The sequence below is a fragment of the Python bivittatus genome, unplaced genomic scaffold (assembly GCF_059951505.1).
Source record: "Python bivittatus isolate LINGU-HERP-01145 unplaced genomic scaffold, Pbiv_v1 ctg000020_np1212, whole genome shotgun sequence".
In the NCBI taxonomy this organism is placed as follows: domain Eukaryota; kingdom Metazoa; phylum Chordata; class Lepidosauria; order Squamata; family Pythonidae; genus Python; species Python bivittatus.
The window spans coordinates 63,422,598-63,483,545 of record NW_028277030.1 but is presented as its reverse complement, the minus strand read 5'-3'; the positions used below and the strand labels follow the sequence as shown (position 1 = coordinate 63,483,545).

The 60,948-nt window shown below is 39.2% G+C and overlaps 2 protein-coding genes across 2 annotated transcripts; one reads left to right on the top strand and one right to left on the bottom strand.

Annotated features, from left to right (window-relative positions):
• Positions 1–3,269: 3,269 nt before the first annotated feature.
• MCM9 (minichromosome maintenance 9 homologous recombination repair factor) lies at positions 3,270–58,178 on the top strand. The gene is made up of 13 exons (XM_088139928.1): positions 3,270–3,332; positions 5,757–6,074; positions 7,739–8,055; positions 8,689–8,770; positions 10,160–10,360; positions 11,828–11,953; positions 15,478–15,597; positions 31,997–32,171; positions 34,468–34,670; positions 45,929–46,132; positions 49,710–49,792; positions 52,131–52,276; positions 52,732–58,178. Exons 2-13 carry the CDS (start codon positions 5,762–5,764, stop codon positions 54,158–54,160), a joined length of 3,399 nt encoding a protein of 1,132 aa, XP_087996054.1. The 5' UTR covers positions 3,270–3,332; positions 5,757–5,761; the 3' UTR covers positions 54,161–58,178.
• Positions 21,684–28,504, bottom strand: ASF1A (anti-silencing function 1A histone chaperone). The gene is made up of 4 exons (XM_007443770.4): positions 28,076–28,504; positions 26,959–27,074; positions 24,505–24,681; positions 21,684–22,092 (listed from the first exon to the last, which is right to left on the bottom strand). Exons 1-4 carry the CDS (start codon positions 28,182–28,184, stop codon positions 21,880–21,882), a joined length of 615 nt encoding a protein of 204 aa, XP_007443832.1. The 5' UTR covers positions 28,185–28,504; the 3' UTR covers positions 21,684–21,879.
• Positions 58,179–60,948: the final 2,770 nt, after the last annotated feature.

Sequence of the window (60,948 nt, the reverse complement as noted above, 5' to 3'; positions counted from 1 at the left end):
CCACAGCAATTTTAAATACATTCCTCCAAAATTAATTTGTACCCCCCAAATAAATAAATAAATAAAATAATCCTCAAGTTAATATTTTCCTATTTGTTCATTAATGTATAGAAACTTGCTTTCATTTTATATACTAAGGGTATGGAAAACATTCAAAAGAGGAACTTTGCAAAGCATGTTGGTACAAGCAAAGCACTTCTCCATGAAGTATTAAACAGTCACATCCTTTGGGAAGTTTGCATGGCTACTTCAAAAGTGTCTCCAGAATGTGTAGAGACATCTCTTAAGCTGTGATTAGCATCAGAGTAACTGTACACGGCTCAGGCAGCAGGAGACAGCCTTCAAAACAGCTTTGCATGCTTTCCCAAGGGTCCAGCTGCTTTAATATTTCAAGGATGGGTGTATCACCATGCCAACACACTGTGCAAAGCACCTTTTTCAAGGTTTTGCAAAACCTATTCTGTAGAAAGCTGAAACTGGGCTTGAAAAGGTCATAGTGGACTCCTTGAAATCTAGTCATTTTTTCAATAATTTGCTATAAAATTCATAGTTTCCTACTGACCTACAACAATTTGCTTATAATGTTCAATCTATACATGTAAAAGTAGTTCTGTAAATAGCAATCTGCTACGACTATGATCTCCAGTATGGCAACTTGGAATGCCAGTGCCCTTGCTGCACAACAGGTTCTACACTGACTTTTATCATTTTTTAAATTAAAAAAAAAATGAATGGGTGACATGCAGCAAAATGAAGCACTAGTTCCCAGTACTGTTTTTACTACTGGAAACACCTCTGGAGCCCAAATGGGCTGTCCGTTATTCTAAAAGGTAAAATTAATGGGAGCTACTTCATTTAATGCACAGCTTTTAAGTGCATTAAATGCCATATATTTTGAAGCCACATATAACAACTTCAAGGCAGCATAGATTATGCAGCATCGACATGTCACTTTCTAAAACAATGTCTATGTTTAAGAGCATTCACAACATGCATACATTTATTAAGAGAGAAAGAAGCATAGGTTTTATTACTGTGTCCTTAGCTTCATTTCTACAAATTTAAACACTGGTAGAAATTGAGAAATCATCTATTTTACCTGCATTTTCTTTTCACTTTGCAAACTTTTTAGGACAAGGAATCTTGCATTATCGTAGATTGATATACAGGTAGTCCTTGCTTAATAACCACATTAGGGTCCAGAAAATTCGTTGAGTGGGGCGGTTGTTAAGCGAGGCATCATGCGATTGTACCTGATTTTACATTTTTTGCGGCAGTCATTAAGCTAATCACCACAGTTGTTAAGTGAATCACATGGTCATTAAGTGAATCACACAGTTCCCCATTGATTTTGCTTGCCAGAAGCCGGCTGAGAAGGTTGCACATGTGATCACATGACCCCGGCATACTGCAACCATCGTAAGTGTGAGCTGGTTGCCAAGTGCTCAGATCACTATCATGTGACTGCAAGGGCCCTGCAACGGTCATAAGTGTGAGGACCGGTTGTAAGTAGCTTTAGCACCATCATAACTTCAAACAAATGGTGGTTAAGCAAGGACTACCTGTAGTTTATCCTCTCCTTTTCTTGCAACCTGTTTTTTGGGGGAGGGGTATTGCTGTATCTTTTATTATTCAAACACCTACCTCATTTATACAATTTTGCAGAGATTGTTCTGCAATGCTGCTAATCTTAAAACTATCACATCTAAAAGAAAAATGCTAGTCTCAAAGTTTGTCTTGAAAATCCAGCCATTTTGACTGTCAAAGCTAGAACGCTCAGACTAATCCTAATGCTGCCTCCAGATACTTCTTACTGTACAATCACCCTACTTTTTGACACTTTCCAATTGGACCAGATGATGTAATTTTCCATTTGTAATCCTTGGCTTCCAAATGATACACATTTGAAGTGGAAAAACCTCTTAGAAATAGGAAGCATCTGGAAGCCCTGTGCGCTTTTTTAAGAGAGGTAGGCCAATTGTAGAACAATAGACCCATCTGGAAATTCCCCACTACCAGCACCACCACTACTCCATGGTGAAGAAAAGGTTCAAAAAGCTCCACAAGGCATTTTGATTGGTTGTGCAGGCAGCCATCCAATCAGTTCCAGATGAGCCTATTACTCAGATCGACATGTGATTCCCATGTAGTATTGCTGGTTACATCCTGCAGTAATTTTTCCAGTTCACTGCCTGCATTCAAAACTACCCAGTTCACTTCCCTTAAGTGTATATATCCTGTAATGCAGCTTGCAAGCCAAATCCAATAAAATATATTTAATGTGAAATTCGAGGCACAATTCCCCCCCTAGAAATTGAAAAGCTCAGTGAAAGTGGTATTCTAGCTCTTGTGCTTGCTCCTATGTTATTAAGTGATATCAAACCAGTAGGACTCTGAAGGAATTGATAAAAAAAAAATGCCCGAACATAAGGTTTATTGCTTGTAATTCTGAAACAGCAAGGATTCAATTCTTAATCCTCTGGAGTGCTTCCCCCCCACCACCTTGTATCGCTTTTTTTTTTCCCCCCCTTGTGTCTTCGAGTCAGACTTGTCTCCTGGCGACAAGTCTTTCTTACTCTGCCCTTTTTTTTTTAGGTGCCTTCAAGTCAGTTTTTGACTCCTGGCAACTGCCTGGACAAGTCCTTGCAGTTTTCCTGGCAAGGTTTCAGCCCTTGCCTGCTTCCTAGGTGTGGCTGAGAGAGAGCCACTGGCCCAAAGTCACCCAGCTGTTTTTTTGGTGCCAAGGCAGGACTAGAACTCATGGTCTCCCAATTTCCAGCTTGGTACCTTAACCACTACACCAATCTTTAGTGTGCAGAAATAATACAGATGCGGGACAGCCGCGGAGAAATAGCCTCTGGTAATTTATTCCTGTCTTTTCGTTTCCAGTCTGCAAGACAAGGAGCGCTCCGCTTTCCCCCCGCAAAATTCCGGTGGCTCCCCATTGCCTAACTCGAGGACGGCTTCAATTCCCACTCTGCACCTTCAAAGCTGAATAGCCCACCCAGTTGCTACTGAAAACAGAGCGGGCTGGCCTGGCACCCCGACTTCGAAGGGCTTAATTTACTCAGCAGGGCGCCCGGCCACCAATCGTCGCCACCCCCACACCTCGTGCCAACGGCCAGCGGAGACCGTGCGGCGGCGTCGCAGCGCCCCAGGCAAATTCGCCCTCCCCTTCCCTGCCTGCCATCCAGCGACGGAGCCGGAGGAGAAGAGCCAATCTTCGCCGGTCCCGCCTCCGCCTCCTCCTTCCCCGGCTGGTTCCGGCTTCTCCTGTTTGCCGCCAGACCAACAGCGTTTTCCCGCCAGCTCTACCCTTCGCGCCGCGGATGGTAAGTCGCGTGGCGTGGGAGGGAAGCGCGGCGCCCGGGAGTTCAGGCTGCTTCGCTTTGCAGCGCGGCTCCGTAATTCTCCTTCGCCGCCACCTCCCCGGGTTAGTCCGCCGGCGTGGAGTTCGACTTCCAGACATGCCCTGCCTCCTGATTGAGCCCCTCGGAGCTTGCCCGCCTCTGCCCTCCTGCAGCCCCGCCCTCGTGGCTTCTAGTTCTCTAACGGGTCCTACAATCCAAGTCCTGGTTTGAGGGGGGCTTTGCGCTCAGAAGTCTAGATTGGAGCGGAACGACCCTCACTTGCGACAAATGCAGCCGCAGCTGCGGGACGGACACACACACGCACCCACCCAGCCAGTTAGAGGGCAGCTGGGGATTCTGGGGATTGAAGTCCCAGCCCGTAAGGTGCCAGGTTAGGGGAAAGGAGGTTTCGATTTCACTGACCCTCGTGTTTACTAATGCCGGAAATGAAAGAATTTTTTTATTTTCACTCTTTTCCAAAAAAAGGTCACATAGACAAAATGATTTTCCATTCATAACTTTTCCACAACTTACTGTCTGTTTTATCAGCTGCTATTTTCAGTTCATCCCCACCACTTGAAGATTGAACCATAAAAACTTCATGGTGAAGAGCAAAAATCTTTTGAGATAAGACACTGCCCTACCCTTAAGAAATGTTTAGATTAAATCTTATTTATTTAGCTGTTCCATTTTGTATCATAATTTTACTATGAATGCATTCAGGATTACTAACAAAAAAAAAACAGTTTTACCAGTTTAATAGACCTCCTTTCCAAGATTCCCTGGAAAATAACTCTTTTCTATTTATGTGATTATAAATATGCATGCATAATGTAATAACAAGATAAGTAGCTGGCCAGATCAGTAATTATAAAGCATTAAGATGAATACATTCAATAAAAATAAAGCAAAATGATCCGTGTTGCAGGTTCATAATCCAATAATGAAATGAAATGAAATGAAGAGGAAGAAACCAGAGGCAGAGATAAACCAAAAGTCAGTCTGAAATTGTAGTTAATCTAACGGTCTGTTTTTCTGCCTCTGTTGGACAGATGATTTTGGAAGGCTTGATAATTCATGTCCCTCTATAGTTACTAACACTTGTGAGAATGCACAGGAATCCTGTCATGAGGATCCTGTTGAGCTCTCACACCAAAAGCAGCAGTTGGAGCTATCCTGTGTCAGTTTGCTTAATTCTAGAGGCAAATTGTTCACTGGTTTGTATATCTGCAAATTGGGAATGGTTCCCACTTTTTAATGTTTTTCATTAACAGGGAAGGTTTTCTTCCTGTTCTGTGAGGTTATTGCTCTGTTATACTGTGTCATATGAAACTATGCGCAACACTATAAAAACCAGAAATGTAAAAGAACTTTCAGAGCTGGAGTTCTTCCAGATTACATCTCTATTGTAGAATCACATTGCTTCATAGAATTTTACAGGAGATCCAGCTGTTAATGATAATTCATTTGTAGCTTCCCCATTTCTGTTATTTGTCTTACCCAAGAAAATTCAGCAAGAAGGAAAAGATATAAAACCTTTTGTTTGTTACCATCAGGAGCTATCCATCTGGAAGAATCCTTTATTCCTTTTCAGAGAAGAGCACCATCTTCTTTACTGTGATCCTGAGAACATAGACAAAGTCCTGTCCTGGTATTGCTTCTTCCATACATGAATAAACATTGTTTGAAAGTACAGGCAGTCCCCAGGTTAAGAATATCCAACTTATGGACAACTCATACTTATGAATGGGCTGCCTCTTACTAAAAATGGCAGATGGCATTCTCCTTCCTCAAGCTGATGAACTACTGAAGCTGCGCAATGTTTTCATGAACCACTGAAGCTGCGCATTTTTAATATGCAGCCAGTTTTCAGCAGTCAGGAGAACGCCGTCTGCCATTTTTAGTAATAGGCAGCCCATTCGTAAGTATAAGTTCTGATTTACAAATTCGAGTTAAAGACAGACTCAGGAACAGAACTTGTTCATAACCCAGGGACTACCTGTACTAATATGCCAACTGAACCCAAGATGTGTTGGCTCCTGGCTTCCTCAGTTGCTGTAGTATGTTTATCCTTGTCTTTGATTATTGTTTGATTTGTATAGCTTTTGCTTTTTGTTAGCTACCCAGAGTCACATTTGTGAGATGGGTGGCCATATAAATTAATTAAATACATACATACATACATGCATACATATATTATGTGCATAGACATAAATATTATCATTGAAATGTGCAGGCCAGAAGAAAATAGAAAGATTTTATCCGGGAAAGGAAGCAAAATAGAAAACAAGGATCCTGGGGAAGAGCTGAAACATAATTATGAAGGAAATTAATTTTATGCAATATGCTGGAAAGAAACACAATTTATGTTAGTTTAATATTGTTTTGTCTCTCTTCTAATTATAGGATTCATGATGGTTTTAACTACAGAGCAAATAAACCTGACTGGACAAGTATTTGAATCATATATTCTGGAATATCACCAAAATGATGTCTTGCAGATTTTAAGAGAAAAAGACGATAATGCCCATTACCCAGTTATTGTTGATGCATTGACACTTTTTGAGACCAACATGGAAATTGGTGAATATTTTAATGCCTTCCCTAATGAAGTCCTTCCTATTTTTGATAATGCATTGCGTAGAGCAGCTGTGACAGTATGTCAGTCGGCTTCCCAAGCTCAGGAATTCATCATTAAACAGAATCTACATGCCAGAATATCAGGTAAATTGCATTTCTTGTGATACATACAAATCTTAGCTAGCATTGTAAAAAGCCTCTGTGGATGATACAGCAAGTGTAAGCATTCTGTCTTTCAAGACCATGCTTTCGATTAAGATAGCCTTTCCCCACCTGCCGAACTTTAGATGCCTTGAACTATAACTTTCATAATTCCCAATTAGTGTTGGTGGCTGAGTTTAATAGAAAGAGTGCTAGGTAGGAAAAGGCTGGCTTATAGAATGCAAACCCAGGGGCATTACTGCTGACCCAACTGGAAAATAGGAATCTAGAGGCTTTTTCCTGGTCTTTCTCCAAGATGTTTGGCGTGGTTTATGGGATTTCTAAGGTCAGGCACACATGTTGTCTTCCTTTCCTTCCTTCAGCAGTGATTTTTAGTAGATCTCACCAGTTCCAAGATTTTATATATATTTTTACAGAGCTACCATTGATGGCATGTTCTATTTCCAGTTTCAATTCAGTGATTTCATTTCTTTCCCCTCACAACCGTCATAGTGCTTTCCTAGTCAGCCTTCATATCTCTCATAATTTGTTGAACAAAGAGCAAAAATATATCCCCTTTGTTTATAGTTTACTTCTAGATCCCAACTGTCTGCTTGTTTGATGCTTTGACAAGGAAATCCAGTAGTTCTATGAAACATTATAGCTCTTTCTGTCTTGACATGAATAACCTATGCTTAAAAATGGTCACATAGTTTAAGCCAGTTAATATGGGAAAAAAGGGTGTTGCAGGCAAAATTGTGGGAAAACAAAACTTTCTTGTTAATTTTATAAAGAGTATAATATATCTGAAGCTACATAAAATGTAAGATAATCCTTAAACAAAAAAGAGCAGCAGTTTTCTGCATTTTGTTTGATGGAAGAATATTTTTGTTTTAAAACTACTGTTTTATGAAGTACTTCCAGATGAATTACCCCACTAAAACATTTTATATATTGTATTTTTCATTTTCACATGATAGCCAAGTACCTTTAATCTTTGCTGTTGAAGTTGTGGATAGGAAAAACTAGAACATTGTTGGGTGGGTGTTTCCATAATTTTTGACTAATGCTGAATAATGGATATAAAGGCAAAGATGATTATGCATCACATGTAAGTGTCATTAAACTCAGAGGAACTTATTTCTGAACAGAAATCTACAAAATAACAGCATCAATTTTACAGAATCTACAGAAATCTTTAAAACATCAGAATAGTTTTGGGTGAGCACTGAATTTTACTGAGTTTTGAACTAACAGTAAATTTGTGTGTGCAAATGTCTATGAAAATAGTATCTTTTTTAAATTACTACCTTTTTCTCTTTTCCTTGATAGGATAACTGTAAATAATGGGTCAAATTAATGAAAATGGGCAGCAAGGTTGAGTTTACACATTATACAAACCCATAATTTTGTTCATTTAGTTTTAGCTCAGTGTTTTATGTGTACCCAGCCTTTGTAGTTTGTAAATCATTGTTTAAGCCTTAGTATGCTATGCAAACCAGTTACTTGGTCTACTGGTAGTTTATTCGACAAACCACAATTAAATGCAATGTATGAACTAAGAATACATCATTGCCCCAGATTGCTAAATCAAAATTAAGAGTTAGTGGAAACTGCCAATGAAATAATCATGATCACTTCTAATATTCTGTTTGTTGTTTTGCCAGGTTTACCTGTGTGCCCAGAGCTAACTAGAGAACGTATCCCAAAGACTAGAGATGTAGGGCATTTCCTGTCAGTCACTGGCACTGTTATTCGCACCAGCCTAGTGAAAGTCCTGGAATTTGAGCGGGATTACATATGCAACAAATGCAAGCATGTTTTTGTGGTCAAGGCTGACTTTGAACAATACAATGCTTTCTGCCGCCCATCAACCTGTCCTGGGAAAGAAGGCTGCTCCTCCTCAAAGTTCACTTGTCTCTCTGGAACATCCTGTGCTCCCAGCAGTTGCAAAGACTATCAAGAAATCAAGATTCAGGAGCAGGTTCTAAAAAATGTTCACACAGATTTGCTGGGCTATAAGTTTCCTGAGGGAATTATTGGGTAAATGGTAGTAGCAGTATAAGATCCCTTTCTCCATGTCACTATTGTCTTTTCCATCTTGTGAAAAAATGTTTCATAGAGAACTAGCTGATGGAAATGTAGGGATACATTCAGGGTTCTTTTTATCCCCCTCCTATTATATCCTTGTATCCCATAAATACGCTTTGGAGGATCTGTCTTCCTTTTAGAGCAGATTTGTGGGAGTGTCGGGTGAAAGGATTCCATTCTGGTTACTCTCTCAGAAGGCAAGCATGCCTCTAACTAGGGTGTAAATGCTATTAAATGCAAAGGAATCTGCTTCTGAAGCAACTTGCATAAGATCAGAATCTAATGGAAATATAGACCAAATGAAAGCAGATTTCTAAGTAGTTGCTTGCCTGGATACCCACAGGGTGATAAATATTTATTTCTAGTGGATCATCTAGAATAGCTTCAGTAAAATTAGGTTCAAGTGGCCAATACAGTTGAGTCATTGGTTCCCATCTGGTAACTTACATAGATTTAGTTGTAGTCCTTGAAACTTGTAAGCATTTGCTTACCTTGAAATAAAATGGATACACTTTATGTCATCCAGGTTCAAAGGCTTTCTGTTGGAAATATTCCCCGTTCTATGATGGTGGTCCTTGAAGATGATTTAGTTGACAGTTGCAAATCTGGTGAGTTCTGTGGCAGATTCTTAAGGAAAATACCTTCTTTTTAGGCAGTTCATACTTAAAGAAAAAGTCAAATTAATATTTTAATGAGGTCTTGTCTGTTAGTAATCTACATGTCATGTTGTTTCATTGTTAAAATCTTACTGATCATGCAACATGAAATGCCATTGTCTTAGATCAAAATATCAAATCGTATGATCATTGGCATTTAAAGTTTCCAAGTCTCAAAAGACTATTCTTCAATTATGGAGGTATTACAATACACATTCTTCTATGCTAACACATTTCCTCAGGATTTGGGTCCATGTGTTCAAAATATCGCTTCTAGTTAATGGTCTTTATGTTCTGTCTTTCCATATAGATTTAAAAACAAGTAAAATATTAGTTGCGTGCAAATATCTATTCTTAAAAAATATATAAGGTAGATTCTTCTATGTGCTTTCTTTTTAATATTTTCCTGCAATTAATTTTGAAACAGCTCAATAGTCAAAGCTCTCTGGGTGATTTACAATAAGCACCCCCCCAAAAAAAGAGACAATATAATTTGAATTAAAACATATCCAATAAAATCAAATAAAATACAAAATAAAGACACTACCAAACTAGGCAGCAGCAAGGTGGTCATCAAACTTTAAAACAATGAATTAATATACAACTAGAATATGATTAATTCTAATTAATATTCTATGATTAATATAATTAAAAGCCTGATGCCAAAATGCTAATGTGGATGCCAGGTGAGCCTCTCTGGGGAGGGCATTCCTTAAATGAGTACCACCACAGAACAGGCTTCTGCCTTGTGGAGATCCACTTCACCTCCTTTGATGGGGAGAGACTCATTAGAGGATCTTAAGATCTGGATAGGTACATACAAGAGAAGACACTCCTTCCGTTTATCCAAAACAGGTTTCACAGTAACTGCTTTGTAATTTCCTCTATCCCTTCTTGGTCTCCTTTTAAACATTTGAGTTATATTGGCCTTTTTTCTAACCCTTGTAGAAGGGTTCCTGTCTTTTGTGAAAAGTAGCATACAGTATTTGGTGAGCAGCTTAGCATTTTCACTCAAAGGCTGTTGAATTCCTTTAGAATCCTTCAGTGGACATCACCTAGAAAACTATAGCCAGTTGGGATAAACAGTCATGTGCTAAATTAACCAAGGGCTTGACTTGACATAAGAGACCTTTATGTTCCCAAATGCCCATAATTATATGATTTGTTGTTTTGACCAAAGACAATGGCATTTCATGTTGTAAGATCAGTATACTTTTAATACCAATGAAACGACATGACATGTACATTACTAACAGGTGGCACCTCTGTAAAAATACTAATGTGTGCCATATTTTTATGACAATTCTTGGTTTTTGTTTGTTCATTTTTTGTCTCGCTCAGGTGATGACATTACAGTTTATGGAGTAGTGATGCAGAGATGGAAGCCTTTTCACCAGGATTCACGCTGTGATGTAGAGATTGTTTTGAAGGCCAATTACGTTCAGGTCAACAATGAACAAATTATGGGCATCACAATTGATGAAGATGTTCGTAAAGAATTTGAAGATTTTTGGGAAAGACATAGGAATGATCCTTTAGCAGGTTTGCAAAAAAAAAAAAAATACAATAAACAGATTGGCATGGACAGCTTGCTTTTGAAATGTACCAATTTTATCTTTATAATTGAATTCAATTCAATTCCTTGCTCTTTAAGATCTGATGTGGAGTTGCATAGATAATAATTAAATTAAACCAGAAAAGAGAATAAGACAGTTATTTCATTTTTAACAAAAAGAATGAAGGGTAAACTAGCTTAAAGTATGGTATCTTAAATTTTAATTGATGAAACCATGCTATGTCTGGTTGGGCTGATGTACAAAGAGACATCAAACAGCAGCCTTCACCAATTTGGCATGCTATAGATTTGTTAGACTACAGCTCCCTTTATCAGTTGTACTGGCTGGGAATGGTGGAAATTGTAGTTCCACATCTTGGAATGCATCGGATTGGGGGGAAATGCCATAGCATGTGCTGCTGTTGTGGATTTCAGCTTGAGCACAGATAGAATTCAAATAACCTTGTTTATTTCTTTTTCATATTTGTGATCAAAGCAATAGAAGCCAGAAGCTGGCATTTATGTATATGACCAATACATTTTTATATACTGTTTCTCCCGCCCAGAATTCTGTGTATCATCTTAAGATGCATGTAGAGCTGTTGGCCCCATAGAAGTTCCAATTCATCTCATTGGAGACACCTACTCCATTATGTGTCTTTTTCCAATTAAATGAAGGAAGGAAGCTTTTGTTGATGTAAGAATTCTGCACCTGGAATAGGGCTCTAAGGGCCAATAATAATCTGTGGAGTCTTTCTGTGAATCTTCAATTCCATCCTTTAGAATATCAAAGCTTTACCCAATGTGTTGTCTGCCAGATGTTTTGGACTACGTTTCATTAGATCCAGTTAAGGTAAAATGTGATTAGGGATGATGGGTGCTGTCATTCTAAACATCTGGAGAGAGTGATTCAATAAATCAATATATGCTGGTCTTTGACCGTAATAAAGATTTGATTTGATTCTGATAAATCAATGAATATATCTAACCTAAAAAACACTTTGACCCTGTTATCTTTATCAAATTATTCAATAAAAAGCATTGGATCTGGCATTTGATTTTTACTGTAATTAAGGCTATCCCCAAATAAAACGAAGATTAAGAAAACATCACAGTGATTTCAAAATTACCTATATAAAAGCTAAGCTGGATCAGGCATGGTTAGTTACTTGGATGGGAGACCCCAGACTATAGTCTAGATTAGGACGTTGAAAAACTCTTGCAGAAGGAAGCAATGGCAAGCAACTTCTGTCCTATTGCCTTGAAAATTATATAGATGTTCGAAAAGTCAGCAAGGCTGAAGTTCAAGTCAAAAGAGACTTTAGCTGATAATTTCTCATACTGAACCAAGGGCAACAGTAAATTAGAAGAGTCATAGCTGGGATGTGCATGTAGGTGAGAGAAAGAGAGATCAAATCACTAATCTGCTGCACTATTCTTTCCATACTTCGCAGGGAGGAATGAAATTTTAGCAAGCTTGTGTCCTCAGATTTTTGGATTATATCTTGTGAAGTTGGCTGTAGCTATGGTGCTCGCGGGAGGGGTGCAGAGAACAGATAATACCGGCACTCGAGTTAGAGGTTGGTATATAACATTCTCTTCCCTCTTATTCCCACACTGTAACAGAACTCTTTTCTTTATCGCTCTACATGTTAGACATTGGCCTGAACTGAAAAAATATTTATAAGGTAAAATTAGACTAGTTTTCTTTTTTGCGTACAGTCTTGTGGAACTAAACAGGTTAAAGATTCCATTTCATGTTTTTACAAGACATAGAAAGGACAACTCAACTTCATAATGCTTACCAACAGAATCAAGATTAAAAATATGAATATACATGTCTTTTCCAATTTTTAGAATTAAAGTATGTTTCATTATAATACAAAAATGCATATAATGTTTCCTTCCTTTTCTCACCCTAACTGAATTTGCATCTTTTATTTTATATTGCACCTCACTTTACCCAAAGGATATTTTTGCACTTGAAATTAATAGCCATAAATATAATTGTCAAAAAATTGTCATTGATATGCTACAGTGCATTTTTAATGTGAACAATGCCATAGTTTCAGTTTCATGTATAATGAAATCCAGGATACCCTAAGATCTTAAAAAAATAAAACTCCTCTTTTTGATGCCTTAGTACATAGGTTTCTCCTTTTAAATTGACAAAAGAACTTGTGATATTCATCACAAACTTCTTACCAAAAATACAAGAAGTAAGAAAGGTCTCAAACACAGAAAGTGTAAAACAAAGATGCTTCTGGACTTCATGCTGTGGTGTGGCACCTTTACTTCTAAAGATAGCTTTAAGTTTAAATGTACTATTTCATAGGACTAGATCCCAGTTGATTTAAAGCTTTTAGAGTAGCTATTAAAGAGTAAGGCTATACATTTTAATCATAATACAGTAATGTATTAAAATAATATTCAGTCAGAGCAAATATTAATCAGTTTCGACCATCTGTACTCCGAGGAACACCCTTTTGATCTCTGGCTAGAGAGTTTGCTTAAATTGTTTATGGTAAACTTTCAGCTAGTTGTTTTTCTTTGGTGTTGGATGTCTGAATTAATGCTTACAAGAAGGTACATTATCAGCATCTTGATTGTGGGCATGATCCTCAAAGGATTTTGTTTATATGCCTATATGTTTTAGGATTACCTGATAAAAATTTAAATACTACCTTTGAAATAATGGTATCATTTCCATATTAGTGTAGAACACCCAGCAAGGCTTTTTGAAACTAGGGTAATTTATTGTGAATAATAGTTGTTTTTGTGAAATACAGTGGGGCAAAAAAGTATTTAGTCAGCCACCAATTGTGCAAGTTCTCCCACTTAAAAAGATGAGAGAGGCCTGTAATTTTCATCATAGGTATACCTCAACTATGAGAGACAAAATGGGGGGAAAAATCCAGAAAATCACATTGTCTGATTTTTAAAGAATTTATTTGCAAATCATGGTGGAAAATAAGTATTTGGTCAATATCAAAAGTTCATCTCAATACTTTGTTATATATCCTTTGTTGGCAATGACAGAGGTCAAACGTTTTCTGTAAGTCTTCACAAGGTTTTCACATGCTGTTGCTGGTATTTTGGCCCATTCTTCCATGCAGATCTCCTCTAGAGCAGTGATGTTTCGGGGCTGTCGCTGGGCAACACGGACTTTCAACTCCCTCCAAAGGTTTTCCATGGGGTTGAGATCCGGAGACTGGCTAGGCCACTCCAGGACCAGTGCTTCTTACAAAGCCACTCCTTCGTTGCCCAGGCAGTGTGTTTGGGATCATTGTCATGCTGAAAGACCCAGCCACGTTTCATCTTCAGTGCCCTTGCTGATGGAAGGAGGTGTTCACTCAAAATCTCACAATACATGGCCCCATTCATTCTTTCCTTTACACAGATCAGTCGTCCTGGTCCCTTTGCAGAAAAACAGCCCCAAAGCATGATGTTTCCACCCCCATGCTTCACAGTAGGTATGGTGTTCTTTGGATGCAACTCAGCATTCTCTCTCCTCCAAACACGACGAGTTGAGTTTAGACCAAAACGTTCCACTTTGGTTTCATCTGACCATATGACATTCTCCCAATCCTCTTCTGGATCATCCAAATGCTCTCTAGCAAACTTCAGACGGGCCCGGACATGTACTGGCTTAAGCAGGGGGACACATCTGGCCCTGCAGGATTTGAGTCCCTGGCAGCATAGTGTGTTACTGATGGTAGCCTTTGTTACTTTGGTCCCAACTCTCTGCAGGTCATTCACTAGGTCCCCCCGTGTGGTTCTGGAAGTTCTCACCGTTCTTGTGATCATTTTGACCCCATGGGGTGAGATCTTGCGTGGAGCCCCAGATCAAGGGAGATTATCAGTGGTCTTGTCTGTCTTCCATTTTCTAATTATTGCTCCCACAGTTGATTTCTTCACATCAAGCTACTTGCCTATTGCAGATTCAGTCTTCCCAGCCTGGTGCAGGTCTACAATTTTGTTTCTGGTGTCCTTCAACAGCTCTTTGGTCTTGGCCATAGTGGAACTTGGAGTGTGACTGTTTGAGGTTGTAGACAGGTGTCTTTTATACTGATAACAAGGTCAAACAGGTGTCATTACTACAGGTAATGAGTGGAGGACAGAGGAGCCTCTTAAAGAAGTAGTTACAGGTCTGTGAGAGCCAGACATCTTGCTTGTTTGTAGGTGACCAAATACTTATTTTCCACCATGATTTGCAAATAAATTCTTTAAAAATCAGACAATGTGATTTTCTGGATTTTTTTCCCCCATTTTGTCATAGTTGAGGTATACCTATGATGAAAATTACAGGCCTCTCTCATCTTTTTAAGTGGGAGAACTTGCACAATTGGTGGCTGACTAAATACTTTTTTGCCCCACTGTATATACCTTTCCATTTAGAAATGATTGTCAGTAAATGTTTTTTTCAAAATATCGAAATGATGAACAAAGTCTATCATTTTTGATCACAGTTTTATGTTTACCTTTTCCCATATTTTGGTTAAATTAAAAACGCGTGTATTAGTGATCAGTAAGGCTATGCAGCAATCTGAATATGAAGGAGAAAAGGTGATTCAGATAACACAGAGTGCTCACGTAGCATCTGTTGGGGACACCTTACAAAAGTTGTGTCTTTTGCTAGAATGCAGGAAATGGTGACAGCTTACAGCTGTGAGATACATGACCACGCCCACTCCAACTCACACACACACACACACCCAGAGATTTTAACATTTCTAACAGTAAGCCTCATTTTATTTGCTAATATGTAATACAAACTGGTGTCTAAATATTACAAGTTATGACCTTATACAAATTGGACAACACATGAGCTTTATCATACATCAGTAATGAGATGCATCATAGTATGTATACATGCATCTATCGTATGACAATGCTTCATAGGCTGAATATGCGTACATGCTGATCCCAGGCAGACAAGTTCCTTCTATGCACTGGGTATATGTGCATTTAAATAAACTTGCATACTTTCCATATGAATTATAGACTAGATAAGTTTATATTTCTGCTTTTTATATTTCCTCAATCCAGTTTTCATCTAAAATTTGCTCTGTAGAAAACTTGGGCATCTTTACTCTACCTCCAGGTGAATCACATCTTTTACTGGTTGGAGACCCTGGTACTGGAAAATCTCAATTTCTGAAATATGCAGCAAAGATTACTCCACGATCTGTACTTACAGCAGGAATTGGATCTACAAGTGCAGGTAAATAATGATGCTCAAATGCAGGGACATCAACTTTTAGAAAATAGGTAAGAACCAAATTGCCCAAATTCCCCACCAGTACATAGGCCCTGCTGAAAATTTTGCACAGGCAATAGCACAAGTTTTCTGGCAATCTGTTTGATTGTCAACAACCGCAGTTGTCCCTATCATCACATTTCCTCCTGCTGTGGCTCATGTCCCTACCTGTGGTTCATAACTCCCCTCCTTTTACGGTCTCCCAGATGTTATTGCTAGACCTCCAAAATCCTTCCCTAGCTTCTTCCACTTTTGGAAGCCTAGATATTCCTGTGATCCAATATGTCATCTCTCATTCTATGGTTGGCTGAAAATGCTAAGATGGGGAAAGAGGCTGGTGCTGATGGCAGGCCAAAGTGCAGCTATAAGCAGTTTTTTCCCCATGCAGAAGAAAACTGCTCCTATTTGAAGTGTATTTGGGGAGTGTTATAACACACAAAGGAAGCTCCTTGAGTTATATTTGAATTGTAATGCATGCCCAGTACATCTAATCCAATAATGCATCTTTAAGTTGGCTTGGAACTAAGGAGTGATTCTATGAATAATCAGTATAGCTCTACTTGGTAACTCAGGAAGAGGACTTTCATTTCTAGGCGAGGGAGGGCAACCCAGGAATTCCAGCCTCTTTTTTGCAGTGCCTGCAATCTTCCAGTTCAGTAACCCTGAGTAACAGTGGTGCAACTTTTCTCTGATAAACTTATTCACGTGCTTAAAATATTTAAAAACCCAACATTCAAGAACAAAGGAAGAAACATATCAAAGCATCATCACCTGCCCTTTGTAGCTCCCAAGGGCAGAATAATGGTAGCATATACAAGACCAAGTTCTCCAGGGTAAAAATATTTCAGGCTGCAGAAATAAGGAGAGACTGGAAATATACTGCTGCTGAGAAAGAATTAGATTGCATGAAGTAGTGATTAGATTCATTATAAATCAATAGTTACACCTAGGAAGTGATGGCTCTTCCCAATGGATTTTACATGCATCATTAAATACCATGTCCTGTTCTGAAAATCCCTCCATACTCTTCCATTTGACAAGCAATCAAGGTTTTAGGAACTACATGCCTATAGCTGAGCTCCTTTTCCACTTACTTCATTTTCTTACATCCTCTGGATCAAACTCTACTATGCTTGGATGGGAAAGAAGCTGCAAAAAGAAACAAAAATCCAGGTGTCATTTGTCCAGAGAAAGTTCCCCCAACCAAGGTATCTTCCAGGTATGTGGACCAGCACCCAGTAATCCCCAACTGAAAAGCTGAGAGTTGGAGTCCACCTGTGTTGGGGATATTCAGGTTGGGGAAGGATGATCTAGGGATAATGGAGGTAAATTGTGAAATTTTTCTTGTGAAGGTTACTCCCGGTTAGAGTTTATAATAGCAAACATGTGAACAGAAGAAACTGCTGAGCCCTGCAGCGTTCTCCATTTAGAGAAATGGGTGTGGTCTTCATGTATTTAAACAGCAAAGAATGAGGATCAAATGAAATCCCATGCAGGAATTGTTGGTTGCCTAGCAGGCAAGGATCTTTGTATTCAAAACATAATGTTAAAGGATATGGACAGATATGTCAAGAGTCATGTGTGCCATTGCTAAGGCCCACTTGCATTAAAAGTGGTTCTCCCTTGGTGCCAAAAAGTAGGAAAGGAAGGAAGGGACAGTGTAATCTAGGATACATTTCAAAAGAAACATTGCTAAATTGTTTGAATCACAAATGTGTTGGGAGTGGGTCACACAAGTATTCTTCAGGCATAAATGCGCCCTAAAGATCACTAACATACCTTTAGTAGATGCTGTTATTTAAAAGGATAGAGAGGTGGCTAAGCCCATGAGGCTATCCAGGAATGCAAGCTTCTAGTTAAATAAGCACAGCAAAGAGACACCTGCAGAATAATAGCGTGTACAACTGTCAGAGCTGATGTTACCTGGACTTTGCTATCAGAGCCAAGGCTTCAGCCAGCATTATTAAATCAATAATTCTTAACAATCAGCTCAATAATTAGTCAGTTGACATAGTCCCTCCCTCTTCCTAGAGAACACTTTTCTTGATATTGTAGCTAACTACAATACTAACTCCTCTGATTCAGAGATCCTACAGAAACAATATTTAGCAGCCACTGAAAACGGCAATATTTGAACAGTGGCAACACAACTGTCATTAAGGGAGAATTTCAGTGGCAGATATTTTAAAAATGGGGTTATTTTACAGACAGGTCTCTGTTGCAGAGGTGCACAAGCTCTTTTAGGTCAAGAGCCATATCTGAATCTTAGGAAAAATGTTCAGAGCTACATATGGAGGAGATAAAAGGAAATTAATGTATATGTGCTCAAAATGCCCAATCGTATTCATGCCAGCATTTTCACCCCTTTAAAAATCATACTTAAATCCTCATTCTTATTTCCATCACCTTTAAAACAAAAATTCATTCTCTCTCCCCATCACCTTTAAAGTACCTTGCACCCCCTTCATGTATCGATTTTACTCTTACAAGCTGCTCACTGAATTCTGATAGTGGAAGGCAAAGCAAATGTTCTGCTCCTGGCAGCTGCTATAGGAATTAGCCAAGCAGGAAGTCATAACAAAAGCTGAACTACCATAGTAGCATGAAAAGAGGTTATATGGCACTACTCTTAGATATGAATAGCATCTAGGAAGTCACACTGATTGTATCCAAGCCTATGCTCTTTTCTAATCATACATTCTACTAACTATATGTAAATCTTTCGTAAATCTTTTTTTTTCACGTTGCTAAAAACGAGTAGTGAGATAACCTTCCATAGAAAATCTTGAGATGTATGGCAGACCCAATGATACATAATGAATTCTGAGCTTCAGATGCAACACATACATACCTAATTAAGGCAACCATTTTTTGTCTTAACTTTCTGTTGGCCTTACCACCTCTGAGAGTGTTCACCAAGAAAGCTTATAACATGCATTGCAGCCTGTTTCAGAATGACATAGACAGACCGACCTACCTATAGCTATACCTATTTCCAGATAATACACCTGAGTGTATTATTGATAGTGTTTCAAGAAAATTATTTCTGTTTCAAGACTGTTGATAAAAGCTAAAAAGGACAGTAAGTGAGCCCAGACCAGAGATCTGACCTTCTCCAGGCTCCTAGCACCCCTTCGGTAGAGATTACATGTGAGGCAGAATTTCAGGCCCTAATATTTACAGCAGTTTCTTCTATCTGAGGTGAAGGGAGCTCTTTCAAGGAACAGGACTATTCTAAGATTAGCCAAGAGAACCAGTTTGGTGTAGTGGTTAAGGCACCAAGCTAGAAACCGGGAGATCAAGAATTCTAGTCCTGCCGTAGACCCAAAGCCATCTGAGTGACCTTGGGCCCATCACTGACTCTCAGCCCTAGGAAGGAGGCAATGGCGAACCATTTCCCCTAAAAAAGAAAAAAGGCTTGCCAAGAAAACTGCAGTGACTGGTCCAGGTAGTTACCAGCAGTCAAAAACTCACCTGAAGGCACCAAACCCCCCCCCCCCAAAATGCACCATTTCTAGTGTGCCCCATATATAGTGGGGCAAAAAAGTATTTAGTCAGCCACCAATTGTGCAAGTTCTCCCACTTAAAAAGATGAGAGAGGCCTGTAATTTTCATCATAGGTATACCTCAACTATGAGAGAAAAAATGAGAAAAAAAATCCAGAAAATCACATTGTCTGATTTTTAAAGAATTTATTTGCAAATCATGGTGGAAAATAAGTATTTGGTCACCTACAAACAAGCAAGATGTCTGGCTCTCACAGACCTGTAACTACTACTTTAAGAGGCTCCTCTGTCCTCCACTCGTTACCTGTAGTAATGGCACCTGTTTGACCTTGCTATCAGTATAAAAGATACCTGTCCACAACCTCAAACAGTCACATTCCAAGCTCCACTATGGCCAAGACCAAAGAGCTGTTGAAGGACACCAAAAACAAAATTGTAGACTGCACCAGGCTGGGAAGACTGAATCTGCAATAGGCAAGCAGCTTGGTGTGAAGAAATCAACTGTGGGAGCAATAATTAGAAAATGGAAGATATACAAGACCACTGATAATCTCCCTCGATCTGGGGCTCCACGCAAGATCTCACCCCGTGGGGTCAAGATGATCACAAGAACGGTGAGCAAAAATCCCAGAACCACACGGGGGGACCTAGTGAATGACCTGCAGAGAGCTGGGACCAAAGTAACAAAGGCTACCATCAGTAACACACTACGCCGCCAGGGACTCAAATCCTGCAGTGCCAGATGTGTCCCCCCGCTCAAGCCAATACATGTCCGGGCCCGTCTGAAGTTTGCTAGAGAGCATTTGGATGATCCAGAAGAGGATTGGGAGAATGTCATATGGTCAGATGAAACCAAAGTAGAATGTTTTGGTCTAAACTCCTCGTGTTTGGAGGAGAGAGAATGCTGAGTTGCATCCAAAGAACACCATACCTACTGTGAAGCATGGGGGTGGAAACATCATGCTTTGGGGCTGTTTTTCTGCAAAGGGACCAGGACGACTGATCCGTGTAAAGGAAAGAATGAATGGGGCCATGTATTGTGAGATTTTGAGTGAACACCTCCTTCCATCAGCAAGGGGATTGAAGATGAAATGTGGCTGGGTCTTTCAGCATGACAATGATCCCAAACACACCGCCTGGGCAACAAAGGAGTGGCTTCGTAAGAAGCATTTCAAGGTCCTGGAGTGGCCTAGCCAGTCTCCAGATCTCAACCCCATGGAAAACCTTTGGAGGGAGTTGAAAGTCCATGTTGCCCAGCGACAGCCCCAAAACATCACTGCTCTAGAGGAGATCTGCATGGAGGAATGGGCCAAAATACCAGCAACAGTGTGTGAAAACCTTGTGAAGACTTACAGAAAACGTTTGACCTCTGTCATTGCCAACAAAGGATATATAACAAAGTATTGAGATGAACTTTTGATATTGACCAAATACTTATTTTCCACCATGATTTGCAAATAAATTCTTTAAAAATCAGACAATGTGATTTTCTGGATTTTTTCCCCCATTTTGTCTCTCATAGTTGAGGTATACCTATGATGAAAATTACAGGCCTCTCTCATCTTTTTAAGTGGGAGAACTTGCACAATTGATGGCTGACTAAATACTTTTTTGCCCCACTGTAGCTAAAAAACTTAACCAGTAGTCTTAACCAACTAATAATGTACTGATACTAATATACTCTTAGATATGAATAGCATCTAGGAAGTCACACTGATTGTATTCAAGCCTATGCTCTTTTCAAATCATACATTCTACTAACTATATGTAAATCTTCCGTGCGAGAGCCAACAACAGAGCTTCCTTGACATTTAGCAGGTCACAGTAAATTTCTAATGCACTACAGTCAGCTGCCCTGAGTGGGAGAAGTGGCCGATAGTTACAAGTTAAAGAACAGTGCACTTGTGGATAATTGTGCTGTACTTGTAAAGGTCTGCCGCTTGTGCTTCTTAAACCTCTTGTAATAGTATTCTGCCACCTCGTTAAGGAAAAAATCTGGAGTACCTCGGCCATCTAATTGGATTAAAATCCTCCTTCGTTTCTGGTTTGTGTTACTATACAACCCCAATAGCAGTTGTGCCTTTTCCAACATTGCTTGTGAGATTAAAACTTGCCAGGCTTTGAAGTTTTACTAGTTGGTCACATTCTCTTTTCTTTCACATGCAATAGCCATCATAATCTGATGTGATTATGCACAAAGAGCCCTTTTGCAGCCGGCATGTAACACTGTTATCACCAAGAGACTGATATTAGGCTGCAGGGGACCCATCTCACATGAACCTTAAAATTAACATCTGTGTGTTTTACAGGTAGCTGCTGTCTTTAAGTTGGGCCAGCTTTGCCCCCTATGTACAGAGTTCAAGGCTTCTAAAGCATAACAAGACCAGTTCATTTATGCTAAGCTTATATAGACTTCACTAAAGCTTCCCTGTAATTTACAACTAAAAAGATGTAAATTTCTACCATCCATGCCTACCCCTCCGTTTTCGTATCTTTATACATAATGGTAACAAACTAATGCTAGATTAAATAAAACCTCAGGGAATTACTTAAAAATAGTTTTATTTATACATCCACTCAAATACTTTTCCTTATAAACTTTCTACAGGGTGTGTGTTTTTTAAACAATTTTCACATTTGTTTAATATGTAATTCCAAAGAAAAAGGTTTCCGTGATGGTTGTGTTGTGTGTACTGTGTGTGTTTGGAGCTCAACAAATAACAGCGCAGAAGGAAGTGGGTCACATGCAGTCCATATGAGATTCCAACATGACATTTAGTGAGTTTTCAGATGTTGACCACCCTTTTGAGGCAGAAGGCAGGGCATCTGTAGAAAGGAGTGACTGGAGATTTGGGTTACTGCTCTCAGCATCTGTCAGTTTTTCAGTGTTGTCCTCCCAGTTAATATGGAATCTTGTGACCCTGGGATTAGATGCCAAAATATTCCTCTGGAGCTGGAAAACAGGGAGATGAATGTTTTAGAAGATTTAGATTCATAAGAGAAGACCTTCTCTTCTGTATTAGACGATGAGCGCAACAGCATAAACCAATGAAGAGAAAGGTTGAGAAAAATAATACAGCTTTTAAAACATCAAAAGAAGACAATTCAGAACAGGTTTATTCCTCTTAACTCTGCTCTTTGATAAAATAGTAAAGAGAATCAATCAGTATAAATGCAGGTAGCCTACGGCTGCAGATTAACTTCCCACAGAAAAACCATCCCCACTTTTGCTCTAACGATAATGTCAGTGCTCCCTTTTGTGTCCCTTATGTTTTCACTGAAGGTTAAGTTTGTGATTCAGATCTACATACTCGAAGATAAACAGGTTAACAGTTTTCCACTGTAGGAATTCACATTCCATATATCGGTTCAATTAATAATGAAAGAGCTCTATGATTGGACTTGAAGTGATCTTTATGTCCGAATAAATTCTATGACTAAGTACTTAGTATTTCCCAAATGGACATATTGATAGTTGAACAAACATTATGTTTCCACCACAAACTAAATGTACACATTTTGCTTATTTAAACTGCTGCATTTTCATGATTTATATATAATTTTTGTAAAGAACAATACAGGGAGCCCTCAGTTAACAACAGCAATTGGGACCGAAATTTCCATCAATAAGCAACACAGCTGTAAAACGTGGCATCGTGTGATCGTGCTGCTTAGCGATAGAAATTCTGGCACTTCTAGTTGCTGCCATTAAGCAAATCACCCTGAGTCATTAAGTGAGGATGTCACGTGATCGCCATTTGCGACCTCCTGCCGACTTCCCCGTTGTAGGAAGCCAGCAAAGGTGGTCACAAATTTCAGTCATGAAACCACAGGGATGCTGCAATGGCCAGAACTTTGAGGACTGGTCATAAGTACCACTTGTTCAGAGCCATTGTAAGTTCAGTCACTGAACGAGTGGTCACTGAGGACCACTTGTGTAATACCAAATAGTACAACCAATACACTCTTCCTTTCAGCAAACAAACAACATAAATGGACATTTTTGTTCTGCAAAGTGAAATATTAAATTTACAGCAAAGCCTAGGTAAAGGGAGGAAATCTCCTTCGTGAACTGCCTTCAGTGAAAACAAAAAACTGAAGCCTACCCAGAAATCATATGTCCAGGCTTAGAACCTGCTCTGTTATCATACTTTCTGCTATAAACTATTAACAAGCAGCATCTATCTCTAGGATAAGAGTGTATTTACTCTGCAAAGGAACATATGCATGCAATCCCTAGGCTAACAGAGTTAATTCATGTTCTAGGGCTTGATGCCTGTCTCACATTTAACTCTAGATGCAAACTAAAATAATATTGAGAATAAAATTTTATTTAGGAAGCAGAGGTAAAATAGTTCAAAAAGCATCAAACAAGTGACAGGCAGTCATAAAACAGTTCTCTAGCTAAGAACTAACACCTCACCCCCCCCCCCCGCACATATACACAAGCTGCAGTAAGGCTGTAATATCCAAAGCTAGCCACACATATACTAAAGATGAAGTAAGGGATTCCTCTGAGCACATGCCCAAGCCTGGGCTTTGTGAATTGGGACCGGAATTAAGATTCTAAGTCCATTTACCACAAATCCATCCTTGCTGGTTTAGAGTACAAGTGCACGCAAAGCAAAAGTGCTTTCTTCCACACACAGAGGAAATACATTGTGCCACATAAGTTCGCCTGAAGGAAACCCCAAGAATGACTTGGGTTTGAGCCAAAACAAATCTGGAAGAGTTTTAAGGGGCAAGGAAGGCAAAGCTGGTGCACACTGTTCCTCTTTCCCCATCTCCTAGCTGTGCAACAGCCTTCCTTCTGATCTTTTCCAGAGCTTCCTTCCCTTTATGCCTTCCTTCTCTCCACTGCTCTGCACCAATGCACTTTCCTTCACCACTACTGGCACCACACACAGGCCTCACCCTGCCTTTCCAGAGCCGTGCACCACCAGCCTGCCTTTTCCCGGTTGGCTCTGGGTCCATGCACAGAGCATCGATACGGCCTGATGTATGCACAGAATGCTCCCTGCCCAGAACAGTTTGTAAATCTCTAGTCTGGAGGAACACTTTCTTAAGCAGTTCTTTCCTTTTTTCACAATACAAGTGTAAGGCACGTGGGGCAAATGTTTTGGGACGGGCTATCCTTGCTGGTCTACCAACACTCCCTCAGCCCACCCTGGAAGTAGGAATGACCCAGGAGCTACAAAATGCAGCACTATCATTGACAGATGACCAAAAGCTACTTAATTTTGACCTATTAACTGTTGCTTATTTTTAAGCAACATTGACTAACAAAGTCTATTTTAGTTTTGAGTATTTAAATTGAAATTAGTAAAAAAAAAAAAATGAAATTACACAGTATATTATATCCTACCTTAGAAAAGTCTGGCTTTACTGGAGGGTTTTCTCTCAATTCCGTTTCAGTATATTCATTGTTTACATAATACCCAACTCTGATAAATTCTTGACCTCTATAAGTGCAGGTGATTAAGACAACCGTTACACCTACAGCATCTGCATCAGGAATAAGTCCTGGATTAGGAGCATCTGCCTATAGCAAAAAAATAAAACAGGACTGATCATCAAGATATATAATTTAAATTTCATACACTATCATTTCATCCCCTTGAGTCAGATTATTTTCCAAGTTAATTTTCAGAAAACTTAAATGCCTTTTCAGAAGACTATTAGCCTTCTTTCACTTTGGAATTTTTTGAATACTGTACAACCAAGTAAATGTATGCTTGTGAACATATAAGCAGATTATTTAATTAAAGAGGTAGTATCTGCCTTAATACTTCATCTCAAAGGTCAACCTTTTAAAAGACTAGATTGACTCATCCAACTAAACCTTATATTCATATGTATTATCTCTCACACACACACAGTGATTGTTTTCATGCTTTGCACATACAACTAAACTACATTATAAACAGGCTTCAGAACAGTCACATCATACTTAATCTAGTTTACAGGGTTAGTGTTAAAATCATTTTGAAGCATCCTGCATAGAGTTCAAAGTCTAGTTAATGTAAACTGTCAAATTCCATGCAAATTTTAAAAGATCATCTCCTGTTCACATCAAACTAGCTAACTATCTTGAATGAACCAGATGATCACACTGCAGTTTAAAAATATTCCTGACTCTTCCAGCCCCCTCTCCCCCCATCTCTCATGAAAGAGAGAGAAATACTGCATGACAAGCATTTTTAAATGGAAGCACTGGAACAGTAACTCATACTCATTCACCTCTTTTATAAAAGTACATTTAAAAGGAGTTTTCTTTCACTTCCAAAATAGAAAGAATTTCTTCAGAAGCAACATACTGCATTTCAAATTTGCCACAAATTTCTGCTAGTTAACAGGAATGTTATAAATACATTCACAGAGTTTTGGACAAAATCATACTAGAAATAATTCTATTTTTATTGGCAATGTAGAGTAAAATAAACATGATGCATGGTTGTAGAAGCACACTGGGATTCACTTTTCCACACACGTGTGCTTATTAACTTGGCCATGATGCTGTTTCTTTAGTTTTACATTAAGATAAGAGGCTAATATGGTTTGTTCAGCAAACTATGTCTAAAACAAACCCAATCACTACAAGATAAAATGAGATGCTCATACTACTTATAGGCTATCAGTGCTCCCCATCTCAACCAACCTCCAGTAAAAATATTGAAAAAATAGAAATTAAAGAGCCGAACAAAAATTTGTCCCAAAATGGAATTATGACAAAGCAGTTAACTCAGGGAATTAGTCCCTTAAATAATTACTGTATTTAGTCTTCCTGAAGGTTGACTTCCAGTCAGAGAAAGCTGCAGAATTTAGGAATCTACCAAGAAGCCTTGCTTATCTCTTCCAGCAGCAAATTAGGTGGTCTCAGAAGACCAAGCAGCACCTCCCCACAGGATCTTAAAATGGACATTTTTTTTCCTGGTCTGGCACTACCCATGGTGCTGGACATCTGAAGAAACTCTAGGTAGCCCAGATTGCTTTGGGATCCACTGGTATCTTGACTACCTTTGCAGCTATCTCTTCTCCTGCCTCTCAGGTTCAATAAATGAAGTGGCCCACTTAGGGGCAGAGTGAGGCAAAGCAAGGCAAATCAAGTGGGAGACTTAGCCTTGCCCACCCCAGTTGTGTAAAAAAAATAAATAAATAAAAATTAAATCACCTCATTTGGGAAGATTTACTACTCTCCCATGCTTGGAAGCCTGACAAGAGGGCTGTCTTTGAATAAATGCTCTCCTCTAGGTTTGAACAAAACTGAGAATATTACTTCAGGTAACTGATCTTATTAAGCTTCAGTGCAGGCTAGAGCACTGCATACAAGGATCAGGTTTAAAGTCGGTCTTCAAATGTGACCTGACATGCTGTGAGAACATAGCTGAAGACATCTATTCTGCTCCACTTACAGTCTCTTCTGTCCTCAGCAATTACCTTTGCCTCATCATGTGATGAACTTCAGCGTGCTTGTACCCAACCTGGGCACATACATAAGTTCATGATTTTAAATTTGGTTTCAGGTAAAGATGGTTGTGTGACCTTCGGTTAAACTCTAGGTTTGGAAACTGCTTTAAATAAATGGCAGCTCTGAATTTCAGTTGCATTTAACCATTGAATTGGTAACATTTTGTCATGAAGAATTTCTTATTATTTCTATTTCTATTATTATTAGATTTTTATCCTGCCTTTTATTTATATATATAGGTCAACTCAAGGCAGTGAACATATCGAATACTCCTGCCTCCTATTTACCCTAAAACAGTTTAGAGCAGCAACTAAACATAAACAATTGTGCAGTGTTTAAGAACTGGCTTACCTGAAATACAAACATGTGCCTTCCTGCAGGAACAGGGCCCACTAAAACTGAATCTAAAACTTGATCATATTCCTCACTTTCTGCTGAGCCCACATAGATGATTTTCCATTCCAAATCTGCATCAAAAAAAATCTTTAAATCAAACATTCAAAATTTTGGTTTTATTAAAAGCCCCCCCCCATAACAAAACCCCTTCCAAGCCACCCCCTCTTTGAACTCTAAGCTTGAAAACAAAAATAAGAAACCATAATCTTAGCTAGGCTTCAGTCAAGTCAAGCCACTACAACCAAATACCGAAAGTCAGTGGGACTCACTGGAAATAATTTACTGGGTGGGGTGAGTAATTGAGGTTATTTCAAATTACAGCACAATTCTGTAGCACCCGACACCAACTCCTCTGCCCACTGGGGAGGGTGGAAGACAGGTGGCGCACCAGTAGTCCCAATTTGTAAGGCGGGAGAGAGTTGAGAGGGCGCTCGGTGATTTTGTTTCGCTAGAGAGGAAAAGAGAAATTGGAATTGTTCGCTAGTCCCGACCTGCGAGGTCTGAAAGCCCAATGCTCTTCCAAAAGAGAAGCGTACGAGTAGTTACGGAAGCAAAGTAGCGCCACGGTGACTTCTCCAAGTACTTCCACGCTTTGCAACTGCGAGTCCCTCCGGCACAGAGAAGGAAAGGCAAGCCGTGCTCCCCCAGGCTGCTAAAGGGGGTCCAGGCCCACCTAACGCCAGGCCACTGCCGGCAGAGCCTTGCCCCCTCCCGGCCCGGCGTCCCGCTCGGAGCATGCGAGCGGGGCTTGCTTAAGCCCTCCTCTCGCGTATGCGCCCGACGAGCTGCTCACCACGACGGTGGCAACATGGCTGCTCCCAGCATCCGAACAACTTCCAAGCAACTTGCGGCTTCCCCTTCTCGCAGCCGCTCGGGGCTCGCCCGCAGCCGCGCGGCGGGGGAAAGCCCAGCGCCGCCCGCTCTCTCCTGCAGGCATCCCGCCCGGCGCAGCCCCCGCAGAGCGACGCTCTCGGAGCCAAGGCCTTTGCAAAGTTTAAGCCTGGAAGCCCGAAGAGGCTGGTCGCGGCGCGCGATCCGCCCAAGAGGGAGGCAGAGGCTCCCCGGGACTCACCTTCGGAGAGGTCCTCTATGCACTCGAAGGTGATCTCGAACTGGAAGGGGTTGTAGAAAGGCGAGGGATTGTCCAGCACCACGACGTTGTTCACCTGAACCTTTGCCATATTGGCCGGGCGGGCGGGAGCGGGGAGAGGACCCGCAAACAATAGTCGGAGCGTGTTCCTGCCGCCCGAGAAAGTCCAGGGGGCTCGCCTTGTGCAGAAGAAAGGCGCCGGCGCCGGCCAAGGATGGAGAGGCGAGTTAGGGAACTTGGCTCCGTGCCCTCCCTTCGGTTTCTGGCGCCTTTAGCGTAGGCATCGGCCGGGCGCGCGTGTATCTTTTTACACCAAGAGCGCTCCACACTGTTTGCAGCTTTTCCTACTCCTCGAAACTACAGCCCATTCTCCTCGGTTAACTGGCAGCGCGGGCGCGGATTGGCTACGGGCGGAGCCGTGACCCTCCTCCCGCTGCCGAGGTTTCCCTGAGAGAGCAAGAAGGGCTCCGTGGCTGGAGCGGACTGCGGAAGCTTCGCTGGCGCTCCACCTGCCGGGCCCGGCGCCGGCTATCGCGGCGGAACCGCCCGCGGGGCTTCGGAGGAACCAGCGCGGGGGGCCTCGCCGTGGGAAGGGGGTGTGCTCTTGGCCCGGCCTGGTGCCTGCCGCCGCGGAAGAGGGCTCTCCCTCCTTTTCTTTTCCCCTCTCTCGGGGCTGATTTTTGGGTTTTATTTTGCGTAAAAAGTTACCCGCTTTTGGTTGAAAGGGTTGGTTGACATTTAGCGAAGCAGCGTTTTCCAGCCTAGTGCAGAAGATTTGATGGCGTTGGATTGCAATACAGATAATGCGTGCCTTACGTGTGCATATATGCCAAATGATGGTGCTAGTTCAGGTTAGCAACTAGGCGACCTCATTAGCTTAAGCCAGTGTTGGCTGGGGAATTCTGGGAGTTGATGTCCACATGTCTTAAAGTTGCCAAGTTTGAGAAACACTGGCTTAAACCAAAACCTCTGGCCTTGTTTCAACAATCAGTTTTATTATATTTTTGAGTGTGTAGTGCAGACGCTCATGGAGGGTGGCTGTTTTTTAGGCCTTTCTGATCACAGGCACCCACAGATAGAGCAAATGATGGCAAGTGTGTGATGATAGCCAAATTCTGCAAGCACGCACTTACATCAGATGTCGGGATGCAGATATCTAGTGTTGGTGTTTTCATGATGTTGTTGCATATATGTGCTCATTTTAGCCTAGTTGTTTGCTGTAGATGCCAGTGATTCCAGTAGTCTTTGGAGAAGCCAATGAAGGGACCAAGCCAGCACGTCTTCTTTTCTTAATAGGATTGCCATGGAGAGAACATTCAGGGTTCTGTCTTGTCTCATGCTGTTTGAACATCTATGAGATACAGTGTTAGCAATGTGTTGGTGACCCTGGACTCCATTTCCCCTTCTCGCCAGCTTCTAGAGAGGCGGTCAAAGTCTTAGACTTATTCGTCATGGGCAGGCCTAGCAGTGGATTAAAGGGGGGGGGAAAAGCACAACTGTAATTCAGACAAGATATAATTGGAAACATGTTTGGGATTGGTCTTCAGCCTCTGTTAGATGCTCTGCACTTTCTCTAAAGGCTTGCGTTCACCTTTTGGAGCTGTTTCTGGATCAATGCTGGACCACAGTGCATGTCACATCATAATCAAGAACACATTTTTGCAGCTTCGAATGGTTTCCCAGCTGCAGCCTTCCTTTCAGGGAGTGACCTATGCATGTGATTGATGGCTTGGTCACATCTTAGATGTGGCAGTGGACTGCACTGTAATGCTGCCTTTCAGAGCATCCAGAAATTGCAGCTAGTTCAGAACGCAAGTGTTGTGTCATTGATTGGTCCTAGCCACGTAGAGCATATAATGCCAATTTTGCAATAATTTCAGTAGCTGATAGTAGACTCAATTTGAAGGTCTGACTTTTAATTATTTTTACTTTTAAAACGCTCAGTAGTCTGAATCTAGATTACCTAAGCAATTAAGAAGAACCTGAAGAACTGTAACTCCCAGCAATTTAGTTCTTAGCAGCTATTCTCAACAGCTGTAACCAGCATGGGCAGCGGGGAGGGATTTTAGTTGAGCCGAAGCCACAAATTTCCCATCCTTGCCTTAATGACTGCTTGCTTTGATATTAACCTACCTGTATGCAGGTTCCTCCTTGGAAGCCCAGCTCTGTGTAGAACTTGCCTGGAATGCAATGGCTACACATTTTGCTGAGCCATAGAATGGTTGTTTGATGTTTGTTTAACAAAATGTATGAACCCAGCCACTGTAGCTAAAATAAACTGTGGCTTAGTGTTAATATGTAACGCTATTTGTAAACCGCCCAGAGTTGCTCTTTGAGTGAGATGGACTGTGACTAAATTTGAAATATAAATAAATATATAAATAAATAAATGTCAAGTTGCCTAATGTCTTAGCTCTTCCCTTTTTTTCATGAATGGTGAATGTATGGTTAGGGCAAGAGTGAGGTATGTGCTGCTGTTTGATCGTGCCCTTGAAATGCATTAGTACGATTGCACCAGTACTGTGTAAGTCAAAAGGCACTCTTGTTCAAACATTTATTGAGAAAATCTTTATGCTTTGGAATATGGCATTACATTATCAGGTTTTTATGGCAGTGTTATTCCACTGTTGGGAATGAATCTTGGTCTTACTAGTATGGCTGAGTTTGAGTTTCCTATTGCCCTACAGTAAGCCTATAAACATTCATTCAATGATTGTTTCACTTGTTCAGCCTTTTTCAGCTTTAACACACTCAAGCTGTATGGACTTCAACTCCCAGAATTCTCAGCAAATAGCCATGCTGGCTGGCAAATTCTAGAAGATGAAGTCCACACATCTGGAGGAGTGCTAAAGTGGGGACATAGCTCTTCTTCAGTGTTGGAGGTATAGTACAAATGCAACAGCACTAAAACTGTACTTGTAGATCAGCAGATTAAAAAACAAATTGCCAGAGCAGCATGGATATGAAAATACATATTTTCTTCTTTTCTAGCTAAAACCAAATGTTAAATCTCCTTTGAGAAAGGAAACTTTTCCATTTGTTTTTCATGTGATGAACTCTCAGTGATATATCAAAAAAGGAGTAGGGCCTTCTAATACCCAACTAGACAACCTAGGATGGGTCCTTTGTCAATATTTACTTACCTAAGGAGATAAACAGAATGACCACAGGTGGGCAAAAAATCAATGGGAGCGGGAGCAATTTCCAACTTCTTGCCAGCTTCCCCATTGTCTTTGCTTGTGGGAAGCTGGCAGGGAGCACTGGAAATTACAGTCATGTGACCACAGCTGACCATGGCAGCACTGCAGCCGCCACAACTTTTCCAATACAACTGGTCTGAAGATCCTTGAAATTTCAATTCAACAAAGTCATGGGTGCGAATTTTGGACTCGTTCTGTAAGTTAGCCCATTTTAGATACCTTGCTTCAAAAATTATTGCCCTATGATACACCATTTTGGCCAGTTGAAGGTGACAGACAGAGTTTTAGTAGTATATAGATGAGTGGCTTCATATTTGAAAAGCTAGAGGTAGAAAATAAATACTGCTATTTTGCTTTAATTTGTCTCTTGTGTATCTTTCAAGGAGATTGTCTATGCTTTTTAAAAAATGCATATCTATTTAGCTTTATTGTCTTTTTTAGCTGTGATCTGCTCAAAAATGCAGAATTTTCATGAGGACTGATGAGAAAGTTGCTTGGTAACTGTGCAGATGTTAACAGTGTCAAATTTGTGTTCACCCAGAATTAGTAAAGCTGTCATGTTCATATGGGTTAAGCATGTGCTTTGGAAAGCCATGCCAAGATGTAACTCAGAGCAAGAATACTCTGCTTTCAAATGCATTTATTTTTAAAACAGCTACTACTAGTACTACCAAGCTTTTACAGGGAAGTTTTTGTTCTCAAGGTTTGACTGTGACTGCTGTGAAAGACTCTGGAGAATGGAATTTGGAGGCTGGTGCACTGGTCCTGGCTGATGGAGGTCTCTGCTGCATAGATGAGTTTAACAGCATCAAGGAACATGACAGAACAAGCATCCATGAAGCCATGGAGCAGCAAACCATCAGTGTGGCCAAGGCTGGGTAAGTATGTGTGATGTGTTAAGATACCAGCCCTATTTTTTTAATTTGTTGATCCTTGTGTTGATATTGTAGGATTGCCTGTGTGATGAAGTGGTTTTAGGGTACAAATTAACCTGTGAAAGATCCAGACTCAGCTCCCCACTTAGCTACAAACCTTTTTGGATGAGCCTGCTCCAGTCCATATCTGTCCATCTCACCAACCTCACAGAAGATAAAATAGGGACAGGAGAGAAGAAAAAACATGTCTTGGAGGAAAAGTGGACTATAGATGTAATTAAACATATTTCAACTTTATTACTGAGATCAGAGACAACACAATTCAACTTCAATAAAAAAATCAGTGTGCTCCATAGAGATGTTACAGATTACAATCCATATAGTTATAACCCACCTATAAGTATATATTGCACTTGCTTTAGAAGACGGGGAACCACAGCAATCAAAAAGTAAATAATATATATAACACTTTATTGCCCAAATTAAAAGGAGCATGAGCTGTAAGATCATTTAATCCCCTCCTCTGTGATGGGTGTTCCTATAAACCTGGGGAAAGACAATTTTTAAGAGAGTTTAACATGGACTTTATTTTCTAAGGTGTTTACATACATTTCTTTTTTCCCCTTGTTGCTGCTACTCAAGAAGGTTTTACTTTGTTTTGAAAGAAAGTATCTCTCTACAATTTCCTCATTAGACTGTTCTTACACATAAGGCTAAATCAGGACTTTTTGCCATGGTTTATTGAACAAGACATAATGGTCTAATTCACATATAACACAAAGATTGCAGTGGACAACTTACAGCTCCAAAGCTCTTTTGCAGCCTCTGATATTTTAAGTGCATTGCTGAATTTTAATATTTTTCCAGCATTTTTCAAAATTGCCAGGTGAAGAATCAGCAGCTTCAGTTTGGCTATTAGCTCTCACTTTGTCCCGTCTCCTGTCTGAGATACCACAGTGAATTTGCTAAAATTTTGAATCTGCAGCAAAGCTTTCTGGATGTGTATAAAAGCAGGATACATGAGAAAATAATGCACTTTGGTTGTTATGTTTACATCATCCTTGTACCAATATAAGTCTGATCATAAACATGGTCTTGAAATGACCATTACTGGATACTATTTTCAGTAAAAATGGAAATCCATTTTTAGTCAGGAGAGCAATGAAACTTGTTTAGTGCTGCAGATGGAATTTTAGACCCTTTTTCCATTCCAAGTATGTGTTCTGGGGTTCCAACCTTTCCCTTCCATATTTAGCAATCCTTATGGCATTATGCAAAGGGGTCAACTCTGATTTCCTTTTTGAATCTCTGTTGATACTGGCTGCAAGTCAAAATGCTTTTCCCATGTTGCATACTGCTACAAATATGAAAGCTAAGATGATTGGTGCTACACTTGTTCCCACTCAGTATGCGAGGTAAGGGCTAAGATGGCACCAACTAGAAATAGATCACCCCCAGTCAGATTTAGAACAGCTGCCTAGCTGCCTGCACTAAGGGTTATGCTGTGACTACTAGGAGAAAAAAATATCCTTCTGATGCTCTGAAAACAAATCTCAGGTCAAGGTCAAATGAATTAAGGAAGGCAAAAAATTTACTGTACTCAAGAGCTGTCACAGAGGCTCTTATTATGAGTCAGGTTGCTTGTATGTTGATTCTGTGAGAATATGCATAATTGTCTAATAGGGATATGTACTTACGGTGCATCAAATAAGCATAGCTGAGTGGAAATGAAAGTTTGGATGTGAGGGTCATAATTTTTCAAGAATCAGGACAATCAGTTTCCAATTAAACAAATAGGGTCTCTTGGGAAAGACTAGATAGTGGGGCTGATCTGGGAGTATCTAGGTAGATTGAAGCAAAATGAGAGATGAATTTGATTAATTGTGATTGGGACCTGGCCGAATTTAGAGTTTTCAAATTAGTTTTCCAGATATTTCATTCTTGTTCTTGCTGACAAAACCATTTTATTAATCACATTAGTAAGCGATTAGCAATCCAACGCTAATTTAAAATTTGTAGTGTTGTTGCCTCTAGTCAAAATGGGGCTGTTGTCATCCATCACCTGCATGTTTGGCTTGCCACACACTTGCAAATTGTACTTTAATATAATCCACAAGCCTTTTCCAGTAACTTGTTACCATCATCTGAGCTGTTCAGCTCACATGAAATCAATGGAATGCTTTGGGATTCCAGAATAAAGATCTAGAATGAAAGATGTTCTACCAGTAATTAAAAAAAAATCAATTCTAAAATAGTTCAGTTCTATTTGATACTAATGCCAGCCATCCTTTCCCTTCAGCTTAGTGTGCAAACTGAATACAAGGACCACAATTTTGGCAGCAACCAATCCAAAGGGCCAATATGACACTAATGAATCTGTCTCAGTCAACATAGCCCTTGGAAGCCCTCTTCTTAGCAGGTTTGATCTTGTCTTGGTATTGTTGGATACAAAAAATGAAGAATGGGATCACATCATTTCCTCCTTCATACTGGAAAATAAAGGTAACATGGTGATTATTTGTATTACATTCTATGGAATTATCTGAATCTAACTGCTTGTCACTGATCATAATGAAGTTTTATACACACACAGGTTTCCCTTGCTTTATGTGAATTCACTTTATGCAAATTCACTATTGTACATGTCCTCCTTTTTGTCCACCAATTTATTTTATGCAAAAAAAAATCAATGTTATGTGATTTGTGCCAGCATAATCTGGTAACATGCAAGACTTCTTCCCACTAAAACCACTTGAACATTTTCCCACCAAAACCTTTTTCTGCTTCACTCACACATTTACTATCATGTTGTGCAATTGTTCTAGTTATGCATCCTGTCTCCACTTATTTCCATACCTGTAATGGATTGTTACATTTTGTCCAATCCCCTTACATAAAATGAAAGGTTCTCTCCAACACTAAAAGTTGGAGATATGTCACACCAAGCTGATGAAGGATCCTCAGCCCTAGGACAAGCTTTTAATCAGGATGATGCTACTGTGTGCAACAGAACAAAGACTGCTAATAAAATTTGTAGTGCCATGGTGCATTCTACCTCTTTGATGCCATGATATTCACAATAATTAGAAATCCAGCTGTAGAAAAGATGAAGAAAATGCTTTCACTCTATATAGAGCATGAGACAAGGAAGAAGACTAGTTTGAGTAATGTAGTGCTTAAGAACAAGGCTCTAAAAATTTATGAGTGCATTTGTCAATACATTAAGGTTACAAAATTTGACATCATGCCCTACAACCCCCCTTTTTCCTACTGGGTCAGCGTCTTGCTTCATGTGAGATTTGGGGGAATGAAACCCTAGCATAAAGCAAGGGAAGCCTGCGCGTGTATGCATATCTGTATCTCCAGACACACACACTTACTTACTTAATAGTTCAGTAACTCAGCCTAATGGTATCTTAGTGTTTTATTCATAGAGCAGTTTTGTAATCAATTAGGTTTAAGTATTTAGAGTTTTCGTATCTTATTTTAGTATCAATAATGAACCCTTTTATTTATTTATTTATTTATTTTTAATATTTTTTTATTTTTACAACAAACACAAAACATACATGGACAAACAAAACCATAAAAAGGCATTAAAAAAAAGCATCTTCCATTTTATAGCGTGTGTCAACCAGTTACCAACTCGTTGGTGCCCCTTTCATAATCTTAAATTCTCATATCATCTATTCAAAATATACTTGTATACTTATCAATTAACAATTATTAATCATTCATAGCTAATCTATAAAATCATTTATTACAAGAAATTTTAACTTTCAATAGGATTAGTAATACATTTTCATCTATCGATTATATGTGTATATATATAATAATTAATATCAAATTTCTATTATAAAGTTTCCTAATCCGTTACATTACTATATTTTCTCATCCAATCATTAATAAAAACAAGTTACTTATCTTCTTACTCTAATTTCAAATCTCAATTTAACTCATCTCTGCACATTTCATAATTTTCAATAACTTCCTCCTGCATAAGTAATTTTTAATTTTTCCAATTCTTAAAAGTTACAGTTCTAACCAGTATCAGTTACAATATCAGTTACAGTTCTAACCGGGTTACAGTTCTAACCAGATTCTTCACTACATATTTCAACAAAAAAATCTCTAGTTTAAAATCTATATGTTACTATATTCAACCATATGTAAATGTCTAATCTCTTAAAACATTTAGAATCAAATACAATTTTTAACTATATATCTCAGATTTATACTTTATTCCAGCGCTTGCATAATTTTGAGTTCACCCTTTTCATTCAATATCCCAAAATATCTAGCTGTTTATTCCTTTTTCTATATTATTGGATAAGAGAAAGCAATAATAAATGTCCTTTCAAACATTCTGCTTTTTGAAGCTTCTGTCAGTTCCATCATTGTTGTATTCCCCTCGTTTTTCTTTAAACATCTGAAGTAGTTTCTTTCAATATTGTTTTACTTCTTCTTTTTGTGCATTCTTTTAGTACGATTTTCCATTATAATCTTGTATAATCTTTTTCTCACCCTCAGTGCCAAGAACAAGTCTGTCCCTCTTCATTTATCAGTTGATTAACCCTTTTAATTCTCAGTTTATAAGCCTCACAATAATTCTGGTTAATGTTTCTGATTTCTTGTACTATTTCTTCCTTTTCCATTGATCCCGTTTTATGTTTAATTAAGTCCATTTTAGCTTTAGTATCTTTTTTCTTTTTTTTTTGCGGGAATTTCTGCAGCTCTTCTTCCAGTTTTTTATAGTCATCCTCAATAGTTTAAAGATCTTTTTCTGCATTGTGTTTCTCGTATAGTTTATTATCTTGATAAACCTTCATTGAGTCAAAGGATTCTTTATCTTTGTTCTTGCCAAAAATAAAAAAAAAATAAAAAAAAACAAGAGAAAAAAAAGAGAAAAAAAAAAAAGAAGAGGAGGGAAAAGACTAAGTCTCTTTAAAAAAAATCCAACTGAGGGGGGAATGGAGAGCAAAGCAGAGCTTCTAGCAGAAAGAAGAGCTACTGCCACTAATCAGGGCTCTTGTGACTAGCTCAAACTTTCCATCTTGATATTTTCAAAATCGCTTTCAACTCCACTTTCTTGTTTATAGTTACGGATGGCACCTGTATAAACATTCACATCCCACCATCTTTTTAGAAAGCACAGGGTCCTTGAGCATGCGTCACAATAGAAGAAAAAAAGCACTATGTTGAGCCTCTAGATGGTAGTGTAACTTTCTTTCATTTACTTTCTCTTAACTCCACTTTCCCCATTTCAAAATCAAAAGGTATAAATTTCTTACAACAATAAAGAAATCTTAGTCAAAAAAAAGGCTTAAGATAAAGAGTTATTGAGTATTAAAAAGAAAAAGCCAATCCAGTTAAAAATATATATTTTTTTAAGAAAAAAAACATCTTGCCAATTCCACTAAAAAGGGAAAGTTGAAAAGAAAAAAAATTTCCCCCCCTTTTTTTATAAGGCTCGATCTCGCCGCTTAATCCACTTTTCTTCACTTTTAAAAATCTCTTTAAGTTACTTAAGGTGTTCTCTAAGAATAGTTAAATAGTAAAAGTCCATCTCACCCAGTTGACACCCTTCTCTTCCTTCTTCCTTTGGAGCTGCCCTGGCTTTCGCAGCCATTTTGGCTGGCTCTCCTCCGCCGGCTTCAAGAGCTTCTCCCCGGATCAATCTGGGACTTGCGGCGTCCCTGAGATCCGCGGGACGTGCCCTTTGCGATCGCCATCTCTACGGGACGGCTTAGGTCCATCGGGACCGTCCGGGGGAGGAGATATCGGCTGCCATCCTGGGAGCCCAGGATCGCCCGCCGTATCGCCGCGACGCCAGCTCCGCCCTCCCCCCTTTTATTTATTTTATTGATCTTCTAGAAAATGTTTATGTATTTTAATTTGGGTCATGATTTTTCTTCTAAAATTGTATAAAATGCTGGTCACTGGGTCTAATAAAGATATCACTAACTAGACTGTTTTCAGTTGTGATAAGCACATTACTGATGGATGTCCCATACAATTTTTAAATTACCATTATTTTAAAGTATTCTACCACATTATTTGGTCAGAGAACAAATCTATACAATTACAAAATATTGAAAATGGGAACTAGCCTTCAGATTCTAAAACAGCTCTGTTGATTTATTTGCTTAATTTCTATATTAAACTAAGTATTTCTGTATTTCATCTCTACATTCTGTCTAATGTTAAAATATGTTACAATGTGTAACTTGAACTTTAGACAATAGAATTCAGTAAGTGAGGCTTGTTTGACTTCACACATGTCTCTACCCAGATGGTCCACTACTTCAGGCATGCAACTAGCATCTGTCAATCTAGATACATTTGAGCCTTTGTGTGTGGAATAATATAGAAAAATTTCGGCTGAGTCTCAGGAGGCTCAGCAAAATCCTAGGTTGTGTTATTAATTTAATGTAGGAAAAGTTATTATGATGCTCCTCCCACAGAAATCAATGAGTCCAGTGGTCTGGAGTGTTACATCCAGAGTTCAGCATGGAGTTATTGCTGAATATATGATGTTGAATTATATCCCAAAATTTTGGAATCTGAATATCTTGGAGGAATTATGGTTGTACCAGACCTGGGGAGCTGCCAAACAAATTATACTAAGAAACTTTTGTTGTTCAGTCGTTAAGTCGTGTCCAACTCTTTGTGACCCCATGAATCATATCATGCCAGGCCTTCCTGTTCTTCACTGTCTTCCGGAATTTGCTCAATTTCATGTTCATTGCTTTGGTGATGCTATCTAACCATCTCATCCTCTGCTGTCCCCTTCTTTTGCCTTCCATCTTTCCCAGCATCAGGGTCTTTTCCAAAGAGTCTTCTCTTCGCATTAGGTGGCCAAAGTATCTCAGCTTGAGCTTCAGTATCAATCTTTCCAATGACCAATCAGGGTTGATTTCCTTTAGGATTGACTGGTTTGACCTTCTAGTAGTCCAAAGGACTCCTAAGAGTCTTCTCCAGCACCACAATTCAAAGGTATCAATTCTTTGGTGCTCAGCCTTCCTTATGGTACAGCTCTCACCCATACATAGCTACTGGAAAAACCATCGCTTTGATTATGCGGATCTTTGTCAGCAAGGTCATGTCTGTTTTTCAATGTGCTGTCTAGATTTGGCATAGCTTTCAAGGAGCAAGTATCTTTTGATTTCATGGCTGCAGTCTCCATCTGCAGTGATCTTGGAGCCCAAATAAATAAAGTCTGTTACTGCTTCCATTTCTACCCCTTCTATTTGCCAGGAATTGATGGGTCCAGATGCCAAAAGTAATATTATTCTAGACAAGAACAATTGACTTCGGGAAATGTGTAATTTCCCCTTCATGAATCACTGCCTTGTTGTGACGAAGGGGCTTGCGTAACTCAGTGAAGCCATGAGCTATACCGTGCAGGGCCACCCAAGACGGACAGGTCATGACAGAGAGTTCTGACAAAATGTGGTCCACTGGAGAAGGAAATGGCAACCCACTCCAGTATCCTTGCCAAGAAAACCCCATGGACAATGTTAAAAGGCTAAAAGATATGACACCAGAAGATGAGCCCCTCAGGTCGGAAGGTGTCCAATATGCTACTGGGAAAGAGCGGAGGGCAATTCCAAGTAGCTCCAGAAAGAGTGAAGTGGCTGGGCCAAAGCCGAAAGTTCAGCTGTGGATGTATCTGGAAGCGAAAAGGTCTGATGCTGTAAAGAACAATATTGTATAGGTACCTGGAATGTAAGATCTATGAACCAAGGCAAGCTGGATGTGGTCAAACATGAGATGACAAGATTGAACATCGACATCTTGGGAATCAGTGAACTGAAATGGATGGGAATGGGTGAATTTAATTCGGGTGACCATTATATCTACCACTGTGGGCAAGATACCCTTAGAAGAAATGGAGTTGCACTCATAGTCAATAAGAGAGTGGGAAAGGCAGTAATGGGGTACAACCTCAAAAACAACAGAATGATCTCAGTGCGTATCCAAGGCAAACCATTCAATCACAGTAATCCAAGTCTATGCCCCAACCACTGATGCCGAAGAAGCTGAAGTTGACCGGTTCTATGAAGACCTACAACACCTTCTAGAACTAGCACCAAAAAAAGATGTCCTTTTCATCATAGGGGATTGGAATGCTAAAGTAGGAAGTCAAGGAGTAATCGGAATAACAGGCAAGTTTGGCCTTGGAGCACAAAATGAAGCAGGGCAAAGGCTAATAGAATTCTGTCAAGAGAACAAGCTAGTCATAGCAAACACTCTTTTCCAACAACACAAGAGACGACTCTACACATGGACATCACCAGATGGTCAATACCGAAACCAGATTGATTACATACTTTGCAGCCAAAGATGGAGAAGCTCTATACAGACAGCAAAAAGAAAACCAGGAGCTGACTGTGGCTCAGATCATGAGCTTCTTACTGCAAAATTTAGGCTTAAGTTGAAGAATGTAGGGAAAACCACTAGACCACTCAGGTATGACTTAGATCATATTCCTTGTGAGTACACAGTGAAGGTGATGAATAGATTTAGAGGATTAGATTTGGTAGACAGAGTGCCTGAAGAACTATGGACGGAGGTCTGTAACATTGTACAGGAGGCAGCAACTAAAACCATCCCAAGGAAAAAGAAATGCAAGAAAGCAAAATGGCTGTCTGATGAGGCATTACAAATAGCTGTGGAAAGAAGGAATGCGAAAAGCAAGGGTGAAAGGGAAAGATATAAGCAACTGAATGCAGATTTCCGGAGAATAGCAAGGAGAGATAAGAAGGCCTTCTTAAATGAACAATGCAAAGAAATCGAGGAAAACAATAGAATGGGGAAGACTAGAGATCTCTACAAGAAAATTGGAGATATGAAAGGAACGTTTAGTGCAAAGATGGGCATGATAAAGGACAAAAAAGGCAGGGACCTAACAGAAGCAGAAGAGAGTAAGAAGAGAATACACAGAAGAACTATACAAGAAAGATCTTAATATCCCTGATGTCCACGCTGGTGTGATCACTGACCTTGAGCCAGACATCCTAGAGAGTGAAGTCAAGTGGGCCTTAGGAAGCATTGCTAACAACAAAGCTAGTGGAGATGACGGTATTCCAGCTGAGTTATTTAAAATACTAAAAGACGATGGTGTTAAAGTGCTGCACTCAATATGCCAGCAAGTTTGGAAAACGCGACAGTGGCCATGGGATTGGAAAAGGTCAGTTTACATTCCAATTCCAAAGAAGGGCAATGCCAAAGAATGCTCAAACTATCGCACAATTGTACTCATTTCACATGCTAGCAAGGTTATGCTCAAAATCCTACAAGCTAGGCTTCAGCAATACATGCACCGAGAACTACCGGATGTACAAGCTGGGTTTCGAAGAGGCAGAGGAACTAGAGATCAAATCGCCAACATTCGCTGGATCATGGAGAAAGCACGAGAGTTCCAGAAAAATATCTACTTCTGCTTCATTGACTATGCAAAAGCCTTTGATTGTGTGGATCACAACAAACTCTGGCAAATTCTTTTTTTTTTTTTTAATATTTTTTTATTTTTACAACAAACACAAAACATACATGGACAAACAAAACCATAAAAAGGCATAAAAAAAAAGCATCTTCCATTTTATAACGTGTGTCAACCAGTTACCAACTCGTTGGTGCCCCTTTCATAATCTTAAATTCTCATATCATCTATTCAAAATATACTTGTATACTTATCAATTAACAATTATTAATCATTCATAGCTAATCTATAAAATCATTTATTACAAGAAATTTTAACTTTCAATAGGATTAGTAATACATTTTCATCTATCGATTATATGTGTATATATATAATAATTAATATCAAATTTCTATTATAAAGTTTCCTAATCCATTACATTACTATATTTTCTCATCCAATCATTAATAAAAACAAGTTATTATCTTCTTACTCTAATTTCAAATCTCAATTTAACTCATCTCTGCACATTTCATAATTTTCAATAACTTCCTCCTGCATAAGTAATTTTTAATTTTTCCAATTCTTAAAAGTTACAGTTCTAACCAGTATCAGTTACAATATCAGTTACAGTTCTAAACGGGTTACAGTTCTAACCAGATTCTTCACTACATGTTTCAACAAAAATATCTCTAGTTTAAAATCTATATGTTACTATATTCAACCATATATAAATGTCTAATCTCTTAAAACATTTAGAATCAAATACAATTTTTAACTATATATCTCAGATTTATACTTTATTCCAGCGCTTGCATAATTTTGAGTTCACCCTTTTCATTCAATATCCCAAAATATCTAGCTGTTTATTCCTTTTTCTATATTATTGGATAAGAGAAAGCAATAATAAATGTCCTTTCAAACATTCTGCTTTTGAAGCTTCTGTCAGTTCCATCATTGTTGTATTCCCCTCGTTTTTTCTTTAAACATCTAAAGTAGTTTCTTTCAATATTGTTTTACTTCTTCTTTTTGTGCATTCTCTTAGTACGATTTTCCATTATAATCTTGTATAATCTTTTTCTCACCCTCAGTGCCAAGAACAAGTCTGTCCCTCTTCATTTATCAGTTGATTAACCCTTTTAATTCTCAGTTTATAAGCCTCACAATAATTCTGTTTAATGTTTCTGATTTCTTGTACTATTTCTTCCTTTTCCATTGATCCCGTTTTATGTTTAATTAAATCCATTTTAGCTTTAATATCTTTTTTTCTTTTCTTTTTTTTGCGGGAATTTCTGCAGCTCTTCTTCCAGTTTTTTATAGTCATCCTCAATAGTTTAAAGATCTTTTTCTGCATTGTGTTTCTCGTATAGTTTATTATATTGATAAACCTTCATTGAGTCAAAGGATTCTTTATCTTTGTTCTTGCCAAAAATAAGAAACAAAAAAAACAAAACAAAAAAAAAGAGGAAGGGAAAGACTAAGTCTCTTTAAAAAAATCCAACTGAGGGGGGAATGGAGAACAAAGCAGAGCTTCTAGTAGAAAGAAGAGCTACTGCCACTAATCAGGGCTCTTGTGACTAGCTCAAACTTTCCATCTTAATATTTTCAAAATCGCTTTCAACTCCACTTTCTTGTTTATAGTTACGGATGGCACCTGTATAAACATGCACATCCCACTATCTTTTTAGAAAGCACAGGGTCCTTGAGCATGCGTCACAATAGAAGAAAAAGAGCACTATGTTGAGCCTCTAGATGGCAGTGTAACTTTCTTTCATTTACTTTCTCTTAACTCCACTTTCCCCATTTCAAAATCAAAAAGTATAAATTTCTTACAACAATAAAGAAATCTTAGTCAAAAAAAAGGCTTAAGATAAAGAGTTATTGAGTATTAAAAAGAAAAAGCCAATCCAGTTAAAAATATATTTTTTTTAAGAGAAAAACATCTTGCCAATTCCACTAAAAAGGGAAAGTTGAAAAAAAAAAATTCCCCCCCTTTTTTTATAAGGCTCGATCTCGCCGCTTAATCCACTTTTCTTCACTTTTAAAAATCTCTTTAAGTTACTTAAGGTGTTCTCTAAGAATAGTTGAATAGTAAAAGTCCATCTCACCCAGTTGACACCCTTCTCTTCCTTCTTCCTTTGGAGCTGTCCCGGCTTTCGCAGCCATTTTGGCTGGCTCTCCTCCGCCGGCTTCAAGAGCTTCTCCCCAGATCAATCTGGGACTTGCGGCGTCCCTGAGATCCGCGGGACGTGCCCTTTGTGATCGCCATCTCTACGGGACGGCTTAGGTCCATCGGGACCGTCCGGGGAAGGAGATATCGGCTGCCATCCTGGGAGCCCAGGATTGCCCGCCGTATCGCCGCGACGCCAGCTCCGCCCCCATCAAACTGTGGCAAATTCTTAAAGAGATGAGAGTACCAGACCACCTTACCTGTCTCCTGAGAAATCTGTATGCGGGCCAAGAAGCAACAGTTAGAACCGGTCATGGAACAACCGATTGGTTCAAAATAGGGAAAGGTGTACGACAAGGCTGCATACTGTCACCCTGCTTATTTAACCTATATGCAGAGTACATCATGAGAAATGCCAGGCTGGAAGAATCACAAGCCGGAATTAAGATTGCAGGGAGAATCATCAACAACCTCAGATATGCAGACGATACCACCCTAATGGCAGAAAGTGAAGAAGAACTAAAGAGCCTCTTGATGAGGGTGAAAGAGGAGAGTGCGAAAGCTGGCTTGAAACTCAACATTAAAAAACTAAGATCATGGCATCTGGACCCATCAATTCCTGGCAAATAGAAGGGGTAGAAATGGAAGCAGTAACAGACTTCATTTATTTGGGCTCCAAGATCACCGCAGACGGAGACTGCAGCCATGAAATTAAAAGACGCTTGCTCCTTGGGAGGAAAGCTATGGCAAGCCTAGATAGCATATTAAAAAGCAGAGACGTCACCTTGCCGACAAAGATCCGCATAGTCAAAGCTATGGTTTTTTCAGTAGTAATGTATGGCTGTGAGAGCTGGACCATAAAGAAGGCTGAGCGCTGAAGAATTGATGCCTTTGAACTGTGGTGCTGGAGAAGACTCTTGAGAGTCCCCTGGACTGCTAGGAGGTCAAACCAGTCAATCTTAAAGGAAATCAACCCTGATTGCTCATTGGAAGGATCGATAATGAAGCTCAAGCTCAGATACTTTGGTCACCTAATGCGAAGAGAGATCTCTTTGGAGAAGACTCTGATGTTGGGAAAGATTGAAGGCAAAAGGAGAAGAGGACGGCAGAGGATGAGATGGTTAGATAGCATCACTGAAGCAATGAGCATGAAACTGAGCAAACTCAGGGAGTTTGTGCAGTCCAGTGAAGGACAGGAAGGCCTGGCGCAATATGGTTCATGGGGTCACGAAGAGTCGGACACAACTTAACGACTAAACAACAACAATGTGTAATTTTGGAAAAGTCATTCTTTTCTACTAACCTAATAAAGGCATTATTTTCTATGTAGCAATATGTTATTCTCTGGTATAGATTTTGTGATGTTTTACAATAATAGAGTAGTATTCTTAGGTAATTTTTCTTTTTCTATTTGATAATAACATAATATTATAAGGTATTTTCCATAAACAAATGATCTCTACATGTTTAATATGTGTTTTTAGACATTTAGTATTGGGGTTTTAAAATTTTCTCTGGGTTCTTTTATTTTTGGTTTTTTCCCCCCTTTTTCTATTTGTTCTGTTTAGGGGTTGTTGGGGGTTTTTTGGTAATTCAAAAAAATGTTTTTAGGATTTAATTGTTTATTTCACTGTTTCACTTTTTTATTTTCACATTCTGTTTATTTTTTGTATTCTTACTATAAAACATAATCAAACAGAATAATAACAACAATGATAATAATGCAAATAGCATGGGCCATTGCAAAGTAGATTACAGTAGCCAAGGTGACATGTCATGCTAAGTAATAATAGGGTTTGTTTAGTTTTGAAAGTGTGTTATGTGAACTCAACATTGTCGTCTATAAGCTACGTTTAAGGCTTAATGTTAGGTATGAACCCAGCCAGTGTGACTCTTACAGTGAACCACAGTTAAGCAAACTAGGGCTTAGCACAGGGTCAGAGTTGAGCCGGTGAGATCAATTTAACACATGCGCCCACACATATTACATTGAAGGTAGAGATTCAAGTTTATGAAGTGTGATTGCTGGATTCTCATTAGGTTTTGATTACTCAGAAAACCATTTCTGTCAGACTAATTGATAGCCTAGAAGACAACTTTTTTCCAGTGCTATCATGCATATAGTATTGGTATTGTTGCTTTGTTATTTAATTCTTCTTTTTTCAGGCTGCCCGAGCACGTCTGAAAAACTCTGGTCTATGGAAAAAATGAAAACTTACTTCTGCCTTATCAAGAATCTCCGGCCGATACTGACAGACGAAAGCCACCTGATCCTTGTCCGCTATTATCAGATGCAGAGGCAGAGTGACTGCCGGAACGCAGCCCGAACCACAATCCGCCTATTAGAGAGCTTGATACGGCTTGCCGAAGGTGAGATCTTTTTCTTCCCCACTTTCTTTTCCAATAGCTGCATTCCACAGAATAGATTAACAAACACACATTAAAGAAATGCGGCAGCCAGCATTTTACCCAGCTAGGTAGATTTGATTTCTTTATCAAGAATTGGTTCAGATGGTATTGTCTACCTTTCTGTTTTGGCGCTGTGTTTCATGGGTGCAAGATCCCAAAAGATTCTCGTCCTGTGTAATAAATAGCTCACACATGCAAAGTTTTTCCATGCCTGCATAATATGACCCAGGCAGAGTTCTCCAGCTTACACATGTATGAACTGAAACACAGAATAAGGAGAATTTATGCTTTGTTTATCACAGAAGCATCACTGTGATTAAAAGAAGATTTTACGTAAGATTAATAACTACATAAACATAAAAAGAAAAGTAGAAAAAAGATATTAAAGAATAAAAGAAAAAGTGAAAGAGAATAAAGGATCCTGTGAGCAACTTTCGGTGTTCTAGACTGAAAGACATGTTCTTGTTCTGCTCACAAGTATTAAATGACCTTGCATAGAGCCTTCTGTTGCTTCTGGAATGCGTCACCGTATAGCAGTTTGGAACAGAAGAGAATTACATGGCATTTCTCCAGATCATAAATGAGGGACTATCAGCACCAATCCTCAGTTGATATTGGTGACAAAATGGCTGTCTGCTTTCCTGGAAGGCTATCCAAGTTGTGCGTTTTTCTTTTTGTACTGTGTTTGTACTCTTATATATACTCTTAAATAATCCTAGCCTAGAAATTGTGGCCAAATCATTATTTTCTGGAAGATGAGGGCAAGAAGAGATAGTAATATTTGGATCAGCTTATAGCTTATCATGTTTGAATCCATTTGAGTTATTGCAAGAGACATTTAGGTCACCCAGAATTGCAGAATAGCAATTTTCTGCAATTCAGTTTTCAATGAAAACATCTTCTGAATTTGCAGTTGGTGAAGATATATTAGGAGCATCTAAAATTCTGAATTGTTGACAATATCAGCATGTGTTTTAGATTATTTAAGCCTATCCTATTATTTTATAAACAATTAAAAAGTAATATTACGGTAGATATTGGTTATTGGCAGGAACTTTGAAATAAATTGTTAAAGTATGTCATATTAACAAGTCAGTGGCTGAAGGTTATTTAAAGAATATCAGTTATGTTTCTAAGTACAGTCGTGTGAAAAATAAAGTACACCCTCTTTGAGTCCCGTGGTTTTACGTATCAGAACATAATAAAAATCATCTGGTCCTTAGCAGTTCTCAAAAGTAGGTAAATACAACCTCAGATGAACAACAACACATGACATATTACACCATGTCATCATTTATTTTACAAAAAGAAAGCCAAAATGGAGAAGCCATGTGTGAAAAACTAAGTACACCTTAATGATTCAATAGCTTGTAGAACCACCTTTAGCAGCAATAACTTGAAGTAATTTTCTGTATGACTTTATCAGCCTTTCACATCATTGTAGAGGAATTTTGGCCCACTCTTCTTTACAACATTGCTTCAGTTCATTGAGGTTTGCGGGCATTTGTTTATGCACAGCTCTCTTGAGGTCCTGCCACAGCATTTCCATTGGGTTGAGGTCTGGACTTTGACTGGGCCATTGCAACACCTTGATTCTTTTCTTTTTTAGCCATTCTGTTGTAAATTTGCTGGTGTGCTTGGGATCATTATCCTGTTGCGTGACCCAATGTCAGCCAAGCTTTAGCTGTCAGACAAATGGCCTCACATTTGACTCTAGAATACTTTGGTATACAGAGGAGTTCATGGTCGACTCAATGACTGCTAGGTGCCCAGGTCCTATGGCTGCAAACCAAGCCCAAATCATCACCCCTCCACCACCGTGCTTGATGGTCGGTATGAGATGTTTGTGCTGATATGCTGTGATTGGTTTTCGCCAAATGTGGCGCTGTGCATTATGGCCAAACATTTCCACTTTGGTCTCATCTGTCCAAAGGACAGTGTTCCAGAAGTCTTGTGATTTGTTCAGATGCAACTTTGCAAACCTAAGCCATGCTGCCATGTTCTTTTTAGAGAGAAGAAGCTTTCTCCTGGCAACCCTTCCAAACAAACCATACTTGTTCAGTCTTTTTCTAATTGTACTGTTATGAACTTTAACATTTCACGTGCTAACTGAGACCTGTAGAGTCTGAGATGTAATTCTTGGATTTTTTGCAATTTCTCTGAGCATTTCACAGTCTGACCTTGGGGTGAATTTGCTGGGACGTCCACTCCTGGGAAGATTGGTAACTGTCTTGAATGCTTTCCACTTGTGAATAATCTTCCTCACTGTAGAATGATAGACTTTAAATTGTTTGGAAATGGCCTTATAACCCCAGTTTGATGGGAAACATCAATCAATTGCTTCTCTAAGATCATTGCTGATGTCTTTACTCCTTGGCATTGTGTTAACACACACCTCAATGCTCGAGACCAGCAAACTCCTAAAACTTCGGCTGTTATAGAGGTAGTCACACTTGCTGATGATCAATTGATCAAGGGCATTTGATTAGCAGCACCTGACTGCTACTTAGCCTCTTCATACCTATGGGAGCAATAAGGGTGTACTTAGTTGAGTACGTAAAACCAATGAACTCAAAGAGGGTATACTTTCTTTTTTACATGACTGTATCTTAATATGAGATTAATTCCATAAAAGATTGTCTTTCATGTTTATTGGACACCTCAGAACATTTTTTAAAAGGTTTGGCTGTCAACCATGTTATTCTGGAAATATAGACTGCATGAGGGACACTTACTTGATATGAGCAACTCTTGCATTCTCCCTATTTTGATTTAATCTATAGAAGTTTGTTAATAATGGGTTACAAAGATCATTGTGGTTAAAGAAGTGGTTATACTTTTGAACTACGCATCATAATACAAAGAACTTTGGATATACAGTACTGATGATGAGGTAGAGCAAAATAATTTTTTAGATGTTATAAGACAATACAATCACAGAATTTCAATTTGGGATCATTCACATGTATTCACTTTCTATAATGGATTGGTATTGTTCTATGTGGTTAAAGTTTAATGATATATTTAAAAAATGAGGTTGAATCACATTTTCTCTACATAATAGGGTATGCTTTACAGTTTTCTTTTTTTCCTGTTCTTCCTTTTTTTTTTTTTTTTGGTATGTGAGTTTTTTCCTTTAATTATTTTTCCTTTTCTTTTTCTCTATACAGCAATGTGATATTGTGGTTAAGGTATTGGATTAGGAGTGTGGAGATCTAGGGCTAGCCCACTGACAGCCACAGAAGCTCTCTGGATGATTTGGGGCCACCTTTTCTCAGCCCAGTCTACCTCACAAGGTGGTTCTTGTTGGGAAGAATGGGAGGAGCGAATGCTATGTATGCCACCTTTTGCTCCTGATCAAAAGACAGGATATAAATCTAATAAAATCCAGGTAGATTAGATAAAATAGGATAGATGTATATATAGGTATTGGGTGTTGCTAATAAAACTTTTAGGAGGTACCATGTGCATTCAGTATATTCCATGTAATCATTTGCTTATCAACTTTTATAGATTTTCTTTTAAACCTGTTTTTCAGCACACGCTCGATTGATGTTCAGGGAAATTGTAACTGTGGAAGATGCAGTAACTGTGGTTTCAGTGATGGAATCCTCCATGCAAGTAAGTTTGCATATATACTGTCGATAACAAAAACAATTGTCTGTGATAAAAGGGAGCACAGATTGTAGACACCAAAAGTATAAAAAGATCATGTCCTCCACTTTCTTGGTCTCACACTTTGTGTAAAAGTTAATCCCTGTTCACAGTCAGTTATGGAAATTGGAATGGGTCACATCCATGTAGCTTGACGTAAACTTTTCCACGCACACAATATTTTTCTGTTTTAAATTACTTTTCAAGTCACTACTGTGTGATATTTATATAATATGAGTACTGTGTAGAGCCAAGGAGATTATCTTGGAGAAAAAAATAAAAGCATGCTTTAAGCCTAAGATGCAGAGAAAGCATGAGAAGGCAGATAAGGCTTACTCCTCCAAAATTTACTAGAATCTGGCTTTCAAGATACTGTTACTACAGGTTGTTGTTGTTGTTTAGTCGTTAAGTCGTGTCCGACTCTTCGTGACCCCATGAACCATATTGCGCCAGGCCTTCCTGTCCTTCACTGCCTCCCTGAGTTTGCTCAGTTTCATGCTCATTGCTTCAGTGATGCTATCTAACCATCTCATCCTCTGCCGTCCTCTTCTCCTTTTGCCTTCAATGTAGTCCTTGCTTAATTACCACAATAGGGACTGGAAAATTGGTCATTAAGTGGGCAGTCATTAAGCAAGTCACCATGTGACTGGATCCGATTTACAACCATTTTTATGATGTTCATTAAGAAAATCATGTGGTTGTTAAGTGAATCATGTGGTCGTTAAACAAATCCAGCTTCTCCAATGGACTTTTTTGCTGGAATTCACTTAACAACCATGTGATTTGCTTAACGACTGCAGTGATTTGTTTAACGACTGTCGTAAAAAAGGTCACATGATCATGTGACCACAGGGAATGGTGCGACAGTTTATAACGGTTATAAGTACGAGTATAGGTTGTAAAGCACTTTTTCTGAGGCTGTCGTAACTTCAAACCATCATTAAACAAGCAGTTGTTAAGCGAGGACTACCTGTATAGCCTATATCAATATAGTTTCAGCTAGAATTGGGGAATCTACCTCTTGGCCTGGTCTACCTCGAAGGGCTGACAGTATGGCATGATATTTGCATGTACATTCTAGACATGGTATCAGAGAAGGCTGTATGGAAGAGCAGATCCAGTTAATACTATGGCTCTGAAAAGGAATTATTATGATTAATTTTAATCTTTTGAAAATAACACTGTTGATAAATCTGAAGCTCAACTCTATGGTTGTCTTGTACATCCAAGTTTTTACTTGATTTACCTTACTTAGGGAAATTAAAAAGTTCTGGATTGAAGGCAACAAAATTAAATTCCTCAATAAATGGGAAGATAATTGGGTGATAAGTGGGAGGATAAATTTGTCCAATTTATATGCCTTCCCTAAAAATAATGCAAAACCTTTTTCCTAGCTCTTTTCTATATTCTATGGATAATAGTATTTCAGATTGACAAACAATATAGAAATACATGACACCAGTAGTGCAGTCCTTTAAGTACCCTTATTAAGAAGTAATTTCCACTGAGTTCAGTGAAGTAATTTATTTCCCACTGCACCCAGCGTGTTTTTGTTCATAGTCCATATTACTTTACCATACAATCTTTATAGAAATGTCTGTGAGTCCATCGAGACAGTGATATGTACTTAATGGGTTCCACTTCTATCTTTTCCACATAAAAGAGATCATGTATACTTAATCTCTCCTGTGTGCATCTTTCATCAAGAACCAGATGTGTGCACAAAATGGGGGAAATGGGTTGTTTCAAACATGGAATAAACCATCATGTTCCAGAAGTTGTAGCAAAGAGTTTGGACCAACTATGATTTGGTAGAACTGAAACCAGAATGTTTTGACTGTTCTGATTTGGGGACAAAACAAAATCTGAAGGGGCAAGCACGGGAAAGCTGATACATGCCACCCCTCAGCCACTCTCAGCATTAAACATGTAATTTATGGGACTCAAGTTTTGATGAGTTAAGAGCTCCAGCTTGTGGAAATGTCCCTCTTTCCTCAAGATAACCCACTGTGTCCTATCCCATATTATTCAGGAGTAGCCCATGTCTTCCAAAGGCTTCTCAGGAGCAGGCCAGGGGGTGGGAAGCTTTTTACTGATTACTTTATTTAAGATCAAAGCCAAAGGCTGGGAATGTTTCCTAGGCCTTAGTAATGTTCCAAGGATGCTAAGGCTTCTTTAAATAAATGACTTTGCTCAGTGCTTGCAAACTTTACCAAGTCTTTACCATGCTTAGTTTAACTTAGGAAGTTTACACAGACATAGCCAGCCAAAGGGTTTTTGTATCACATTTCTTGTATTCCTGTAGGGAGGTGCACTTCTTGGTGGTGCCAATGCACTCCACACTTCATTTCCTGAAAATCCAGGGGAGCAATACAAAATACAGTGTCAACTAATCTTGAAGAAGCTGGAGCTGCAGCACCTTCTGCAGGAGGAATTAAAAAGGCTTGACAGGTGCTAAATATTTACATTTGGGAGAAAAAAATCAACTTTAAATCAGATTACATGTGCTGCTATAACAAACTGTGATGTGATGATTATTAATATTTTCCTTGTTGTAAGCCATGTTCTTGAAGGCATATGAGTACAAATAATTAACAATATTTATTTATTTACTGTATATGCAAAACCAATATCAAGAACTAGGGTTGCAGTTCTAAACACACGAGAGGAAAAATTCCATTAAGGCTACTTCAATTTATTCTAAATAAATAAACATAGAATTCTACTGTATAAGAATGATTTGCTTGTGGAATTAGCAAACATTCTAGTCTGTTTTAACTCAAATGCCTAAAGTCATGTACTGTAGTTACTAATTTTTGCACCCTTGAAATCCATCAGCTTCTATAATTCAGAGCTTCTAAAAATGCAAAAATTTGGCAAAATGTATTTTTCTTTTAATTCTCTAGATTACAGAATGGAAATTCAGGCCCGTCTCTGCAGTGCAAGGAAGCATCTTTAGATAATCACACATTTGGGAAATTGGAGCAGAGGATTCATTCCCAGCATTCAGACAACAAGGAAAATAATAGTCATTTGCAACCTTTGTCATCCAAAATAACTCCTGAGGCTGATACGCATCTGGGATTCTCAACCAGACAAGTATCTGATGATGCCCAAGCAAGAGAGAAATTGAACAGCCTTCATGAGAACAGCTATGATAACACCTTGAACTGGTTTGATAGTATAGCAGAAGGTAATATGGAAACTGAGAAGGTCACTTGTAATTTTCCAGTTGCAGTAACATCTCAGGACAGTCTGGCTTTGGAAGCAACAAGTAGTGGATCTTCTAAAGAGACCAACTGTTTAAGAGAAGTTGAGCAAGCCAAGAAGAGGGAATCACTGACAAAAAAAGATCAGGGGACTTCTTGTATACAGGCTAGTTTGGCCCTTGAGAGGACAGAAAAGCCTATAAACTCCCCTTCAGGAGCAAGATACAAGGGTCCAAATGCTACACCTAGCACACCTGATCCAGTCATTACTCAAAGGGCCTCTAAGAAGTGGCGGAAGATGAATATTGAAAGGATCCAGGGGTTTTGTGCAAGTATAGCAGATTCCAAGGCTTCTCATCCTATAATTGTCCCACATTGTCCTATAAAAGACACAAATGCTTCCCTGTCTCACAATGTGCCTTCAAGGCATTTGACATCAACAACTTTAAACCGGAAGCGAAATAGAGACCAAACAAACAAAGGAAGAAGTTGCAATGAACGTGAGGTCCTTGAGAACTCAGAAGCTGCTCCTGCTAAGCTCGCTAAATTTTCCTTTCAACAAAAGCCTAAGCTTGCTCTTTCTCCTCAAAATGAGGTACATCACAAATTACCTGAGACTATTTTCAGCCCTGATTCTTTTACACAAAATACATCAAAAGAAGAAAGACTGAGGAAAGAAGATCTTGACAAATACCAGGAAAGCCACAGTCTTAACCCAGGAAATAAGTGCAAGGAAAAACAAGCCTGTAAAAACAAGAAAGAGGAAGACAAGCCAAAGCCAAATAAAGCCATTCCTTTCATAAATAAGACAGGGACAAGAATAGAAACACCGGATAGTCGAGGCTCAAGAAAAGTGTGCCCGAGTACTTTAGCAAAGTTAGCAAAATTTGCCTTTACGCCATCGGATGAATCTCCAGTTTCCTTGAATATCGCCAGTAATGATGAGGTGAGAGAAAGGCAGCCATTGAGGACCCAGAAAGATTGCGCAGAACGCACCCGGAAGTGCTTTGAATTAGGAAAGGCCAACAGAGTTACAGGGAAATCGTTGTTCTCAGTAACTGATTTGGATGATGCAGTGTTAGACTTTGACTGGGATGAAGAGATTCAGAAAAATGCTAAATCTTAAAGTTTAAGGTCTGCTACCTTCTCAAAAATATATTGTGTTACTTTTATAATTGGTTTAATTTTTGATATGGGAATAATGCTGCAACTAATAAGCAACCTCACAGACTCTTTAAAAATTGAATCAGGTTCTAAAAAGAGCACGCTTCTACATATCAGCTAAAACCTGGTGCTGTTGGAGTGTTGTGCTCAAAGTGAAATAAACTTAGTGCTCTCTTGGAAGGCTCCAAGTCATCTAGGTGCAGACAGCAGGCTTGAAAAATAAATCTCTTCCTGGTTTTTCTCTTCACTGAGATGTAGTCTAAAGCTCTGCAGTATTGGGGAATGTGGTAGTGGATTGGGAGTCTCTCTCTTGTTAATGTCTGTTTAAGCATATGCACCTGATGGGCACATTATGTCAAATTGTTGGGTTATGATGTCACATTCTTGCATCATTGTGTGTCATGACTTGTACGGTATCACTTGCCCTCCTTCCTGCAGAAGTCCTATGATATTAAGATCTTTCCAACTGTGAGCTCCAGATTTTGGGAGGACATCCTTCAGAGGCTGGAGTTTATGGTGGGTTGGGGGTGTTTGTCCATGATCAGGACATTGTCTAGAGTTGACAGAGGAGAGGCATAAAACTGCAGCCTTAAGGAAGTGAAGTTTGCAGAACTAGTATGGATAAGCAGTTTGAAATGCAGTGAGCGAGACACTGTTTTACTTGGATTTTTCCCTAAGGTACATAAATCCATTGACTCTTCAGTTAGCATATTTGGGTGAAATTGTGAGAGGAAGAATCACTAGTAAAGAAGCATGTTAAGTTTTTTTCATTACTTTAGTTTTCTTCTTAGCATCCTGAAGAAATGTGTGATTCTATCAGGTTTTCAATTATTTGTTATTCAGATAAAATGAACTTCCAAATCCTTGAAAAGTGGTAGTATGTGTATGTGGGGTGGTCCTCCCCTCTTCCTTTTAACATTTGGCTTTACTGTCTAGCTGCATTGCAGTGATCTATGACTTTTATTAATTCACTAGATATTATTTGGTAACAGATAGCATTTATTATGTTTGGTTCAGGAAGGAGCTTCCTTTCTTTGTTCAATTGGACAGTTAAGGCTGCTAAAGTTTGTAAGCCAGTGTAGCTATTTAAATGATTGAATCGGTAATTTACTTCAATTAAATGTATGATTATCACTGCTTTCCTCCAATAAAATGTCAGCTAATACCTCTCCTCGGTCCAGTTACTTAGAAAATACTGTGTTGTATTTGTATGAGAAATTTAGTACCATGCTTTGCTTTTCAGAGGATGTATAAAAATGCTATCGGGCTTCCTCTCCCCAGTTCAATAATCCAGTGAAATTCTAGTAAATGCTGTGATTGTATATTGGAAAAATCATATGTGATAGCATCTGCTTTTGCTTTCCTTGTATTGTGTAGGATCTATCCTGAAATTTCTGGTGGTTTTGTGAAATTTAATGTTGAAGACTGATCTCTTACTGATTTAGGCACAAGTTAAGGTGTCAGTGTCACAGTCTCATTCTTAAACCCCTTGTCTGCACAAGGCCTTTGAGTACAGATGGATCACCTACAAATAGAGAACGTTTCAGGGTCATCCTGAAATGTGAAAAGTTATACTGCTAAGGGAATTAATAAAACATCAAGCAAATCTCCCAAGTGATGTTGAAGAGTATTGGGTATTGGAGAGAAAGCATGTATTGATGAAAGTTTAGGTGTTAAATGTTCATAATTTAACTCACTAATTCCATTAATAATAAATCTAGCACTTTTATCCACTGGATACTAATATTAGCTGTATTATAAATTGTCAGAACTTCCAGTTATTTATGAGAATTGCAGAAACTCTGTTCGAATGATGCTGTTTTTTTCTTTATGGGAATTCGTGCATTCAGTATATCAAGGAAGTCCTTACATTTTTTTCCATTGACTTTTTCTGCCCTCTTCTGCCCTGGAATTTTGTTTTATGCATCTTTGTGCACATTGGTGGAGATTTAAGTAATAGTAAATACTTAATATTGACTTTTGCTCATTATTCAGCTACTGATGGCAAGTTTGTATCTCTAGAAAATCTTTTTTCTTATAGTGGAATTCTTCAGTCTCTGGTAACACAATCTCATGATTCTCAGGTAGCATATCCCTCCTTTGCATTAGAGAGAAAGGTCTGGCCAAGAAGATCTTTCCTCAGTGTGTGCACAGCAGTCCACCTCTGTAGTTACCCTGCGATTAGAAAGAACTCAGAAGTGTGGCTTCTCCACTGCAGCTTCTGCGCTATGGAACATGCTCTCCCCTGAGATCCAACAGGCTCCCACCCTTTTAACCTTCAGGAGAGGGCTTAAGATCTGGCTCTTCCCCTAAGCTTTGGATAGGATGTGGTCAGAGTGGGATGAGAATGTAGTGAGTGGCATCAAGGAAGTGTGGTTGTGGCGCTAGGTTTTTCTGTTTTGGCTTTACTGGTTCTTATGTTTTTATTTATTGTGTTTTTATTGTTGTATATATTGGTTTATTTTGGGGCTGTAAGCCACCCAGCGTTTGGCTTCAAGAACAGCAGTTATGCAAACATTATAAACAAACAAACAAATAAATAAAAGGAGCCATTCCAGCATAGATGTTTGCAGAGAACAAGGGAAGGAAGAGGCAAAATGTGTTGCAATATCATGATGCAAACTCTGTCCCCATGTGCTTGTGTACAGTCTTGCAATGCAAGTATGAAAGGGCAGAATTCATGTCATGACTTACCAACACATGGTTTGACTTTTGGCATGATTGTGGTTAGGAACCAATGTCTATGGGTTCTGGATGTGTGTTGTGATTAGATCAGGCAAAACAGGTTCTGCCAGCTCCAGAGTCCCATTGGTACCTAGAAACACACCCTTCACAATTATTTTCTGACCCCTGGAAACAATGGATGGAAGATTCACCAGACAGTGAAAGTAGAAGACACCATTCTAGCTATCATTCAGAAGGGCATTGCATTTCATTATTCTTCCACAGATTGGGGTTCTTCCGTCACCACAAGATTGCTCTGCCCTTGATTGGTCACAAGCAAGGATGCAGTTTATGGACCAGAATCTCTGTGCATGAGTTCATCATTGTCATCCATGATTTTTTATCCATCTCTAGGCCAACTCAATAATGTTCACTTACTCGGTCCAAAAGAATACAGCATACAAATGACTGAAAGCAAAGTGAGGTTTTAAGTGAGGAGTTCAGTACAATATAATTTCAAAGGCCAGTGTAATGGATTCTGAAGCATGTTGCTGTTTCTCATGAAAAAGAGGGGTGGGGTAGGTGAACTTTGGCTTTCAAACAGGCTTGAAATGCCTTTTAGTCCTTGAGCTATGCAAAATCAAAATACCTTTCTTTAGGTTTGAAATCTCTTACTTTCTGTGGGCTAGGCAAAAGACCTAAGGTTAATTTAGTTTCAGTAATTGTGGTTAGCAAACTTTCTAGTCTTACAGATTTCCCAGCCTTCAACATTGCATAAAAAAATCACTTCTTGTTATCATGACCATTTTCAGGTAGTTTGAATTTGATAGTAATAGTAGTTAGGAGACAGTACAGATTTGACTGAAGGTGAGTTTTCCATTACTGCAGTATGAAATAATGACTTATAAAAGATTTATCTTCCAAAACCCTGCAAGTATACATTGCCTTCCCTGCAGTTTTTGTATTGAGGCTTGTCACTCAAACTTAAGGTGGAACAAAACGAAGCAAATACAACAGTATCTGTATTGTGTTTTGAAAAGACATTTTCCAACCACCAGGAGGTGTTCTAACTATTGGACATCTAACAGCAAAGCCTGACCTCTCTCTCTCTATTTCCCTGCTTCCTTTCTCCCGAACGGTAGCAGCATCTGTAATACTCTTTTCTTAGGGCTGTATTCCATGCATATAGTGAATTGTTCTAATGCAGTAGTAAATGTGTTTGTTTTTAGAGCATCACAAGAGTGTTTTACTGCTTTTGCCACAACATATCAGCAGTATCATAGATCCCTGGAAAACTCAAAAGTAACATGTCTGGCCTAATGTTCAAGAGAGAGAGAGATGATTGATTGATTGATTGATTGGCAGGCAGGCAGGCAGATCCAGCATTTCTTCCATGGAGTCAAGACAGTATATATGGTATTCTCCAATTTTTCACCACCACAACAGCTCTGGATTAGGTTAGGCAGAGTGACTGGCCAAAAGTCTCCCAGTGAGCTGCTGTGGCTGAAGGTGGATTAGAACCTGGATCTCCCCAGTCCTACTCAACGTCTTCAATACAATGACCCGCTGACCACAACAGCAATCAAACCCTGCCATTGGCTCATTTGTATTGGGTTGATGGAAACTATAGTCCAACATATCTGGTGGTAACATGTTGGAGTAGGTAATAAAATACTGCAGAAATGTTCATTAACTAGATATGTAAAAGTGATGAAGAGAAGCTTAGCTATGAAAATGTATGACACACATTTGTTATTGAAAGATTCTTCTTCATTTTTCCTACTATTTAAAGTGTCTGCATTTTGCAGTTGAGTTCCTCCACCCTTAATAATTCAGTTTTTGTGAGCATAGTTACATCTTTTCATTCAGTACTTACTGCTCTGTGCACCTTTGTGCCTATCCCCAAGAATAATGTTAGGCAGATTCAATAATAATTGCTAATTTGTTATTTAAAGATACTTAAGAGAATTCTGTTTCTGTTATAAGATACAATCAATCTATAAGCTTTGTACTATTGTTTCAAGCCTGACCTTACTTTGAGTATTACTCACAAATATCATTAAAACATTTTCAAATATTTTCTTGCTCAACATTTCTTTGTGCAACAACATAAAGTATTCTTGGTAATAAAGATGACACTGGAAGCCGATGCTGAACTTTATAACAAAACAGCCTCTCATTGAAAGACTATGTTGATTTTTTAAAAATTGAAATTGAATGGATCAAGATGTCTGGAGGGCACCAAGTTTGATATGGGGTCTTGATCTCCTAAATGAAAGGTGAGATATTAATGTACCAAATCTGCTAACAGCTGCATATCAATTGTTACAGGTATAGCTAATAAGACCAAAGGAAAAGGTAGCAACCCTCCTATTCCAGTACTTCATATGACTGATGAGAAAATGGCTTCAGTGCCATTACACATGGGTTTAGTTGATCTGGCAGCTGCAGACTAGTTCTAAATGTGGGCAATTATTTGTAATGGACAAGGTACATTGCATCTGATCTTTTTTATTCCTGGTCTGGGCATTCTTTGTACTAGATTTGATTATACCAGTGGTAAAAATGGATAGGTATAATTCTTTCACCTACGTTACTTGGAGACAATAATCTGTATTTTACCTGAAATAAAGGTTTTGATTCTGCATTTACTGTATTATGTGTGTATCTCACAACTTCCTTGTCAATGAGAAAAATGGCAGACTTTTGTGGAACAAGATGGAAATATCCAAAACAGGCTTGAAACACATTCAATATTTTCAATACATTTTTTTTTTTATTCAGAACATATGACAGATCTAGGACTATGGGAGCTGCTGATAGTCAAAGGAAATCGTACTGAGGAAGAAGGAAAAAAACAACTTGTTAAAGCATTGAGATTGCTTAGAGAGGCTTTCCTCATAAACCAAGCAGAACGGAGTTAAACATGACAGAGGGGGCCTGTTTTGCTGGTGACTTCTCCCATGTGGTGCTTCGGGTGGGCCATAAATAATTTCTGTTTCACTTCTAATTAAGACTAGACAACTTGTGACCCATTGGGACATTTCCTTACCTAAACAGAGAAACAATTACCAAGGGCAAAAAAAACTGGGAATGCGAGGGACTTGCTACTGGCTTCCCCACTGATTGTGCTTGTGGGAAGCTGCCAGGGAGCATCAGAAATCCTCCCTCTCCACATATAATATAGGCTTGTGCTATTTTCCCTCCCCTCATGACCCTCAGAAGAGCCCCTGTGAAGCCTCCCTCTCCTCACTGACCCATGGAACTGCCTGCCAGGTGGAACAACGGAAGCCACGGACTCTGAGGGAAACTGCACCCTGCTCCTCATTCCGGCATGCCCCCAAGGACCCCCTCCCTCAAGGGAGGAAGGGGGCTCACCTGTTGACTGCCGGCAGTCCTTAGCCAGCCCTACCTCGCCAGCAGGCATCCCTTGTCCTTCCCGCAACTCCCACACCCATTAAGAAATTTCAAGTTTTGGCCTTGGTTTCAAAGCAGCCAATCACCGCTCACCCATTGGGCTTTGCCACCAGCCGGTTAGGCACAGGGGCCAGAGGGAGGCAAGAAAGAGGTCAGGGATTCCCTCCCTCCCTCCCTCCCTCCCTCCCGCAGTGTGGTTTTCCAGTCCTGTTTGTTTCGTAATAAATTTGCTTTGTCCTTCAGATGCAATGAATGTCTGCTAGCATTCATGTATAGCTGGCCTCAGCTCATACACATATCACTCTTTTGAAATGGGACCAGATGCAACTTCATTAGTTGGTGTTCTTGGAGCCCTCTGCATATGCTCAGGAGCACATCCTGTAACAAGGGCTCCTGCTGAATTCAACTCCCCAGCAATTCTTTCACAGAACACTTTAAAAAGGACAAAAGGCCTGTCTTTCCTCCCAGTCTCTGGAGACTTTGTTCAAGGAGGAGTTGACATTGATCAATACTGACTTGGCTTGCGCTCATGTAAAAAGATCCTGCATGCCAAAGAGAAGGAACTGCTGAAGTAGGGCTCTTTCGCCTGCATCTCCTCGCTTTCACCTCCCTCTGAGCTCATGGCACCATCTCCCAGGCTGGAAGGGGGGAAAGGAGGAAACTGCAGGA

What these genes read in the sequence shown, in the direction of transcription:
- ASF1A (XM_007443770.4), bottom strand. Translation starts at nt 28,184, where the DNA reads ATGGCAAAGGTTCAGGTGAACAACGTCGTGGTGCTGGACAATCCCTCG. An exon ending in CATAGAGGACCTCTCCGAAG is followed by an intron (nt 27,075 to 28,075) that starts GTGAGTCCCGGG and finishes TTTTTGATGCAG; the next exon opens with ATTTGGAATGGAAAATCATC. An exon ending in GGCACATGTTTGTATTTCAG is followed by an intron (nt 24,682 to 26,958) that starts GTAAGCCAGTTC and finishes TTTTTGCTATAG; the next exon opens with GCAGATGCTCCTAATCCAGG.
- MCM9 (XM_088139928.1), top strand. Translation starts at nt 5,762, where the DNA reads ATGATGGTTTTAACTACAGAGCAAATAAACCTGACTGGACAAGTATTT. An exon ending in TCTACATGCCAGAATATCAG is followed by an intron (nt 6,075 to 7,738) that starts GTAAATTGCATT and finishes TTGTTTTGCCAG; the next exon opens with GTTTACCTGTGTGCCCAGAG. An exon ending in CTTGATACGGCTTGCCGAAG is followed by an intron (nt 46,133 to 49,709) that starts GTGAGATCTTTT and finishes CCTGTTTTTCAG; the next exon opens with CACACGCTCGATTGATGTTC.